This window comes from Erythrolamprus reginae, chromosome 6 (genome assembly GCF_031021105.1).
Source record: "Erythrolamprus reginae isolate rEryReg1 chromosome 6, rEryReg1.hap1, whole genome shotgun sequence".
NCBI classification, from domain to species: domain Eukaryota; kingdom Metazoa; phylum Chordata; class Lepidosauria; order Squamata; family Dipsadidae; genus Erythrolamprus; species Erythrolamprus reginae.
In genome coordinates this window covers 67,115,409-67,176,356 of record NC_091955.1, presented here as the reverse complement: position 1 = coordinate 67,176,356, position 60,948 = coordinate 67,115,409, and the positions used below count along the sequence as shown (strand labels likewise).

The 60,948-nt window shown below is 39.3% G+C and overlaps 1 protein-coding gene across 1 annotated transcript; it reads right to left on the bottom strand.

Annotated features, from left to right (window-relative positions):
- Positions 1-488: 488 nt before the first annotated feature.
- SOX10 (SRY-box transcription factor 10) lies at positions 489-36,388 on the bottom strand. The gene is made up of 4 exons (XM_070754814.1): positions 36,241-36,388; positions 34,906-35,369; positions 3,566-3,831; positions 489-2,903 (listed from the first exon to the last, which is right to left on the bottom strand). The coding sequence occupies exons 2-4, from the start codon at positions 35,313-35,315 to the stop codon at positions 2,194-2,196; spliced, it is 1,386 nt and encodes a 461-aa protein (XP_070610915.1). The 5' UTR covers positions 35,316-35,369; positions 36,241-36,388; the 3' UTR covers positions 489-2,193.
- Positions 36,389-60,948: the final 24,560 nt, after the last annotated feature.

The following is a 60,948-nucleotide window of genomic DNA, read 5'->3' as shown; positions in this document are numbered from 1 at the left end:
CAGTTCTGTAGAATAGACTTATCAATTGCAGTAGAAGTTCTTAAACCTTCTTCCCCTCAGGATGTGTGCCCCAGTAATGGTAGAGCTCGAAGGAGAAAGCGACCGCGTTGGAAATTAAAGATGTTACCTCATTTTCAGAGGCAACTGACTTCAGAATAGCAAATGTAGTGAAAGCGCTATAAAAGATGACAAGATATTTCTGGTCATCCCAACTGGGTTTAACACAACCATGCAACTTGAAAAATACAGTAAAAAGTATGCTTGGAAAGTTTAACCAGAAAGGCCAACAATCCTCATCTGGTCCATTGCTGGGTGAAAAAAGTGGGAATTGTAGTTCTGACTAGGTGTGAAAAGACACCTGTTAACAATGCACAGGGAGAAATCTATGGACAAGAAGTTATATGTAGTATACTAGATTTTTTCTTCTCGGTCAATTTTGGAGGGATATGAGATAGACCATAGATCAAAATAGGAAACACACATTGACGTACATAGCTAAAACATTTTAAGTTTATTACTCCATACATTTGATGCAAAGTTAATGATGCTAGGACAACTTAAGTTTGTAGCATTGGGGACAGGAAAAGATGTGCTACTTGCATAAATAAGGGTGCATAGCAGTTAATAGATTATAAGAGATACAGCCATACTACATGTTTTTTTCAAATACCATAGGGAAAAGATAATTATCCATAGCTGAACATGGAAGTAAGCATATATAAGTTCATAACTCGGGGCAGGTAAGCCTCAGCTGTCTCAATCTAAAAGTGTTGGGAAGAACAAAACGTAACGGTAACATACAATACAATAGCCCAACATTTCTCAACCTTGGCAACTTGAAGATGCTGGCTGGAGAATTCTGGGAATTGAAGTCCATGTATCTTCAAGTTGCCAAGATTGAGAACCACCGCTACAGCCAGTAATGACATTTTCTCACATACGTGCATAGTGTCTGCTGTTTCTAGTGCATTGATGTTTTCATGCTTTTACATTGTGGCCAAAAGGCATGGTAACGCAGTCCTCCATTCATAGCCGATTTTGGTGAATGAAGGGCAGCAAATTATCTGCTAATATTTTTACTATCTTGTTACCATTCCTGGATACTATTTGAACATTCGGCCTCAGGTACCCAAACATCTTGAGACGTTTCATGAAATGATAACACGTTTAATGCTATGGCAATTTTGTTCTCTAATTAAGCATCTAGGAAAAACCATACTGACTTGCTCTCTTGCCTCAATTTCCCCACACTCACATATACACACTCACACATGGAAAACACATTCACAAGCGTGCCAGAAGAAAAAAAGAAACATTGGCTTTGGCAGGATATCTTTTTGACTATTAGAAAGAGAGTTGGGAGAGTTAGAAGGGAACCAGGAAGTACTGGGAACAGACTAGGAATACAAAACGTCCATTGCCAAGAAGGAAAATTCAATCTGCTTTGCCATTTATGGTCAAGGGGTATGCAAAGGTGGCCAGGTCATATCATACAGTTCCTGAGTCCAATGTGCTGTGTAGTTAAGTCTTAAGAGAGCCAGGCAGCAGAGAGGCGATGGAATAGATAGGCGGAAACGGAGGTGCCACGTACAACAGGAAAAGCAAGCGCAGGGCGATCTTCCAATGGAGAACTGAATTTCATGCGCGTGCAACTCTGAAGCACGAATGTCCTAGAACTCTGTCCACAACAGCTGCATCACTGCATTTTTTTTCCTGAAACATATCCACCACAGTGTGCCCAGCTCTAGCCACGGACTGTGTCAAGGTTATGGTTATTTGTTTCTTTTTTTAAAATATCAGACGGATTGTTTGGACAGTTGAGGATAAGGAGGGGGGGAGAGAAGGGAGGAATTATCTCTCAATTTTATTCTTCTGGTAATTACTTTAAACCATGAATCTGCCTTACCAAAACCAACCGTGACTTGTTGCTCCATGCCTAGAATCACCCTCCTTTGGAAGGCCTACGGGATCTTGAAAGCCACTCAAGGACTGGGAGTAGGGGGGTGGGTGGTTGGGAACCTTCCTCCAGCCTGGTGAGGCATCGGTAACTGTGGTCATGATAGACATCCCCGGATATTCTGTGAATTCTGGCGAATGGATGAACTCGAAAGGCCTTGGAACTTGGAGGCTCATCTTCTGGGGCTGATTCTTTGGAGCCTTTCCGCTGCTGCTTTGGTCACTGCTCCCCATTCCCTAGGGTCTCGAGAGGGTTGTATACACCGGCTGTTCCCAGTGTGTGGGGCTGTGGGACTGTGGCACGGAAGGGGCTGGGTCAGAGATGGCAGTGTACAGAGGACGCTGGGAGGGCCCCATATAGGAGAAGGCCGAGTAGAGACCGGAAGCCTGACTAGAGTGGCTGTAATAGGGTCCCGAAGGTTGGTGATCAGGATAGTCAAACTGGGGCCTGGATATAGAGGGAAAAGCTGAGCCATAATGGGGCAGACTGAGGGATGTGTAAGCTAACTGGGAAGTGGAGGGTTGGTCAGTATAATGACCCCCGGGAGTAGAGCCCTCTGTTTTTACTTGTGTCTTCGCATCTACCACGGAGGATGTGGCAGCAGACAAAGAGACGCCATGCTGCTTGGAGATCCAGGCGGAGTGTCCGCTGGCTGCAGCCAGGGCACTACCGAGGCCGTAACCAGCAGCGGTGGCATAACCCCCCACGTGGCCTGGGTGAGCAGCGTGTCCATTTGGTGGAAGGTATTGATCAAACTCGTTGACATCAAAGGGCTCCATATTGGACATCACCTCGTGGCTGATCTCCCCGATATCCACATTGCCAAAGTCGATGTGGGGCTTTCCTCCTTCCCCAAGGGAGCGCCCATCCCGTTTAGAGTCAGCCTTACCCGCCTGGAGCTCTGTCTTCGGTGTAGTTGGTGGGGTGGGAGGTCCGTGGCTCTGACCTGTAATGTTGACATCACGAGAAAGGGAAGAGAGAGACAAAGAGACAGAGTGTGTGCAAACTGTTCCATTTATGCAAATATAACTTTCATAGCAACGTTATATTCGGATTAGACCCTTTCCAGGTTACCAGAGTTTGACTCCATGAAAAATGAAACACGACAAACCAGTATCTTAATTAACTTATTTACCTTCATTACACAGACTGCTTAGTCATTTATTTGTTTGCTTTATTTGATTTAGGCCCTTCCAGACTTGGGGTGGCTTCAGAAGAGCTTTATGTGAAAATGGAAGGAAGGAAGGAAGGAAGGATGTAAGGAGGAGGTAGGAAGGAAGGAAGGGAAGGAAGAGAAAGAAAGAAAGAGAAAGAAAGAAAGAAAGGAAGGAAGAAAGAAGAAAGAAAGAAAGGAAGTCTGGTAATCAGTTAAAAAAGCACAATTGCAAGATGTAATTGTGGGCTGAGGGCTGTGGGCTGTGGCAATTGTGATATCACTCTTTTGTTATGATACTTATCTATGCCAATTCAATTAAATGTCCAGCTTTGTCAGAAAAATAAATGGTGGTTTTCCTAATTCTGCTCTCTATTTAGGCAGTTCCTGGTTTACCATGCCACTAGAATTCAGATTGCTGTGGATCTGACTGCTGGCTAAATTTATGAACTAACCTGAAGAATGTTCAGGGTGCCCATCAGACAAGGGAGATCCTTCTCCAGGATGCCTATGGTCCAAATGGGCATTCTTATAGTGGGCTTGAATAGCTGCAGCTCCTCCAGCTTCCCCATCAGTCTGGCCATCATTTTCTCCTTGGGCAGCCTTGCCGTTTTTCCGACGCCGTGGTTGGTACTTATAGTCAGGGTGGTCCTTCTTGTGCTGCATCCTTAGCCGCTCTGCTTCTTCAATGAAAGGCCGTTTGTCACTTTCATTCAGTAATCTTAAAGAGGTGGGAGAGATGACGGAACAGGAAGAAAGGTAAGTGACCGATGTTTTAAAAAGGAGAATTCTAAATAATCAGGATCGTATCAATTGATAATAGGAAGGAAGGAGAGAGAGAGAAGGGAGGGAGGAAGGCAGGCAGGCAGGCAGGCAGGCAGGAAGGAACAAAGGGAGGAACGAAGGGAGGAAGGAAGGAAGGAAGGAAGGAAGGAAGGAGAGAGATAGGGAAGGGAGAAAGGAAGGAAGGAAGGAAGGAAGGAAGGAAGGAAGGAAGGAAGGAAGGAGAGAGATAGGAAAGGGAAAAATTGATAACCAGCAGATCACATGATAACAAATACCACCTCAGCATATATTGATATATATATACAGATATATCATTATAAATAAATGTACCTTACTGTATAATAACTGTATTTGCAAATCAAGAACTTACTAATTGAATAAATGTGCTTAGGAACAGTTTTTTAAAAAAGAAACTCATTAATGACTATCAGATACAGCATTGCAGATGGGAAGGAAGATCAGCAAAGAGGAGATGTTGAAAGCTGCTCTACCATGACCCTGGAAGGAGATTGACCAGAAATTTTGCAATGGAACAGTGAGAACTTTTAAGACAATAGGTGATGCTACCAGAAACATCAGAAGCCATTTTTATTTATTTTATTTTTTTGGATTTATATGCCGATTTATATCTCCAAAGACTCGGGGTGGCTTACAACACATAAAAAAGAAGAACTATATAATATAATCGTCTAAATCCAATTAATTTAAAAACTAAATGTAATAACTCAGACTTGGTTGAAACAGTTATCTTTGTTTATTAGCTGAGAGGAACAATACACTCTCACGGATTATTTATAACAAGTTCTTGGTGCGCTAACAAGCAAATGCCGCGAAACACAGTATTTATACAAACCAGCCCCAGCAACAGGCAACTTGACATTGATACAATTTTTAGCGCCAAAGCGGCCAACCAATCAGTAAAGAATATGCAAATCCTAGAACCTTTGACTTTTTCCTAGAACCTTGAACTGCATACTTAACACCAAATGTACCAGTCTATAAAATCCAGTATTATTAAAAAAAACAATCATACCCACTTAAACAACAATTTTCTTTTGAACTTAGCAAGAATGCTGCACTCAGATAGTCAAAGCTCTGTCTCATATTATGAGCAGAATTAGCACATCAACAAAGCTTTTTGCCATAATCACGCCTTTATGTAAAATTCACTGGCATGAGCAACTGTAAACAACTATGTATTTTATTCAGCTGGGAACCAGTTTGGTGTAATGGCTACAAGCTCTGGGCTACAAACCAGGGGTTCTAATCCAGGTTTAGGCATAAAGCCAAGTAGGTGACCTTGGGCCAGCTCCTCCCCACTTCTCTCTCAGCCGTAAGAAGCAGGCAATGGCAAACCACTTCCGAAAATCTTGCCAAGAAAACTGCAAGGACTTGTCCAGACAATTGCCAGGAGTCAAGATTGACCTGAAGGCACACAAACACGAAAAGCACATCTGGAACATGTTTTTCTACTGACCTACCAAGCCTTGTAATGCGTGAAATTTTTATTTAGGATAATTGTTTGTAATCAATTTCACTGAAATGGAACGGAAAGATGTTCCTCAAAGATTGTATAAGTGGGAAAATTTTACATCATACACTTGTACAAATTCTAATCTTTCTGCAATAAGATCAATTTCCATTTGTATACAATCTTTTTCAATTTATTCACAGAACAAACACCCAGGATTAAATGAAACTGTGAGAGATTGGTACACCCTGGTCTTTCCATGGCTCAAGCTACACCACATGTTACATCTGTAAGATGCATTTTCTGTGGCAGTTTTATTTTTCAGATTGGGGCTATCATATATTGGGTAGGTAATATTTTGATCTCCAGAGGTCATCTTCAAAAAATTATCATAGATACTGTGTTAATGGCATATTGTTTTGTTTTAAAATGTCATGTTATTAAAATGTCATTCTTGTAGCCCAAAGACGGGCTACAAGAATGGTGGAAGGTCTTAAGCATAAAACGTATCAGGAAAGACTTAATGAACTCAATCTGTATAGTCTGGAGGACAGAAGGAAAAGGGGGGACATGATCGAAACATTTAAATATGTTAAAGGGTTAAATAAGGTCCAGGAGGGAAGTGTTTTTAATAGGAAAGTGAACATAAGAACAAGGGGACACAATCTGAAGTTAGTTGGGGGAAAGATCAAAAGCAACATGAGAAAATATTATTTTACTGAAAGAGTAGTAGATCCTTGGAACAAACTTCCAGCAGACGTGGTAGATAAATCCACAGTAACTGAATTTAAACATGCCTGGGATAAACATATATCCATCCTAAGATAAAATATAGAAAATAGTATAAGGGCAGACTAGATGGACCATGAGGTCTTTTTCTGCCGTCAGACTGCTATGTTTCTATGTTTAACAATGGAGAGCATCCCTCCCCTTTAAAAATCCCATACAGGACAATGTTTTACTTTTGATCAACAAAGGGTAGAGAAGGATAAACTTCTGCTATCCAGCAATAACGAGACTGCCCAAATCTATGCTGGGTTATTGCAAGCTTTTTGTAAAGAAGAGAAACTACCTCTTCAACACATTCTGAACCTTGCTTCTTAATGGGGATAGCCATTGAGACCAGTTTGAGCCCAACACTAACTTTGAGACCAATCAGCCTCATCTAATCAAGAATTTTTCAATTGCTTAACATAATCCCTAAGTGGCTTGTGTTATTACGTGAGACAATATTTCCTGCTAAGTCGCTGCAAGTGGGCAGGGCTGTTGAGTTAAGTAGCATTTTGGAGTCTTGAACAGAAAACCTATTATCTGGCATTTCAAAATGCTCAAAATTTGTCTGTTTGGTTGATCATTGTTTCCACAGGGGGAAATAGAGGCAGGTATATCAGAAGAAGGGAAATATAAGGCAGGTACAATATTACTTCAACATGCAACTTTGTTCCCTGTCTTTCAGCATCTACTACCTGAGACAATCAACTAACTGTTTAATAGTAATAGCACCTAGACTTCTATACTGCCCCATAGTTCTTTACAACATTCTCTAAGTGGTTTACACAATCAGCATGTGGCCCCAAACAATCTGGGTCCTAATTTTACTGACCTTGGAAGAACTGAAGGCTGAATCAACCTTGAGCTGGTCAGGATTGAACTTCTGTCTGTGAGCAGAGTTAGCATGCAGTACTGCATTCTACCCACTGCACCACCATGGCTGTTTAATGGGACTGTAAAGCCCATCCCAGAAGCTTGCTATACTATATATACATTCAAATTACAGTTGGTTTTCCCAGGGTCCCAAAATATTATTGCTTAAATTAAATTTTAACTAAACAAATCTCAGATTGCTGAGATCTCAATAAAAGTGAACTCTTTCCTCCCTTTCTCTCTCTTGCCCAGAGAGGGGAAAAATCTCTGTTTGATACACAGACAAACAAACAGAATGAATCTTTTTATTCCTCAAATAACCCATGAAGAATTATTTTGGCTATTTCTTGTTTAGCAATTAGATCAGTGGATTTTGCTTTCATCAATAAGATCCTAAATGGTCTGTTTGTCTATGTACCTAAGAATAAAACCCTCCATGGCATAGGGTTAGATTTTGAGGGATCATTGCTTACTGATTATGTATATCCTGGCAGGTCCAGCATGATCCCATTTATTAGAAACTGTCATCTAACTGGACCATCATTAGATTAGCCCCAACCTTGTTAACCTTTTGGATGGTTTTGAAGAATATGCCACCAGGCATGGAATCAAAATGGGACCGCCTTCTGCTGCACGAATCCCAGCGACCAGTTAGGTCCCACAGAGTGGGTCTTCTCCGGGTCCTGTCAACTAAACAATGCCGCTTGGCGGGACCCAGGGGAAGAGCCTTCTCTGTGGCGGCCCCGGCCCTCTGGAACCAACTCCCCCCAGAGATTAGAATAGCCCCCACTCTCCTTGCCTTTCGTAAGCTACTTAAAACCCACCTCTGCCGTCAGGCATGGGGGAACTGAGATACTCTTTCCCCCTAGGCCTTTACAATTTTATGCATGGTATGTCTGTATGTATGTTTGGTTTTTATATTAATGGGTTTTTAATCGTTTTTACTTTTGGATTATTTTGTATACTGTTTTATTATTGTTGTTAGCCGCCCCGAGTCTCCGGAGAGGGGCGGCATACAAATCCAATAAATCAAATCAAATCAAACCTGCATTGATGGGTATGATGGTTTTTATCTTGGCTGCCAATCTTTAGTATGATATTATTGTTGCTTTATGTTTTTAACTGCTGTTCGCTGCCCAAGGTCATGAGATTAAGATGGGCAGGTCTATAAATTAGAGAAAGAGAGAGAGAGAAATTGAGAGATTAAACCACAAATATTCTGAGCTTCAATTCACATTATTATTTAAAACTAACTGTACCTGGCCACACATTGCTGTAGCTCAGTCTAAGTTTTCAAAAAAAAAAAAGCATGTTTTTACCCATCACAGGTATGACATCTATATAATATAAGTATATAAAAACATGCGCGTATTTGAATGCAATGTTGCAAGAAGAAGGTAGAAGGATGTGGAGAAAAAGAAGAACCGAAAACAAAATCCACCAGAAAAATAGGAATGCACTGTTCTCATTAAGGCATGGCCAAAGGAGCAGGGAATTTTTTCTGTATCAGGTTCAGATGAAATGGAAATGTCATTAACAGCTTTTCTAGCTCTTACACTTGGGAATGCTTACCTCTTTTATTTGACTCAAGGCATAGTAGAAGCTTTTTCAAATACTATTGGATGGGAAGTGGGATGTGATGGCATTATTTAGAGGCCAAGGCAAGCGCTTCTGGCCATGCTTTGATTGTTATTATAACATTGATTGTAGAGTGATTAGTTCACTAGTCATTTGTGTTTTAAATGACCGGATCAATTAAATGTAAATCAATTTGGCATTTGTCAAAACCTCAAAAATCTGCCTTTTCTTGCCTTTGCTCTCCTCCTGAAGGTGAAATATTTTGAGATAGAGATTGCTAGAAATCAGTGGAAATTATCATAGACATTATTTGTGTACCCATTATATATATATTGTATTAAGCATTTTTCTTTGATAATCAGTGGCAGAAAACTGGCCCATAATTTTCATGAAGGGAAAGGAAAGCAAAGGCAAGAAGAGAAAAGTTATATGACTTTTCTTCTCCACCTACCACATTTATACAAATATAGGAAGATAGGATTAGCTTTAATATGTTTGCTTGACACCCCATTCTTGTAAAATCCTAGAAACAATAAACCAATAGGGTTTGTAATTTCTATACCAATTACAACTGAGATCCATTTGCTAGCAAGCAATGCCAAATAAACAAAGTTTGCAGTCCTAATAAAACACTGTTTCACATGTTTTAAGCAGCTGTTTGACTATTTACAACAAATACCAGAGCTCAAGCTTTTGTTCCAATGAAGCTCAGTTATTATAACTCTGTGATTACATATTATGCATTAAACAGTGTTGTTGCCAATCTCTGGGCCTTAGACTGAATGTCTTGGATGTTGCAAAATTAAGTCCCAAATAAAGCAACTCAATTCATCAGTTTTAAAATTCAAATGTGTAAAACCATTTTGAGGGGGGTGGGGTTGTTTTTGTTTTTTTAAAAAACCATGCTGGAAATTTCTCAACATTTCCAGAGTTTGGGGAAATGGGTTCCCTGAAGGGTTTGACGCAGAGGTGGAATTCTGCCATTTCGGGCGAACCGGTAGCGGGAACCTGTGGGTCACCTGCCCTGGCTCTTTGTCGTTCCATTTAGGCTCATTTTGAAGCCGTGCACATGTATGCAAAGAGTAAGTGCAAGAACATTGCAGGCGCAGAAGGCTGTACACATGCGTGGATGAGGCGCAAGTACTCACATTTATTTATTTATTTATTTATTTATTTATTTGTTGATTGATTGATTGTTAGAGTTGAAAGGAACCATGAAGGCCATCGAGTTCAACCCCCTGCCCAAGCAGGAACCCTATAGTACACCAGTCAAGTGGCAGTTCAATCTTCTCTTAAAAATGTCCAGAGTGTTGGAGTTCACAACGTCCGCTGGTAGCTTGTTCCATTGGTTGATCACTCTGACCGTCAGGAAGTTCCTCCTTATCTCCATGTTGAATCTCTCCTTGGTCAGCTTCCAGCCGTTGCTCCTCGTCCGTCCCTCTGGTGCCCTGGAGAATAAAGTGATCCCCTCCTCTCTGTGACATCCCCTCGTATACTTGTAGACTGCTATCATGTCCGCTCTGGCCCTCCTTTTCTCTAGGCTATCCATGCCCAGTTCCCTCAGTCTCTCTTCGTAAGTCTTGGTTTCCAATCCCTTAATCATCTTGGTTGCTCTTTTTTGCACCTTCTCCAGAGTTTCATTGTCTCTTTTGAAGAGTGGTGACCAGAACTGAATACAGTACTCCAGGTGTGGTCGGACCAGGGCATAGTAGAGTGGTATTAAGACTTCCTCTTGGAGTGTATTCCCCTGTTGATGCAGCTTAGGGTTGTGTTGGCTTTTTAAGCTGCTGCTGCACATTGTTGGCTCATGTTTAGTTGATTGTCCACCAAGACTCCGAGGTCTCTTTCACAGCCGCTACTGCTAAAAGGGGTTTCTCCCAGGTTGTATGTTTTTTCTGCCTAGGTGAAGGACTTTGCTCTTATCGATGTTGAACATCATTTTGTTGGTGTGGGCCCACTGTGTTAGTCTGTCTGGGTCTTTCTGTAATTTGAGCCTGTCTTCTAAGGTATTGGCTACCCCCGCCACATTTGCGAACCGATAGGGAAAGTAAGTGAATACTATCTCTGGTTCGAAGGCGGCAAAAAGTGGAAGTGCTGGCTCATCCTTGATATATATTCAGATGCTTTCAGAGTGCTGATAGGTGCCAAAACATCATGAAGGACCATTTCACACCCAGAAACAAAGCACTAGAATGTATTCACAGTCCGTGCAATGACGCAGCATCTAAATAACAGAATAATCTATAAAATTGAAAATGTAAACGTTTGTTCAAAATCTTAAATCTCCAAAGATCTTCACTGATTGCTTTGAAATTTTGACACAACATTGCATTCAAATACGCGCATGTTTTTATATACTTATGTTATATAGATGTCACACCTGTGCTGATAGGTGCCAAAACATCATGAAGGACCATTTCAAACCCAGAAACAAAGCACTAGAATGTATTCACAGTTCATGCAAGGCTTCCCTAGAGCCAGGGGAGAGTAAAAACGCCCTTTCCTGTTCTGCCCGGCTCTCTGATAGGAGCCTCCCGAAAATTCAAGGATACAAATTTCAGACACACACATGTTTGAAAATTCAAAACAATGTTCTTTATCACAAAAGTCAAAATAAACTAAGCACTCTTTTTGTATTACAAAGAGCACTCTTCCCAAAACAACCGGGTAGTCTGTACAATTTCCCTTAAGCAGTCATTAAGTACTTAGCCAGCAGCTGTGGAGAAACTTCACACCCCTTCTTCTTCCAACGAAGGGAGACACACACACACACACACACGTTGCTCTGCTTTGGTTTCAAAGGCGTGAAAAAGCAACAAAGTCCAGTACACAAGATTCCTGACGAAACTGCAACAGATATTCTTCCACAATGGCCAAACCTACATGCTGCTATTTATAGCAGCAGCCCTAATTACTGGAGCCCCACCCAAACACAGGTGGCCTCCCGTATTTCCGGTAATATGTTCTTACTTGGTCTCTTCTACGCATAATTCTGCGCTCGCGTGGGTCCAAAATGTCATCATCTGAAGCAATAGAAGATAAGGAAGATTGACTGCCTTGGCTGTGTGCCAAGCCCTCCTCTGCCGAGTCACTCCCACCTTCTTCTTCGTCCGAGGAAACTAAACTCTGCACTGATTCTGTCGACAATAACACAGGCCTGTGACTTGTTGAAGTTTCCCCTGCATCCACCTCCCCATTCCCTGGGGCAGGAGCTGGGCCAGAGTCAACCACAACATTTCCCATCTCCCTGGAGTCTCTCTGGAAGCCAGAAACACCCTCCCAGAGCCTCTGTGTGAGCCCAAAATCAGCTGGCCATTACACACGTGTGCTGGAATTGAGCTAGGGCAACAGCTCACGTGCCAGCAGAAATGGCTCCTTGTGCCACCTGTGGCACTTGTGCTATAGGTGCGCCATCACTTTCTTACAGCACGAGGAGGAATATGTTTCATTAGTAGAAGAGCACCTGTTTTTAGATATTTCTCTACATTCCCCCAAAAGACTATTGGAGCTAGCCTATAAGCATAATTGTTTATAATTAAGTTTATAAATGTTATAATGACAACTTTCCTTCAAGCTTTATCAGTTGCAGTGGACAAGCAATTTCAAGAACGAGCAACGCTTTCGGACTGTGTTTGATGTTCTCGTTCCTACTCAATGTTTTGTGGTAACTTTCTTTACAGATATTCTTAGTTTATATTTCTAGCTACCTACTGAGATTGCTAATTGGGAACCATGTGTTTTTAACCTGAAGATCAGTTCATACTTTCTTTTTTCAACTACTGCATATATAATAAAGTAGATTTTTAAGGATTGTTTTTATGTATTAATTGGATTGATTTTACTATTGTCTCTTTATATATGTTGTGAGCCGCCCTGAGTCCTCGGAGAGGGGCGGCATACAAATCCAATTAAATAAATAAAATAAATAATTATAGTTTTCAGGAATATATAGCTTTTAGATCAGGTTTCTACAACCTGGATTCTGATTAGTAAAAATCCCAACCAGTTTATATCTCAAGATCTGCTATTCTATATTCTGAATATCACTCCACAGTACTCCTTGTTAAAACATGGCCTGGCTCTACTGTTTCTGTCCATAGATGCTGTTTCTTTCAGATTCAATGAGAAACAAAACAATTCCCCGGTGTTTCTTGTGTGGTTTCCAGGTAATTTAGACACAGTTGTAAATTCTCATGCGAGTCTGTCACTCTGTACAAGATTTCCATTTAAGAATTTTGATTAAGTTCTGGGAAGGAGCACCAAAATACTAAATTGATTTGAGTTTCTGTAAGTCTGTGCAAGCTCTGAAGGGTCTTACATTATTGAAATTAACATCCAAGCAGACTTTTATATTAGAAAGCCGAGCAGAGACTATGTTCACACAACTCATAAGCCATGGTTTTTAAATGGTTTGCTGGCTGGTTTGCACATTATTACTAGCTCCGAAACCAAGGTTTATAATCGAAAATTGTATTCACACAACATATTGCCAATAATACAAAAACACACATGTTCTGACTTAGTTTATTATACAAACAAGAATACCAAATACTGATGAATGATTAGCATCCCATAACAAAGTTAATGGGCAAACAAAAGGCTTGGCGTTTCTTCTCTATGACCTGCAGCAGAGTCTCTTGAATGCCCGACTTATTATCGCACCACCTGGTACTGAATGGTTTATAGGCCCAAAATTTCATTCTTTGACTTCATCATTTTAATCCCGGATGTTAAAAGCACTGAGAAGTTAAATGCCAGCTTTCCTGATTCTTTTTATGGCTTTTTATGGCTCTATGGATTGCTGAGATCCATACCCTCCTCCTCCAAAGTGATGGGCTTTCTCCCCCCCCCCCCCCTTTCTGAGCTTCTGGGTATGTTTTTCCTCTCGCAGTAAATGAGATTGAGTATGTATAATTTTAGAAGAGCTGTGTGTGCGTGTATGTGTACATACACATTCAGTTTATATAGTAGATAATGTATATTTTTGTGTGCCTGTGTGTAATATGTATGTACACAAATGGCAATTAGAATTAATAATAATAATAATAATAATAATAATAATAATAATAATATTTTTTTAGATTTGTATGCCGCCCCTCTCCAAAGACTCGGGGCGGCTCACAACAATAACAAAAACAATATAATAGTAATACAAAACTAATATTTAAAAAGTATATACAGTATATAAAACCCCAACAATTAAAACCATACAACACATGCATACCAAACATAAAATATAAAAGCCTGGGGGAGATGTCTCAGTTCCCCCATGCCTGGCGATAAAGGTGGGTCTTGAGTAATTTGCGAAAGACAAGGAGGGTGGGGGCCGTTCTAATCTCTGGCTGGAGTTGATTCCAGAGGGCCGGGGCCACCACAGAGAAGGCTCTTCCCCTGGGTTCCGCCAAAAGACATTGTTTTGTCAATGGGATCCGGAGAAGGCCAACACTGTGGGACCTAATCGGCCACTGGGATTCATGCGGTAGAAGGCGGTTCCAGAGGTATTCTGGTATATTTTGGATGTTCAATAATAGTAAATAGGGAAATTGTATCTCTTTGAGGCAAGGAGAGGGCAGGCACCCTAACCCCAACCCTTGATGTGAGTGACGTCAAGTTAGCCCATTTAAGCCAGTCATATGACCCTTAAGCCAGCCCAGTCACATGATCATCAAGCCAATCCCACTTGGTCACATGGCCAGTAAGCCACACCCACAGCGTGGTAGTAGAATTTTTTGCAGCCTTTCACTGCTTCTCCTTTGTCTTAAATTGTTCAAAGCAGAGTTCTTCAAGGGGCCTAAAAAGCTAAACAGAGCCCCAACTCAACAATATTCAGTTGACAATTACTTTCTGAAAAGATGAAATCTTGGCAAGCCAATGAATATAAGGTACTTTGAAAAGTGCTGAATATTATTCTGGGATAAAACAAAAAGTCACTGTAAATTCATCTAGAACCTTAGAACATAAGAACATAAGAGGAGCCATGCTGAATCAGGCCAAAGCCCATCGAGTCCAGCATTCTGTGTCACACAGTGGCCCATCAATTGTACATGGGGATCTTGAGCAGAAAGAGAAGGAAAAACCCTCTCTTTCCCTTGACCCCAACAAATGCTACTCAAGGGATCTTTTAACCTGCTTGGTATTAAATACTTATCAACAGAAAATGGGGTCTACACAAGATGACCAACATTCTCAGTCCTTGCTTGGAGATACATAGAACCATAGACACTGAAGAAGACATTCTTGTCCAATGTCTGCTTTTGACAGTGATTCAATGGGCTACTTCTTCTGATGGCACTATATTATTTATTTATTTATCATATTTAAGAACTGTCTATCTTCATCGCAGAGGGACGATTATATGACAGGATGTCAGGTGTTGGTTCCAATTTTTTTTTACTTTCATTCTGTGGGTGTAGCTCATTTTGTGGGCATGACTTGATGAGATGGTGGGCGTGGCTTCATGATCATGTGGCTGGTGGGTGCGGTTCGGCAGTCATGTGACTGGGTGGGCATGGCTTTGTGATTATATGTGACTAGATGGTGGTTGCTGCGTGATCATGTGACTGGGAAGGTGTGGCCAACTTGACATCATTCACGTCAAGGGTTAGGGTTCTGATACCTGGCCTCTCCTTGCCTCAAAGGCCTCAATGAGATACAATTTCCCTGTCTATTTACTACTACTGAACATCCAAAATATACTATTTAATTATGGGTTTTTAGATTTTTAAATATTGGATTTGTATTGTATATTGTTTTTTACTATTGCTGTGAGCCGCCCTGAGTCTATGGAGAGGGGCGGCATACAAATTTAATTAATAATAATAATAATAATAATAATAATAATAATAATAATAATAATGCCATATAAGCATACATATTACATACAGGCACACAAAAAGATATGTTATCTACTATATATACCATATGTGTATGTACACACATACACACACACACCTCTCTTCTAAAACTATACACATTCAACCTCACTTTCTGCATTTGGAAAAACAGACCTAAAGTCCACTTTCTGCCACAGATTTAACCATAACCTCTGTACATTAGAACATTACACATACCTTCAGATGTTCTTCCCTAGCTCGCACATCACCGTTAGAGCCAGGAAATGTCATGGATTGAGTAAAATGTGGTGAAACTCACTTAATGCTCTTGCTTAGCAACTAAAATTTTGGGCTCAATTGTGGTCATAAGTCAAGGACTATATCTGCCCTACAATGGCAGCCTTGTCCTAGTAAACTCCTTCTCCTTTCTCCCCTCTTCTCTGTTAGAGGCACCAAAATAATCCAGACAATGTAAGGTTTTCTGCTGCAGCACGGGGTTAGACTAGATGATCTCCACGATATCTTCCAGCCCTAAATTGCTGTGCTGTTTCAAAGTGTCTTCTGAAGCCACATCTAGTGGCAGGGTTTGTGGTGCTTGCTTGCTTCCTTCCTTCCTTCCTTCCTTCCTTCCTTCCTTCCTTCCTTCCTTCCTTCCTTCCTTCCTTCCTTCCTTCCTTCTCTCTCTCTGTTTCTGAGAACATGCCCATTGATCTCTGGCATTCTCAGAGCTCCGCTGTTGATTAGCTTAGCCTAAGCAAGGATAACTAATAGCACTTTCAATGAGCTTGGTGTTGTGTCCAGAGGACAGTTAGGCCTTGTACCCGCCCCATACTCCTTGGGCGGGAAAATACTGCAAGGTCATTGGTTGGCTCAGCCTGGCAGCCCGGGATATATATAGCTGCCAGGCACGGCCATGTTGTTGTTGTCTTGTTCCTTTTCTGTGAACCGTTACCTTCCGTTTCTAATAAAAGAACCATTACTTACGCAGAGAGTCTGCAGTTGATTCTTGTTAGGACATAACATTTGGCGACGAGGAAAAGTCACTACAAGAGACAAGGTAACCAGGGTTCCCCTCAGCCACCGTCAAACCGCCAGCATAACACTCTCAACTCAAACTCTGTGCACTTGGGAATCCCCAAACAGTGAGGCTTTCTTTCTTTCTTTCTTTCTTTCTTTCTTTCTTTCTTTCTTTCTTTCTTTCTTTCTTTCTTTCTTTCTTTCTTCTTTACTTCCTTCCTTCCTTCCTTTCTTTTTCCTTTGAAGCCCCCCCACGCCCCCTTTTGGGCCTAGAAAGCCTCCCTGGGAACCAAAACGGGTGGGGGGAGTGCCACTCCCCCATGCCCCCTTTAGGGCCTAGCAAGCTTCCCACAGCCCTCTGGGAGTCAAAGGGGACAGAGGGAATCACGGAATGTGGGTTGGTTCTAACTTACCTCACTGCCGATTCGCTTCCTCCTGTGCCATGTGGCAAAAAACCCAAAGACGAAAAACAGATGCCGACTGCATGCACAGTGCCGGAACTCGGCTTCTGCACATGGTCAGAAGGGGGAAAAAAATCAAAATAAAGATAGAGATGGCGACACCCACATACCATCACCGACCAATCCTGTTCAGTGATGTCATTGTTATGTTATCAGCAGGTAACTACTGGTTCAGATGAACCGGTCCGAACTGGGAGGAACCCCCCTACCCTTTCTATTTAAAAATATCACCCTTCATTGTGTTGTTTTATGAAAACACAATTGACAGGGAGATCCATGCTACTATAAAATCAGCTTCAATTCATTTTGTATCAGCCTTTGTGCCCAGAACTGAGTCTCTGCATATTTGTTTTCACCATCTTTCAATGAATTGCAATCAAATCCATGCTGATCTACCCATCTCTTTCCAGCTAACCAAACCAGCTATAATAAATGGAAAGTGATACGAGCAGACACAGATCTGGGGTTTCCCCCCCCAACTCAATCTCTTAGTTTCTATGCTTTTTAAAAAGGAATTGGATGCCACACATACAAACCCCACCAAAGCAGAGGGGGGAAGGCAAACCAACCTGTCAAACTATTGGTCCTAAAAAAGCTTTAATTGAACTTCCATTTCCCTGACCCACAAATAAAGAATATTTCACACCGTTCAAGTAAAGTTTTCACAGTTGCAGGAACTGGGTATGTCTAGTTTAAATGAAAAGAAGGACTAGAGGAGATATAATAGCAGTGTTCCAATATCTCAGGGGTTGTCAAAGAAGAAGGAGTCAAATTATTCTCCAAAGCACCTGAAGGTAGGAAAAGAAGCAATGGGTGGAAACTAATCAAGGAGAGAAGCAACTTAGAACTAAGGGGAAAAAAATTCCTGACAGTTAAAACAATTAATCAGTGTAACAACGTGCCTCGAGAAGTTGTGGGAGCTCCAACACTGGAAGTTTTAAAGAAGATGTTGGATAACCATTTGTCTGAAATGGTATAGGATTTCCTGCCTAAGCAGGGAGTTTGACTAGAAGACCTCCAAGGTCCCTTCCAACTTTGTTATTCTATTCTATTCTATTCTATTCTATCAGTGAGGGATGATCTTTCAGTTTTAGTTTTTCACTGTCGCAATAGTAGAAATATGGTGAATATCGCTGTGATTGACTGCAAGTGATAAAGTCACAATTCGTGCCTACTTACTCATCAGTAACTGCTGCTGCTGAATCAGTGTGGCGAACAATGAAAACAAGGAGAAGGTGGAGGATAGGAGATCACACATTGGGCATGAATACTCATAGACCACTACAGATGTTTGAGCATTGTGACTATGACAACACTGTTCCAACATGACATGGCTCAAAGTTATTTAGGCTGAGATCGAAAGCTCTAATTACTGTATTTTTCAGAGTATGAGACTCACCCTTTTCCTCCCTAAAAGAGGTTGATAATTTGGGTGTGTCGTATACTGTGAATGTAGCTTTTCCCCCCAGCCCTAACTAGCTGCTAACAATCTTCCCAGGTCTTATCTTGCAGGCTCTTTCACTGTTTCTCTCTGGAAAGAATGTTTTCCAAGCCCTAAGTCTTTGTAGGGTTTTTTTCATTGCTCTACTTGCTCTGAATGTTTCTTTCCAGGTGCTAATGATGTTCCCAGCTCTTACTGGCTTGCAAGCTCTTTCATTGTTACTCTCTCCGAATAAAGTTTTTAAAGCCCTAACCAGGGGATAAAATAATGTCCTGAAGCTGACCAGACTAAGGACACTAGCCAGATGAATACCTGGTAAGAAGATTTTTTCCCCTATTATCCTCCCCAAAAACTAAGGTACGTCTTATACTCCGAAAAATATAGTACGGAGTTCAAAATGTCTACCATTTCATATTTGACTTTTGATAGACTATTAAGTTTTAAAAAAAAGATGTTTCAAACAAGCAACACCTAAAAGGGAATAGGTTATATTTTGTACCTGTTGTGAGTCCATCTGAGGCTCCTCAGGGAACGGCTGAACCTCTGCCGGCTCCCTGCTCAGAGGGGGAGGAGGAGGAACAGGGGGAGGAGGAGGAGGCCCAGGCAGAAGGGGAGGAGGAATATCAGGCCGAGGGAGAGGGAGAACAGCCAGAGTCCCCCGGGGTGGAGCTCTCCCCAGCAAGCAGCCTGGAGTCCTTAGATGAAAATGCTCAAGCCATCATCGATCACAGGCAGAGAAGAGCAGAACAACGAAGGGGACAATTAGCCAGGTACTTCCAGTCCTAAATAGGTAACAGCTGGGTTTGGGTGTGGTTCTCCCCAGAAAGGCTGAAAAGGCAGACCCACCCTTCCTGTCTTGTGGAGTAGTATCTTTGGGAGTCCTGGGACCTGGCTGTGATCTTTGGCGCCTGTGATTCTGGCTTGTGGCCTTGAAGGCTGAAACCTTGGGGGAAAAGGCGTGGGGGCTTATTCTCTACAGTGGTGTGTGTGCCAGCAAGAAGTCTGCTGTATTGTCTGGCCGTCAGGACTCTGCTGTGAAGCCTCATAGCCTGCCTGTTGGGAAGAACAGGTTTTTCTCTGTGTTTATTTTTCAAACTATAAAGTGCTTTTGCTTTTACCAGCGTGTCTGGCTGCTTTTTCCAGTTGGTGTTGAAGTCTGGGGGCACCCAGACAGAACAGTACCTTTGATTTTATCAGATGAAGAACATAGAAAACAGGCTTGAGAAAAATTCAGCATGAAATTAAGTTACTTTATCAAAATCATTGGTGCTAATCTGGGTTTCAATTGAATAAAACAGTTTTCTACCCCATCCTGGGGTTAATTAAATTTAGCAGTGCTAAGACAATATTATTATTTCCAAGGAGTGCTGTTGTAAATGTTCTGTCTGCTGATAGTACGTGTATGAAATTTAATTGAGCTATCACAAATTGATGTTTGTATTATCTACTTAATTTACGTTTCTAAAGTCAGGAGTTCTACCAGCCAAATCTAGCTGAACGCAATAACTAACATCTTTGGGAGTTGGAACAAGGATATTTCTGGAGAAATGCTAACCATATTTTTTCTTTGTACAAAAGTTCACTTTCTATAAAGAAAGGCTGTTTTAAACATCCAAAGTTCCTCCCGATCTGCACAAATCATTCCTAACATCAAATTTAAATGGCCACGTGCCAAAAAGATAAAATTATGCTTCTGTAGTCATATAGAGTTCTCTGTAGACAAAGAAAGCAAAGTCTGAAAGTGGAGATTTAGGACAATCTACATTTGTTGATATCACTCTCTTCTTCACAACTACACAAGGGTCAAGAAGTCTGTCTTTTTAATTTTATTTGGTAAGCTTGTCTACCAAGAAGACTAGATCAGTGTTTCTCAACCTTGGCAACTTGAAGATATCTGGACTTCAACTCCCAGAATTCCCCAGCCAGCATTCGCTGGCTGGGGAATTCTGGGAGTTGAAGTCCAAATATCTTCAAGTTGCCAAGGTTGGGAAACACTGGACTAGATGATATCAGAGATGTAATAAACACTGGGGGAAGCGGTGGGTTCCTCTCGGGGTGGGGTACTGCCTGGACGGGTGTGTGTGTGTGTAAAATGCAGTAGGATAGCAAAAATGTAGTTCCACCCCAGAACATCCTATTTGCATGGAAAGATGTTGAAAGAAAATGCAGGGCGTCCTGCAAAAGCCACGCCCACAGTGTGCCAGTAAAATTTTTGGTAGCCCTTCACTGGTTCCTCTTTTCTTCATAGCAGTGTGCATGAGATTTTACTTCCACGCATGCACAGATGCAAAAAATCACCAGAAATTGTGTGTGGGCAAGCACATGCACAGAAGCAAAAAAGCACCAAAATTTAGTATAAAAAACGGTGCCGTGCACTGACCAGAAAAGACAGCATCAGAACCGTGCAATTGTGCAATCGGTAGGCCACTACCAGAGTACCACACTGCGGCGCACTGATAGAACCCACCTCTGCACTGGTGGGCAAAACCTCACCAAGGCAGATGCTGACAGTCCTGGTGAAGGGATATATACTTGTTCCAAAAAGATGGTGGTAATTGAATAAAAGAGCACTTTGTCTACTCAAAAATTCTGGTGTAGTTTCTGCTCTTTGTGTGTATTAACTCAGTTCATTAGACGTTACAATGAATTGTTTGAGAAAATAAATGGAAGTACAGTATTTTAAAAAAATAAAAATTGTTGTCTCATTTACAAAGAAGCGGGACTTATAATCCCCCATATCTTGTTGGATATAGTTCCCATAATCTCTGAACATTAACAATATCAGGCCAGATGGATGGAAGCTGCTTCCCATTACAAGGAAAGATAATTGGTTCTCTCTTTTCAATTTGTTTCAAAACAATTCTAGACATGTATCTGCCCACTCTTCTGCTTAAATACATTACATACACACTTCTATTTGTTCAATGTAATTTGCGTGAATAGTTTGCAAATGTTGGGCCAAACTTTTATAACATATAAAAACTTACATTCCCTAGATGTAGGATAACTTATTCTCAGACAAACAATTTTATCACCGACCAGATTCCACCAGTGACACAATTTTAAAACATTTCCTCTCTTTCTATTCACACAGCACACTGCCACATTTAAAAACATAATTTTATTAGTTTTGGTTTCTCACATTTTTCTCAGTTTTCTACTCCAGCTCTCTTTTCCATTTGCTATTTGTTTACTATTTTTTTTAAATGAGTACAGTTAAATGAATTTTGTTTAATATATTCATTTTTCCAAATTATTGATTTAATGTGCCATTCTTATTAACATATGCATTTTCCTTAATTTTTCCCCAACGTGCACATTAGAATATTCAATACAGAGTGAAGAGTTGCTTTATCAGAAAAGTACCATTCCTGAAGGATAATTTGCAGCTTTGTTTGAGTATTGGTTCAGGAAAAATAATTTAGAAGGTTTTGTGCAAATACAAGCTGGGAAATACACATTTTTCACTTTCTTAGGCTGTCAGACTTTTTTCTAAGAATATTAAAATCAAAACATTGGATGCAATTCACACTCCTCAGTTCACGAATAACAGTGCATGCACTAAGGAAACCAGGAAAAAAAGCATTATCGATATTATTCTTCCACAATTTTCTTGCCATCATTTTATTGATGCCTAGTTTTGATGTGCCAGTATTATTAGATAGATAGTGATAAAGGTAGGGCATATCCTGAGCTATGGCATCCACCTACCGCCAATGTGGGCCATCCATCTCAAGGTGTGCTGATTTCTAATCAGCCTATTGCTCTCCTATATCTCCTATACCTTTCCTCTATTCCTATATCTCTTCTTCTATTCTTTCATTGATATACTGTATTCTATTCCTATATCTTCTTTTCTATTATTTCTTAGATATATTTTACTATGAGTATCTCCTCTATAACCTTCATCATGTATTTTACTATGTGTATATTGATATATACCCACTAAAACCCTCATTGTGTATTGGACAAAATAAATAAATAAATATAAATAAGTATGGCAAACTCTGACTTTCAGTTTAAACACTAAACAATGCACATTAAGGCAACAATCTAACTTCATCTATACATCAATGTGATCTGAGCTGCCTGTAAATTAAACAAGAAAAAAGTCAACAAAGTGGATAGCTCTGTCCACAGCCATTGTTGCAAAAAATAGATTCCATCTAGAAATCATTAGAAAAAGGATTCAGAATAATATTGCCATTTTTTTTCATTATATACATCTATGGCACATCTATGTTTAGAACACTATTTACCAGTACATTTATGGTCGCAGTTGAAAGAAAAATATAATTGCAGAAGTAGTTGAATAGTTGTATAGTTGCAGAATATTGAATAGTAAGGAGATTCTTTAAGAAATCAAAAAAATAGAACATGCAGGATTCTTAATTTAGGAAGAAAGCATCTAAGGAAGGGGTTGGTGGAGTATCAGACTGTTTATGTAGCAGGGCATTAAGAAAGAGGGCTGGGAGATATTTGTTCCTCTTCAAAATGCCTGGCCCAACTTGTGATACACTGAAGTTGGCTGGATTGACATTTGGAAGAGTCAAAAGAAAGCATTTCTTCAACCAGTGCATAATAATCCTAATTTAGTTGTCTTTAAAGGGGGAATGGATACAATCATGGAGGAAGATCAATTAAGGGCTATTAGCAGGGGTGGGCAGCAGGCAGGACCGGGTGGAACACAGTTCCACTGTCGGAAATGAAGCTGCGTGCGCATCTCCAACTGATCGGCAGCAGTCACTTCCTGGATTACCAGGCTCTGCTCAGCTCGTCTATTCTTTTTTCCGCTGCTGCTGCGTCTGCGCTCCTCGCTTTTTTCCTCTTTCCTCCTTCCTGGCCTCAGACGAGCTTCCCTCTCTCCTACCTGGCTCCCCTCCAGCCTCATGTGGCCACTTCCCGCCTGAGGTGCAAGCAAAAGGCATGGGTGGAAGCAGCACTGGCAGCATTTATGCTTCTGGCAGCACCCGTTCGCCTAGCTACCCAGCGTGAGGTGCGCGGGGATGCCCCAGGAAGGAGAGCTCATGAAATGTGAAGCAAATTGTCACCCCAGCGAGCAACACTGTTAAGGTTGTAAGTCGAGGACTTAACAAGCAGTTAAGTTGAATGATGATCGTTCAACTTGAACAACGATCATCATTCAAGCCATTCCCACTGGTCACATGGCCGGCAAGCCACTCCCACCCAGTCACATGAGCATTAAGCCACACCCACAAAATAAGCCACACCCACAGTGTGGCAGTAAAAAATTTGGCTGCCCATTACTGGTTATCAGCCTCGAAAAGTAAGTGTTATCTTTGCATTAGAGGCAGTGTTGCTCAAAAATCAGTTGCAGGCAAACAACAGGAGAAGATAAATCGGTCTCCTGCTTGGGAGCATCCACTTGATGAATGAGAAACAAAATCTTGGTCTAAGATGGGCTTTGGTTTGAGTCCATTCTTATACCTTCATAAATATGCTGATTAGGAATAATGGGGGATTTAGAGGCCAACATATCTGGAGGACATCAAATTGAGAACACTGAGTCATTTGATTAAAAAGATGTACAATCACTTATATACTATGACGCTGTCAAAAACTCACAGGAACATTTTCAACAAACTCGCATACTGGTTTTGGGTCTGTACTCATGGCTGTGTGCACTGCTTAATGTATTTTGCGGTGTTCAGTGCTTAATGATCCTCTTCCTAATGCCTGGATTTGCTCACCAAATACTAAACGTACTGTACGCCAGATAATTTTTATGACAAATTCACCTTCCTTTTCTCATGAAGCAATTAGGCAATCACAAGTCTAAGTATTCTTTTCTTTTTGAAACCACAGTACATTTCCTTTGGATTTATTTTGAGGAACAATTTTTATTCTTGCTGGAATGTGTTATTGGATATCTTGTCCAGTAGAGGGTGCTATAAATAACAGCATCTTAATCTCTACATGCAGCAGCCAGGCCTTACTGATTTTGTTGTTGATTCCCCCCCCCCCCCCAATGGATCAGGCTGGCACAGTTCACAACATGTAGAAGAATCCACACTTACATCTACAATGTGCAAAATGCCTTTTTAATCTGAAAGAATCTCAAGGCTTCCACATCTCATGCATTTTCTGGGCGAGAAAAACCCTGTGCTTCCATCCCTTTCTTGGTGAAACTGGCAGACAATATTTTTTTAGCATTTATTCTTAGGCACTAGATACTATTTCCATAAAGAAAATGTCCTTGAGAAGAACCGACTAACAAATTGTGCAAAAATTCAAAAACCTTCTGTTCTACTCTATCCTCGCTGAAATTGGCAAAACAGATGAAAATTTCATTGTCACTACATTCAACTTTCAAATGATGTAAAAATGCTTAAATTTTAAAAAAAATCCATGCATTTTAGCTTAGTAAGTTTTGTGAACATAGCTAGTTTTGAATATTCAACAAACCGTTTAAAAGCAAACTGGGACTTGAACCTAATGTCTAAGCCTGGTTTGATCAGGATGAGAATTAAAACAACTGAGAATTATCATCTACATCTACATTATCATCTACTGCTAATGATGCAGTAAGCAGAAGAAAAACATGTAAATGAAATTATATCTCAATTTTCATTTTATTATGTAGCAATCATTCAGATAAATCATTCATCTATTATACCCTTTTATTTGAATCCCTTTTTTTGGTCAGCAATTAATTTTTAGAAGAGATTTAGGGATCTGTTCTATAAATTCATAGGAACTGAAAATTCTGTTTTCTTCATCTTAGCGTTGTTAATAATAATAATAATAATAATAATAATAATAATAATGTGGTTCTGAATTGTTAAAGACAACTTTGAAATAAGATATAGGTAATTGAACATTACTAATAGAGGATGCCGGAGAGGGGGGGCATACAAGTCTAATAAATAATAATAATAATAATAATAATAATAATAATTATTATTATTATTATTATTATTATTTATTAGACTTGTATGCCCCCCCTCTCCGGCATCCTCTATTAGTAATGTTCAATTACCTATATCTTATTTCAAAGTTGTTTTTAACAATTCAGAACCACATATATATTTTTTCCAGAGATAATTATAATTCTATATATTCCAGAACTGATCTTCAATATTAAAATCTGCCAATACATGTATTCAACTGATTATTCAACTTTGAACAAAAACAAAATTGAACATGAAAGTATATTAATCTTTAAGATGCTATAAAAGTATTGATTTTGCTGCAATGCATTAACAATTATCCTTCTTCTGGTTAAAAATGGTAATGGCCTCTGCAAAACCAGAAACAACCAGGCAAGTATTCTGGATATGAACCTGTGTATCTAACGAAACCCATGAGCAGTTCAAAGTATCCCCTTGGGTATATCATTACTAATGCTCCTGTACCAGTTTACATGTGCACCCATGTAAAATGCTATCATCTATACTTCCCAACATATACCGATGGCCATGAAAACGATATTCAGATGTTGTGATGTATATACTGTAAGTATGACAATTAGTATAATGCAACCAATGATATTTCTATTACACTCTATGAAAACTAAGATAGGACTTTGAAGAAGCAGGATAGAAAAAAATATCCTTTGGATGTTGGGGTTGGAGAAGATTCTGGGAATACTGTGAACAGTCAAGAAAGCAAACCAACGGATCTTCAAGCAGATCAACCCATAGTTCTCACTTGAAGCAGAAATGGCCAGGATCAATTGTTTTCTACATCAGACACACTAAGTGAAGAACCTATTTCTCTGCTGAAATCTATAATGCTGGGAAAGGTAAAAAGAACGAGAAGAAGTGATGACCAGCAGCAAAATGGAAAGATTCAGTTTGAGTGGTGATGAGTACACCGTTGGAAGACTTGAAGGACGAGGTTAGGAACAGATTGTCTTGGAGAAAAATCTATCTGTGCGGTTGCTAAAAGTTAACACTGACGTGATGGCACATAATCAATCAACATGTGGCAAAAATAAAAATGTACACATGAGGTAAGCACATGCAATTCCTTCATTAAAAGTTAGCACCGTGTAAGAAATTAATTACACATGAGGTCATAAATCCATAGATTGAGAATAAGAACAATCTGGTAGTTGAGAACTATCCCAAATCTCTGTTCAGCTCCGACACTGCATGTAAAAACTATACACTATGAGAGGATACTTTAGTCAAGCTATTCTCAATAAAGTAGGAATATTACAGGCATAAATTGTAGCCTTATTATAACAGCATGGGCTAACACACATGATGTACTAAAAAAATAATAATACAATTTTAAGAAATCTTAGTAAATACAGGTTTTCTCTTCCCATTAAAATATTAATTTTCCTACAAGGGTGCAGGTATTATTTCCACAACGAATAAGGCAGATACCCTGCTGCCTCTATCTCTAAAATAATTCAGAGGAATTTCCAAATGGTAGCAAGATTTCTTATTACAATAGACTGTGGAAGCTATAATATAGGAATTTGGGTGAATAAGTGGGGAGGAATCTTTTGGATATCGCCACTGAAAAAATATTGATAAGAAAACATTTTTTTTAAATGTTTTCTATAGAGTTGATATGTTCTTGATTTCTGGTTGTAGAACAATTATAAATTCAATACAGGAGGCAAAAGGCATGTACTTTAATCTCTAGGGAGTAAAATAATTGCACTTGAGCTATAGCAGATGCTTAGGAGATGTGACAAGAAGTAAGGCATAAATACCATTACGGTTCATGAAGCTAGTAAAGGTGTTACATTTTATATACCTGCAAGTTATATTCTGGACTATAGCTTAAAAAATAAAGAGAACTTCATCAGCGGATTTTCATTCCACGCAGAGGAGGAGATTCTATCTACATCTTTAAAATAATAGTGAAAACGGTGGTTTGTTTTAGTTTCTAGCCAAAGTGTTTTATAAAAGATAAATGTTAATACTGTTTGTTGATCTTTTTAGTAGTGCAGGTATGTTTGTCAGGGCAAGAAAGACTTTGACTTCAATTCCACTTTAGGAATGAATCAAGTTTCTGATTTCTGCTCTGGAATAGTCCAACCCACAAGGTGAGCATAGCATTTAAGAAGACAATGAAAACTATCGCCGAATGCAAGAGTTTTGAAACAGGAAACATCTGGGAGAGGATTTCCGATTTGGGAGCTATTCTATAGTTATAACCAAGATAGCCAAGAAAATATGAATCATATTGACTCTACTAATGGTTTTGATCACTGTTAAATGCAGCATTAATCTAACGTTAACTTTATGGAACTTTTACTCTGCGTTTTATTAGTTTGTAAATCTCTTCTTTTATTTTATGCTTTCTTGGATTGTGCTTTTAAAGATCTATGAAATAAAATTTAATTTGGGATTATGCTATTTATTCTGGTACTATAAATATCAGGAATTGATAGAGCAGGCGACGCATGTATACATGTAAGAAATAAACATATGAACGAAGAGATTGAAATCTTTCTGGCGCTTTCATAAGAAAAGTATTATTTGTCAATAAGATTTCATTAATGCAAGGAAACGGTTTTTGAGCCATTGGCTACATTTGACGTGTGAATAGTGTGCCAAGACTTGCACTCTTGAAAGGACAAAGGGTCAGGAAAAAAGCCTAAATGTGATTAAATTGACATGAATTAATTAAATAAAATTCATGTCCATTCTATGTTTAATAATTCACCTTTTCTTTTTTATTAAAAAGTACAACGCAAGGACAATTTCTGCAGAATTTTGGAGGCTGTTTCAAATATGGGGCAAATAATGCAGTTTAATTTATCATAGGAAAAAAACGAAAGCTCTTTTTTTGTTTTGTTTTTACCATAAATTAGCCTTCTGTAGCCCGATACCTTCTGGAGATATTGGACTCTATCACCATCATTCTATTCCATGGAATGGGAGTTGTAGTCCGACATACCTGGAGGACATCTGGTGGCCAAAAGGTATTCTATAGACTTGTTCTTGTTATTGTCCCTTTCCAAGTTTAAGCGACTCAATCAATACAATCACTGAGGCATCAATCCATTGAAAAGTATTTATTGCGTTGCCCCTTGATTGCAATGGATGCAGTGGTATGTGAGAATACCCCTGGGAGATGGAGGGAAAAGATACCACCTGGAGATTGCAGCTGCATAATGGGCAGAGAAAGAAATGCAGAAAAGAACATCCCTAGTTTATCGGACACTAAAAGAAACGGCAAAAAGTTTCTACTATCAGACTTGCACGATTCTCTTACAATTAAAGCCTTACAATTAGAGTAGAATTAGGTCATCTGGACGGTTTTCTGTCTAATCTGTTTGGGAAGGCAGACATGGGGTTTCTACAGTTCAGAATTCAAAAAAATAAAAAAAAAATAAAATTAAAATTGAATAAATAAGTAAATAATTCCCATAGAACATGGTCACGAGATTTGGGAGACATCCTCTGTGTGTCTGGGATCAGAAAAGAAAATGACTTTGGTTCCGAACTTAACATTTTAATGGCTGAAATTCTGCTGCATGTGAGCTTTATACCGAAAACATGAAGTAAAATTGTTTTTTTTTTAAAAAAGAAATATGTATTTATTTTGGATTATGTAGTTAAGATAATATTTATTTAAAGAATATTTAGGGTGATTTTAAAATGTTGTCAGCAAGATATATAAAAGAAAAAAGAGAGAGAAATGTCGTGTAAGAGAAGAGCGACACAAGGAAGTTTTTGTTAACAAAAGCAAACAAGACAAAGCAAATAGAGACATAAATCAGGATTATTAAGAAAGCAGCCATTTTGATTTGTTCCTTAGATTTGTTGTGACTGCTTTCCTAAAACTAGAACTAACCAAGCAGGACCACAGCAGGCGGCAATAAATGTAATGGAATAGTAAGGCAAATATATATATATATATATATATATATATATATATATATATATATATATATATATATATATATTGTTTTCGTAAATTTTCACGGGTATATGTATGTAGATTGTTCTGAGTTCGGGTTTTGCCCTGTGTAATGTTTTGCATGTCTATGCGACGTTTCGGTGAAATCACATTCACCATCATCAGGCTGGAGTTCCAATCTTTGTGTTTTTGCAAATGAATATTAGCAACTGACATTTCTTCTTAGCATGTAGTGTGGGGGTGGAGATTTGCTTTGAATGTAGCAAATAGATTGGGTGACTATGCTTCCGTGATCTGATTGGTTGGTGTAATCATGGTTATAGAAGGAATGGCATGAAGATTATGAAGTGTTTTGTTTAAGTCTGATTTCCAAATATAAAATTCTAAAATCATAATAATTAAAGGATTGACATATTGATTATAATGAGGTGTTTATTTTGTTTAAGGCTGGTTTCCAAATCTCTGGCAGGCGCGAGGTATCATCCCTTTTATTTAAACAAAAAGATCTTTTTTCAATTTCAATAGCTTCTAGAGAGATTCTTTTATATAAATTCTCTGTTTTGTGGAGTAATTTAGTTTTTTAGTTTTTTTTTTTTTTTGACTTTGAAAAAACTTTGAAAAAACTTTGAAAAAACTTTGAAAAAACTAAATTACTCCACAAAACAGAGAATTTATATAAAAGAATCTCTCTAGAAGCTATTGAAATTGAAAAAAGATCTTTTTGTTTAAATAAAAGGGATGATACCTCGCGCCTGCCAGAGATTTGGAAACCAGCCTTAAACAAAATAAACACCTCATTATAATCAATATGTCAATCCTTTAATTATTATGATTTTAGAATTTTATATTTGGAAATCAGACTTAAACAAAACACTTCATAATCTTCATGCCATTCCTTCTATAACCATGATTACACCAACCAATCAGATCACGGAAGCATAGTCACCCAATCTATTTGCTACATTCAAAGCAAATCTCCACCCCCACACTACATGCTAAGAAGAAATGTCAGTTGCTAATATTCATTTGCAAAAACACAAAGATTGGAACTCCAGCCTGATGATGGTGAATGTGATTTCACCGAAACGTCGCATAGACATGCAAAACATTACACAGGGCAAAACCCGAACTCAGAACAATCTACATATATATATATATATATATATATATATATATCTCACATGTTTTTTTGCTGAATTTGAAAATTGAGACTAGGATAGATCTATTTCGGCCTTATTTTGGCCTCATCAGCTAGCCATACCCTCACTGGGACTTGAACCTGCAACCTTTGCCTTGTAAGGCAGAGAATTAACCTCTAGGCTACAGTATCCAATCCCTTCACACACACACACATATGTATATATGTTTGTAAGGGTGTGGCTAGCTGATGAGGCCAGAACAAGGCTGAAATGGTGCCATCCTAGTCTGCCTTCATTTTAAAGTTCAGCAAAAAAACATGTGATATATATATCTATATTTCAGCAAAAACATGTGAGATATATATCTATATATATCTGTACCACATGTTTTTGCTGAATTTTTAAAATTAAGGGCGACTAGGATAGTACTATTTCGGCCTTGTGACATTCCTTCAATATACCTGGGTGATCCGACAAATACACACACACACACACACACACACACACACACACACACATATGATCAAGAGTTGTGCCTGAAACAAGAGATATAGACTACTATATAATATTTTTTTAAAAGTCATAGATATTCTATGGAGCTCTTCATAATACAGATCTTAATTTGCAGGCCCATGATAATAATAATAGCAGCTAATTATAACTGTATGTTGATTGTGTGATACTCTAAGGGCGTTTGATATAGAAGCAGATTCTGTTGAATTCAGCATGCATCATTATTTTTATGTGTTTAAGAGTACAGCCTCTCGTTTTTAAATCTATACAGGCAAAAACATAGTAAGAGTAAGTGCAGCATCAAATTTATGAAATTGAAAATGTAAAAATATGGCCGTCATTCTATATCCTCTTTTACAGGCCAGACATTTTCAAAGGCTAATGGATGCAATCTAGCATCATCAATGAGCTTGAAGTTGACTTTAAAATAAGTTAAGAATTTGGTATATCCCCTCTATGCCCAAAGAAGAGAAGCACTTCAAAATGCACCATTTTTATTTGATTTGCCCTTGCAGGAGTCACAATATTTAATACGGTTGAGTCTTAATACTATTGCAATAGTTCAATAATTATTGTATCCAATCATCAGAGAAAAAATAGAAAGAAAAGTCTTATAATGATTCCTGATTTGATCTAATAACATAGAAGACGGGGAAGATACTTATAGATACCACTCCCTGCCGCTCATTGCCAATATGAGCGACCGTGATTTAGCATTTGCAGTATGTATTTCTCACTGATCTTAATGCAATTAAATAAAGACATTGGTTGCCTTATTGGTTTATATCTCAACACTGTCCATATTTACTAATTTATAATTAACTTATGAGTATTCACAGAAATAAATTTGTAGCTGGTCAAAGAACAACTCAACACAAATAATTGTTTATAAGGATCAAGAAAATTAATATGCATTAAAATTTCTTCAACTAAATAAATAAATGTTATGTTAAACAAACATTTATTTAATATATAAATACGTAAGTAGAGATAATTTTTAATTGAATGGGTTGGTTTCCCAGAGTTAAAACTATCTGGCTGTCAGAACTACTGGTATGTTAATCTGGTTTCAACTCCAAATATTAGTAGCAGCAGCAATAGCAGCATTATCAGTAACAGTAGATTTAGTAGTCTATGCAATAATGAATGCTAACAGACTCCTGTGAAATAGCGATGTCTTCATAATCCTAAGAAGCCAGAGTTTATCAAAGAAGTTCATCATGAACTCCTTACAAAAATGCTTCTGTAGGATATTTCGGGGAGAAATGAGATATGAGCAGTATATCTTAGAAATCTTATTTGTGATCTACCATTTATTTATTTATTTTATTTATTTATTAGATTTGTATGCCACCCCTCTCCGAAGACTTGGGGCGGCTCACAACAATAATAAAAACAATATTCTAGTGAAAACAAATCTAATATTAAAAAGCACATAAAAACCATGTTCCTTTATATTCATTTATTTTTTTAAAGAAGCCCATTTGCTTCAGTTTATCAAAAGAAGTAGGACCGGATTTTGATAAAGCATCCAGAATCAACAAATTAGTCCATCAAATATTTTGTGAATGGTCTCCAGCACCAAAGAGATGAACTAAAATACTGGAAAGAATAGGTTTCACAGAGATTCTGCAATTTAATATGACTTGCATTCAATATCTCTGTTTTACATCTACCTAATCCAGAAAGATAGTTACTTTAAAATCACATAGCTAAAGAATTAAGACCCAAATCTTTAATATTAATGGAGTCTTAATGGAGTATGTCTTAATGGAGTATGTATCAAACAATGTTGAGGAGGCAACTAAATTTAAAAAAGCAAGTTATATCACTAGCCCAGCTCAGTTGCTTTATTAGCTAGTGGCTCTTCAAAGTTTAAACATTTTCAATCCTACTTGAGAAGAACATAGAAAGTTCAGAATGCAATGTGTACTATTATACACTATTGAACTCTAGTCAATCATTTGCCTTTTAGCTGAAGTCAGTTACAAATGTGCCAGAAAAAAAGTGGAATTCTTAACCCAACATCACATGGGTACTGTGTTGCTCCCCATAACCAAATTGCTTAGCAAAATGAATCACATGAACTAAGCCTTATTTAGATCATTTAAAGGAATGATAGTCGGGTGGGATGGGACAAAGTTTTGAAAGTAAACTGTGTGACTAGATCCTGGAATTTTGAGTCCCTTGTGGTTTATATTTCCTTGTCTGAAGGAATCACGTAATATGATGAAAATTATATATTTCATTTTGTTTTGCTCCAAAGCTATTTTCTAATATTCCACCATCTGAATAAAAGTTGATGTTTTTAACCTCATTTCTGAGGATCATATTTGAAATGATATAATTAATTTAACCTTTATTAAATTAAAGTGATGTTTAATTGCTTCAAATGTGTTACAATTAATTCAAAAGAATATCCCACAGCAACAGACTCCAATTTTAAGGTTTACTTGGATGATCAATCAAAAAGCAAGTCAACCTCATCTGAGAATTTGAGGCTTTGCACGAAATTCCTGCATATCCAAAATTCTAAAGTTGTAAAACAACATGACAGGAAGAGAGGAAAATTTTATACTTTCCCCTAATCATCTTTTTAAATGTTTGATTAGACTTCAGTTTATGTCAGCTTATACTTTCCCCACACAATCAACTAACTTCTAAAGCTGCATGCTAAAAATAACCGTTTTAATTATACAAATAAATCTTTATGATATAGCATCAGGTTATCTGACATGAATATTAAACTATCAAAGGCTTTTCCATGCTTTACTTCCATCCACTTAATTTCAGATCCATTGTGTGTCCTCTTACAAGCTATTATTATGGCACATCTACTTTGAGATATATCTGTTTTAAATCAATGGTACCTTGGGCACTCTCCAATGGATACCCTTGACATCCTCATAATTGTATTCTAATAGGTTCTTCTAGATGTGATAATTGATTGCATCCCCCCTCCCCAGAGAGCAATCTAATGTGATCTGAATGCTGGGAAAACATAGTGCCTCTGAAATGTACGGTAAGTGCTTCCTCAAATCTAGGTCCATGTAACCGAAGAGCAAGGACAATGCAACAATCTCTACTGTTGGTTGGTGCTGGCTAAGTATGGAGTAGTATAGTTCTATAAACATAATTTTCTTCCTCAGTTTGATCACCAAAGGTTACAAATGCCCACAAGTATTATCTATTTATAAAGGAGGAGTGTGGCTAATTAGCAACACAGAGGATCCTATCTTTAATTTTAAATTCCTCACCTCTCCACTAATTCTTCCCCCACCCAAAGCTTGTCACTAATCTTATACCAAATCCCATTATAATATCACTTTCAGACAACTACATGCATAATTTGTCCCTGTGATAAAAAATGGAATGGTTTCTAATAAGAACAAACTGCTTCTTTCATTGTACCTGCATCTTACTACATCATTAGTAATCATTTTGTTCTTTCTCCCCAATAGAAGCATTTGTTTTCCCTCATGGGGGAAGAAAAAAGAATTGTTTTAAAATGTCTCTTTTCCAACATCGTTGGATTCCTGAAAACCATTGTTCCAGCGTTAAATTCTCCCCAGGAGAACAAAGACCCTTGGTTTGACAAGGAAGCAAAGGTTTAAACTTGCCTACTCCACTTGGGTGCCCTCCAAGTGCCTCCAAATGTAATTTCCATCATTCCCTGCCAGCATGTCAAATGCTTTGGATTAGAAGATGATCAAAGTTTTAGACTGAAGGGACACAACTGATCTAAAGAAGGGGCAGAGTACATAGCATCTGAAATAAAAACTCACGGGCCGAAGACTGAATGGCCAGGTCAACTGGACCTCATGGCAGAGAATGGACAAGATCAAAATAGGAGCTAAATTTTACATTGATAGCACTCTAGATGTTTCATTCCATTGGCTGTCTGCTTATTCTTCGACACTCCCTGTCTTTATGCGAAAAATTGTAAAGACACATCCATTAAATCTATACTTGCTGAGCTTCTCTCACTCTCCGTTGGGCCTCTAGTTGACCTTGCCTTCTGTGGCTTCTTTACCCGCCCCCCACTCCCCAATTGTTCTTACCTCCAGAGCTTCCCAAGCGTCTTACTAAGTTCTGCGTTGTGAAGGTGAGGATACTGATCAGCCAGCTTCCTGCGGGCCGCTTGGGCCCACACCATGAAGGCGTTCATAGGCCGCTTGACGTGGGGTTTGCTCTTGCTGCTTCCATTGACACGCACAGGCATGGGCACTAAGGTCCAATCATAACCACTCAATACCTGGCTCACTGCCTCCCGTATGCACACTGGAAACTTATCATCATCTGCCTCTGTGTCTTGTTGTTCTTTCTTCACTTTCCCCATCTCACCACTGCCGGAGTTGGTCAGATGGGAGTTGGTGTCTGACGCCATGGAAGGTCCTGGGGAGAGGCAGTGATGGTCTTCAGAACCCACAGGACTCATTTCTACTTCAGAAAGGTCTTGATCATCTGTCATTGTTTCCTCTTGATTTTACCCCTCAAAAATGAAGTCGTCAAGCTGGAACTTCCACTTTAAAAAAAATAGATGTGAATATTAAAGTCAAAAGTGTTCAAACTTCCTGAACAATCCAACAAACAGCCACTAGCCATTATAGAAACCAACCAGGGTTATATTTTATCACTTGCAAAATAAATGATTTTCTAAAAGGTCCAAATTATTTGATGCTTCCAGTTCTTGTTGGGAAAGTTCTAATATGGAAACCCAATTTTTGAACACATGAGCCTAAAATAAAAATCAGGGGTGGTCTTAGAGGGATAATAATTTTTTTAAAAAATCTCCATGTTCTAATTTGTCCTTCAACATTCCAAATATGGCTCCTAATATAAGCTTCTTTTGAGGCTGGAGTGAAGAATATTGGCAGCGGAGGAGAAATAGGTAGTTTTAGTATTAAAGGATCATAACGTGAACGCCTTGTGATTGTGTAAGACGTACATTTCAAAATGCGTCTTTTTACATTGTGCCCCTTTGAAGGCAACAGGTAAAATAAAGCACAGAAGGGATATAAATATTTTGTCTTTAGGTTTTTGTTCTGTTTCACTTACAATCTGATTAAAATGAGGGGGGTGGAAACCTTTTAGGAAATTTCTAAGCTGTTCGCTCTAGTTCGTCATTACTTCTACCACCACAAAGTTTCTGCGAGATATTATCCAACCATAGAGAAACAGTAAAGTTGACACAAACACCTTAAATGAAATTAACCAAACTAAAATTTGGCTTCCGGTGATATGTTTACAATAGTTTGAACAGAATAGTAGTAACTTTGATCTGCTAAAGTAATAGGTGAAATGAAAGCTGTCAGTTAGTTAAAAAGAAGGGAGAGAGAGAAAAAGAGAAAAAAAGGAGAAAAAGCAAGTTACCAAGTACAGGTAAGGAAACTTACATCAGCCGGTCTCTCTGGCAAATTCTGAGTTAGCTGTAATTTGTGTCCCACTAGCCTCTGTGTTCTCTCTGTGTCTGTTCTCCTTTCACGAGGCTGGTAGCTTTCAAGAGCTGTGTGCTGGGAGAACTATCAGAAGTGCCATTCCTGGAGGGAGGCTTGTTGCTCCTAATACCCTGCATGAATGTCTCTGTGACTGGCTCGTTGCTTAACACTGGGGGAGGGAAAGTCAAAGGGTGGAGCTAAGAGCTCTCTATGGCCCAAATACATCCATTGTATGCAGACAGGAGACGTTCGGCATCCCCATCAACTACATTTCAACCCCTGTCTCAAATTAACACTTTTCTATCATATGGCCTATTTAGAAGGTGGCTATGGTCAACTTTTATTTCATCTGTTCAGGCGTTTAGCATCAGGCTTTCTTTTCTTCCTCCCCAAATACACTTTTTCAAACCATCTTTTGTTTGAAGAAGGACCACGTTAAGGACCACTTTGTTATATCATTCCTCTACAGAATGAACAAACTTTGTGTGTCATTCCCTGTGATGGCTACACCAGCATTTTTATTTTTATTTATTTCTATATGTACACATCCTTATATCAGTGTGTGAATAATAGTCTACTGAAAGATATTTTCCATGTATGTGAAATTATATGGATGAAGCTTACTGATCTGATGTTGGGCAGGTCTCCAATGCTTGAGAATTCTCCTACAAAAAGAGTTCAGAACATTCTGGAAAATAAGAACAATCTAGAAAGACTTGTAATTGGATTACCTGTTGCCAGTTGCAGTTCGGCCTGTACTTCTCAATCCTCTCAACTTTAAGATACATGGACATCAAGTTCCAGAATCCCCCAGTCTGCATATTGAAGGAAGTTGCAGTCAATACCTCTTAAAATTGCCAAAGTTGAGACATACTGAGGTTGATTGTACTTCTCTTGTAGACTCCATTCTTGGAAGATGCTGAGGGCAAGGAATTGGTCGATTGATTAAGAGTTTCTCCCAAACAAGATGATTTGGGACAATTCTGAAAGTGTTTTGTGGGAGAACAGTTATGTAGTTTATTGTTGTCATTCAACCTGTAGTAGGAATTTCTGTCTGTAATAGAAACATAGAAACATAGAAGACTGACAGCAGAAAAAGACCTCATGGTCCATCTAGTCTGCCCTTATACTATTTCCTGTATTTTATCTTACAATGGATATATGTTTATCCCAGGCATGTTTAAATTCAGTTACTGTGGATTTACCAACCACGTCTGCTGGAAGTTTGTTCCAAGGATATACTACTCTTTCAGTGAAATAATATTTTCTCACGTTGCTTTTGATCTTTCCCCCAACTAACTATAGATTGTGTCCCCTTTCTTCTTGTGTTCACTTTCCTATTAAAAACACTTCCCTCCTGAACCTTATTTAATCCTTTAACATATTTAAATGTTTCGATCATGTCCCCCCTTTTCCTTCTGTCCTCCAGACTATACAGATTGAGTTCATTAAGTCTTTCCTGATACGTTTTATGCTTAACACCTTCCACCATTCTTGTAGCCCGTCTTTGGACCCGTTCAATTTTGTCAATATCTTTTTGTAGGTGAGGTCTCCAGAACTGAACACAGTACTCCAAATGTGGTCTCACCAGCGCTCTATATAAGGGAATCACAATCTCCCTCTTCCTGCTTGTTATACCTCTAGCTATGCAGCCAAGCATCCTACTTGCTTTTCCTACTGCCCGACCACACTGCTCACTACCCCTAAATCCTTCTCTTCTGAAGTTTTTGCTAACACAGAACTGCAATGCAGATCAAATGTAAAAGTACCTCAGTGTAGTGACTATTATATGTATCTGATGACTTACCTATTATATTCATAGACAAGAAGGGTTGAAACCATCCCTTCTAGGATTTTTTTGACATTCTTGTGGAGAAAACACATAGACAAAAAAGTCTACATCTTTCTTTCCCTTTGAGCTACCATTTAAAATTTCCAATGATTCTTGCAATATTAATATTGATGGAATGGATTTAATAAATAAAGACATTTAATAAAATCCTCAGGAGACAGTTCCAAAGATGCAATAAAACTCAGAAAAGACATTTGCACAACAGAACCATGAAATATAGATTCAAGTATCGATGATTACACAATATTGTGGAATTCTCACTACTTCTGGCATTCTAGAAAAGTTGAAACAACAAAAACATTTTTTTAAATCAGCTGAATCCTGGTAAGTGTCACATGCAACCATTCCAATAAACATTTTTTTTCCATTTAAGTATCCAAATGGTCACTTTAATTGGGATGCCTAACAATTTCCATTCCAATGCGAAAATAAATATAATACATATCATATTATTGTATATTTGGTATTTGCTCCAGAAAACAAGGACGGCCAAAGGCAATTTTGGGATACTAACACAGATACTAAAAGCAGCTGGGATATCAACATGATAGCTATTGCACACAAAGCCATAATAGGTATTATTATGTATATTTAATAAATCACAAATAGCTGGTTTCACATAATGTAACATGTTAAACTAAAACCAACTGAATAATATTACAATTTAAGATGCAGTCAATCCCTAGCAAGAATTAGACAACGTCTTGCAAATTTTGTGAATGTAGATTGGGAATGATCAAATGTAGGTCTTAAAACCATTCTATATATTGCCATCCATCCAACAGTAATGAAGAAAGCTATAAGTCTACCGCAGAGGTCTTCAAACTTCGCAACTTTAAGACTTGTGGACTCCAACTCCTAGAATTCTCCAGCCTGCTGGAGAATTCTGGGAGTTGAAGTCCACAAGTCTTAAAGTTGCCAGGTTTGGAGACCTATGGTCTACGAAGAGGACCACATTCATGTATTCTGTTTTGTTATGTTTTATTTCTCTGCCACTTTCTCTGCCACTTTCATTGACAGGGAAGCACAATAATTTACAAAATAAAAGGGGAAATAAAATTATAATTCATGTTTAAAAATAATAAATACATACATTCAAAATATATAATATTTAATAATATCTCCGAGACCGCCTCCTGCAGCACGAATCCCAGCGACTGATTAGGTCCCACAGAGTGGGCCTTCTCCGGGTCCCGTCAACTAAACAATGTCGGTTGGCGGGCCCCAGAGGAAGAGCCTTCTCTGTGGCGGCCCCGACTCTCTGGAACCAGCTCCCCCCAGAGATTAGAACTGCCCCAACTCTCCTTGCCTTTCGTAAACTCCTTGAAACCCACCTTTGTCGTCAGGTATGGGGGAACTGAGATATCTCCCCCGGGCCTATACAATTTATGTATGGTATGTTTGTATGTATGTCTGCTTAATAATGGGGTTTTAAAAATATTTTAAATTGTAAATTATTAGATTTGTCATGAACTGTTTTATTGTGTTGTGAGCCGCCCCTAGTCTGCGGAGAGGGGCGGCATACAAATCTAATAAATAAATAAATAAATAAATAGATAGATAGATAGATAGATAGATAGATATTATTTTATCTATTCTAAATAGATAGATAGATAGATAGATAGATAGATAGATAGATAGATAGATAGATAGATAGATAGATAGATAAATATTATTTTACTGAAAGAGTAGTAGATCCTTGGAACAAACTTCCAGCAGATGTTGTAGATAAATCCACAGTAACTGAATTTAAACATGCCTGGGATAAACATATATCCATCCTAAGATAAAATACAGAAACTAGTATAAGGGCAGACTAGATGGACCAGGAGGTCTTTTTCTGCCGTCAGACTTCTATGTTTCTATAGATATCATCTTCATATAATAATATGAAATAAAAATGATTCCAATATGGGAAGCAGAAACTAGTAATAATAGTTTGGGTTTCACATGTATGAAATCAGCTATTGTCCCTAATACTATTACAGAAGGAGTAGATTGGCCTCACAGTTTAAAGATTGATATTATAGTATAGTTAGGCATGTGGAACTGACAGACTGGATGCCAAATTGTGATTTTAATTTAGATTTGATCTATTACTTTATTCTATAATTTTTAACTGGCTATTCCTTGAGTGCTTTTATTTGTTCTGGTCTCTGGTCTTCGACTGTAATAAACTTGATTTGATTTGAATTATTACAGAAGGAGTGAGAGTCGGCCCACTGGGAGATCAAGACTTCATATTTTCTCACTCATGTCTTAACTAAATTCCTAATGCCAAGCTGCCATTTGTCCCACTATGGATAATTTACTCACATGAATAGTTACATTAAGGATAGTAATTGAAGCTGGATTCATGGTGAATGAGAGGAGGCAACCTGAGGGTATAAGGTATGCATTGCAAAACAAAATTAGCAGCAGAATCGTAACTTTTTTTTCTTTTAGCAATAGTTAATGTGGTTGCAGCAAAGATTATGACTGACAAATATTATAATCTGTAACAATAAACCAACAACAATGGTCAAATTGTCAACATAGGGTTTGGTAAATAATTGACATTGTAGCAAAGGCCTTCATCCCACCTTGGAATTAATTTTTAATATTGAATTTTAACTATATCTCTTATGTTTTCATATTTTCTTGTACACAGCCCAAACTTCCTCTGGGAAGGAGAGGGGCAATTTTTATTTGATAAATGAAATAAAAATAATGCCTTTTTTGTTAGCTTCAAGATACTGAAACTGTCCCTATACATCACAGACTGACATAATTGTTGCACAAAAACTACAAAAATGATTAAGTCGTACCTAAGATTACATCAAAACGTACCACTTGAAAAAATACACAGTATTATGACACATAATGACATATTATTCTGCACCTGTATCTAAATTCTGTAAATTTTGGGTATATTTTATAGAAAATATAATGATAAATATGTTTTTCCAGAAAATATGTGCTAATTGGAAAGAATAACTTTGGCATTTCAAACCAGGCCCCTATGCAACCATAACCTAAATACCTTCATCATCACCATTTAAAAGGAACAAAGAAGAATTTGGTCCTTTCTACCCAGGGGAACTGTTCATTTCTATGGCCTACTTCAAATGGTGTAATTATATTACATCAACTCAGCTGTATCAAGCCTGGTTAGAAAGGGTCATCTTCAGCCAGCGTGAGAGATGGAAGATTCTTCAGACGGAGCAATAGCCTCAGGGAGGGGAAGACGGGGGGGGGGGATCTCTTGGTCCCCTGAGATATCACCATGGCTTGGAAATACTGGTCTGATTGTTCCAAAGTCTGGCTAAAATTCAGTTTCGAGTGGGGAAGTGCAACTTGGGAAACAATGGAAAATAAAAGAGGTAGGGCAGCAATCGTCCCCCATGCCCAGGTGCAGTTCGTTAGTGAAAGACAATAGTATTTTGGATGCCCCTAGCAATCTTCAAGCATCTGGAATTACATGGTCATGCAAGAGGAAGCAATGCATCAATTGACAGAAGAGCCCATGAAAGGGGACTCGACCTCGAACCTGGAAAGGCTCTCCAAATCTCACCTAGAGAGGAGAACTCTGCCAGCTTGCTTCTGCTAAGATTTTATGATGGGAAAATGGACACCTGTAGAAGTTTCTCTTTATTCCTGTGTTAACCATGAATGGAGCTACTTGACTAGGCTAATGCAAAGAAAAGTATATTTCAGAGAATAACAAGTATAAATCATTGTTTCTTTGAATCTCAGAATCCTACTTAGAATGAGAACAGAACTCTGCAGCAACATGACTAATCTGGTCTCCCTCTTTTAATAATAATAATAATAATAATAATAATAATAATAATAATAATTATTATTATTATTATTATTTATTATATTTGTATGCTGCCCCTCTCACAACAGGAATAAAAACAGTATAACAATGGGACAAATCTAATAATAAAATATATAAAAACCCCAATAATTAAAAACCATACAGCATATACACACCAAACATGAAATATAAAAAGCCTGGGGGAGATGTCTTAGTTCCCCCATGCCTTGAGATATAGGTGGGTCTTGAATAACTTGAGAAAGACAAGGAGGGTGGGGGCCGTTCTAATCTCCTGGGGGAGTTGATTCCAGAGGGCCAGGGCCGCCACAGAGAAGGCTCTTCCCCTGGGGCCCACCAAACGACATTGTTTGGTCGACGGGACCTGGAGAAGGCCAACTCTGTGGGACCTTATTGGCCGCTGGGATTCGTGCGGTAGAAGGCGGTTCCGGAGGTATTCTGGTCCAATGCCATGTAGGGCTTTAAAGATCATTACCAACACTTTGAATTGTGACCAGAAACTGATCACCAGCAAGGCCGTTATATTTTTAAAATGTTAGATTTGCCCATAAATGAAGAGGCGATTCACAGGAACAGTTCTGCACTATTATTGTCTATTAGCTAGAACTAATACGGACAGCCTGCAGGTTGCAGGGAAGCCGCTTTTAAGAGCTTCCCTGAAACCTGCTAGCCACTGACAGTTTATTTCTCCCGCTACCAGATTAACCAATCAGTGGCGGCTATGCAAATTCACACTTTGTACATTTATTTTTTTTTTTTATTTATTTATTTTGTCAAACAATTATAGGGTGGTAATTTGTACAAATAAAACATTAGATAAACAATGATAAAAAGTAACAAAAGAAGACAATAGGACAGGGACGGTAGGCACAGTGGTGCGCTTACGCGCAACACCTCTCCCCTCTCAATTTCTGTAATGTCCAATCTGGAACCAATGTAAGTCACGTAGTCATGCAAATACAGAAGGCACCAAATAGTCTTCCTGGGTCTGCATGATTCAGTTCCTCAGGAGTCTTCGGCTCCAGCAGACATGCCTGTTTCTGCTCTTTCCTCAAGTTGTGCAAAAATCTGGAATCAGGCTCCAGGCACGGTGGCTGAAATCTCTGCATCTCCGCTTTCCAGTCTCAGTTAATGTTGCTGGACCCCAGGAACTGCAGGTAGGTATTCGAGCTCCCACTCCGGGCTTGAGAACAGGGCTCCCTGATGTCTGGTATATAAGGCCTGGTTCTCACCATGGTTGGTGGCAGTGCATGGGATGATGCACTGTGCCAACAGGAACTGGTCGATCCACTCCTGCCAGTTTCCTGGGTCCATTAGTGAGTCCGTTTTGTCATTCTCACTATTCTTTCCTCTTGGCCATTGCTAGCTGGACTGAATGGTGAGCACATGCCTTACTCCATGGTCAGCCAGGAACGCTTCCAAGTGCTGGACTGTCAGCTGTGGGCCATTGTCCGATATGATGACATCTGGAAGGCTGTGGGCTGCAAACAGCTTCCTCAAGGCTCAGATGGTTGCTTCTGTTGTTGATGTGGGCATGTTGACCATTTGGAGTAGGCGTCCACCACTATAAGGAATGTTTGCCCCGCCATAGACCCCGCAAAGTCTATGTGAACTCTTGACCTTAGGCCCTTGGGCATCTACTATTTGAAAGGAGTGGACTTTGGTGGAAACGGCCTGGTCTCCTGGCATAGCAGGCAGATAGCCACCTACTCTGCAATATTCTGGTCTAACTTAGGCTACCACAGGTAGTGCTAGTGCTTTCATGTGGACCATTCCTGGGTGTCCTATGTGAAGGGTTCTTATTACTCTTTTCCTCAACCCATGTGGAATAACCACTCACTCCTCCCACTAAAGACACCCCTTAAGCACAGATGGTTCAATCTGTTTGTTTTTAAACATTTTCAATTATTCCCCTTCTTCATCCTGTGTCCATTCTTTCAACACCCAGTTCATGACTTTAGATAACCCCTTGTCTCTCGCTGTGTGTTCCATGATGTCCTGAGATGTGATGGGGTTGGTCCATTAAATGTTGACCAGTAGGATATCAGCCACAGATGCAGGGTCCTCCATGAATCCAGGGGCTGGGCAGTGACTTATTCTCTTTCCTGGTCTTTCCTGATCTGTGTTTAAGTATGTAACTGTAGCCCGACAGAAATATGGAGCAATGGGTCAGCCGGAGTGACATGTATTGTGGGGTTTGCTGGTTTCCTGCAAGCAGACCTAATAGCGGTTTGTGGTCTGTGGCAAATTCAAATTTGCGGCCATATAGATATTCATGGAAACGCTTGATGCCAGCCACTGCTGCAAGCACTTTCTTGTCCGGCTGTCTGTAGTTTCGCTCAGCTGAAGATAAGGTTTTAGAATAATAGGCAAAAGGGGCTTCGGAGCCATTGGGTAGTTGGTGGCTGAGGACCGCCCCCACTCCAAAAGATGAAGTGTCACATGTTAACTCTAGGGGGAAGGTCTCGCTATATTGCATTAATACTCTGTTTGAGGAAAGTATGGTGGCAAAGGCGTTGGCCTCTCTTTGTCCACAGGTCCACATGGTCATCTTCCCCAGGAGCCTATGATTAACCAGATTTAACCAGTCAGTGGCAGCTATGCAAATTTGTACTCCATACATCAGTATATAACATAAAATATTATTTAAACTGTAAGTAAGTGGGAAGCTAGTATGCAACTAAGCCAACCATTAACCTCCAAAAAAACATCTTCATTTCTGTGTACTGGTTCCCTGATATTTTTAGTGAATAACAATTATTGGTAATTCCAACTTAGTGCTCTGTTTGCCAAAAAGCCAAACTGAAATGTTATAATCAGAACACATATCATATGGCAACCATTTTGTGAAATAACCCACAGCAAGCTCTCAAAGAACCCAAAGGTTGCTTACCTCTGAATTTAAATTATTATCTGCTCCCCTAATCAGTCATGCTTTACAATCGGAGATAGCTTTTCCCATCACAATAGAAGGTGAGGGGGAGGTGTGGATTTGAGAACCAGAAGAAATGTTTCATAACCACAGTTATTTTGGAAAGCATCAAAGTGGTAATTTATGGCATGAGAAACCTGGAAAATGTACCGTAAATTGTTTACTTTGCTCTATTCTTTAAACTGGCTAATTAAATAGTTAAATGGTTGCATTGTGTTTAAGTTCAGAATGCATTCTTCCATGTATTAATTATAGTTTTTAACTGTTTTAATTGTCTTTTCAATGGTTTTCTTTTTAATTATTTTGAAGGTTTGATTTTCTGTTTCTGGACAGTATATAGTATCCAGAGCCATTTACCGTATTTTTCGCTCTATAAGACGCACCTGCTGATAAGACGCACCTAGATTTTAGAGGAGGAAAATAGAAAAAAAATATTTTGAGCCAAAAAGGGGAGAGGAAGAGAGGAAGGAGTGAAAGAAGGGAGTGAGGGAGGAAAGAAGGGAGGAAGGAAAAGGAAAGCAAGAAATGGAGGGAGGAAAGGAAGGAAGGAAAGAAAGAAAGAAAGAAAGAAAGAAAGAGGGAAGGAACAGGAACAGAGGAAGGAAGCAAGGAAACTTATGAAAGGGGAGAGTAAGAGAGGAAGGACTGAAGGGAGGGAGGGAGGGAAGAAGGTAGGAAGGAGAAAGAAAAGAAGAAATAGAGGAAGGGAAGGTAAAAGAGAGAAAGAAAAAGAGCAAGAAAGAAAGCAAGAAAGAGAGAAAGAAAATGAAAGAGAAATAAAAATAGAGAGGGGGAATGAAAGAAATGGAAGGAGGGAAGGAAGGAGAGAAAGCAAGAGAAAGAAAGAAAGCAAGAGAAAGAAAAAAGAATGAAAGAGCAAGAGAGCAAGAGAGAAAAAGAAAGAAAGAAAGAAAGAAAGGCAACTTCAAAGAAAGGCTCACTGAGCATCTCTCACTCTCTCTCTTTCTATCCCTCTTTCTTTCTTTCTCTTCCTTTCTCTCTCTCCTCTTCCTTTATCTCCTCTCTCTCCCTCCCTCTCTTTCTCTCCCCCCTCTCTCCCCCTTTCCCTCTCTCTTTCTCTCTCTCCCTCTCTTGCTATCTCTCCCCCTCTCCCTCTCTCTTTCTCTCCCCCCTTTCCCTCTCTCTTTCTCTCTCTCCCTCTCTTGCTAGCTCTCCCCCCTCTCCCACTCTCTTTCTCCCTCTCCCTCTCTCTCCCCCTCTCTCTTTCTCTCTCTCCCCCCCTTTCTCTCCCTCTCTCTTTCTCACTATCTTGCTGTCTGTTGCTCTCACTCACTCTCGTTCTCCGTTCTTCTTAGCGGTGACGCGCGCACGCCCTGCCCGCCTCACCTTTGCCGAGAGCTCTCAGCAAGGGGGTTGTAGGAGAGGCGGGGCCGGCGGCAAAGGCGATATTCAATGTCGGGGGCGCACGAGCGGTTGGCGCGTTCCCTATCTCCCTGCTAGCCCACTCGGAATATTCAAAATAAGAAAAACCTTCGCCGGCAAAGGCTTTTCTTATTTTGAATATTCCGAGTGGGCTAGCAGGGAGATAGGGAACGCGCCAACCGCTCGTGCGCCCCCGACATTGAATATCGCCTTTGCCGGCATTTCCTCTCGGTGCAGCGGCGGGCGGAGAGAAGGAAGGGGGGGCAGCGGCGTCCCTCCTGGCCTTGGCGGGCCGCCCGACCCTCCCCACCTCCTGCAAACGCGGCGGGCGGCGGGGGGAGAGCGAGGAGCCGGTTCCGGCGGGCGCGGGGCTTGGCTGGCTGGCTGGCGTGGGGAGCGCCGCTGGTGGTGAGGAGGGAGACCGTCCTCCGGGAGGGAGGGGGCCAGGCAGCAGCTAGCCAGCCAGCCGGCGGGATGGCGCTTCGGAGTTCGCAGCCTCCCCCCCCCCCCCACCCTGCCTGCATCTTCGCTCCATAAGACGAGGCTGATTTTTCTTCCTACTTTGGGAGGAAAAAAACTGCGTCTTATGGAGCGAAAAATACGGTACATGAGAAGGGCAGCTATATAAATTTAATAAATAAATAATTGTTGCACTCAGGAAACAGTCTATTAGCAGAGCCGAGACACATTCACAAATTGTATGGCTACAAGTAAACTTGATACTTATTTTTTTTAATGCTATAAAGACAAGGAAAAACTCCTATTCACATAGCTTCATGGATTTTAAGACAGTAAACAAGTAACAATTTTGAGTTAATTTCTGGTTTTCTTTACATTTTATGTGCCATTGTTTCTGTGGGTTTACACTTACACTTACACATGGAATGTGAAATACTTCTAAGCATGTGGTACCTTCTCACTCTGCAACCAAAGAGGTCCCTCGATTTTCGCGGGTTCGAACTTCGCGAAACGGCTATACCACGGTTTTTCAAAAATATTAATTAAAAAATACTTTGCTGTTTTTTTCCCGATACCATGGTTTTTCCCGCCGATGATGTCATACGTCATTGCCAAACTTTCATCTGCCTTTAATAAATATTTTTTAATAAACTTTAATAAATAAACATGGTGAGTAATAATCTAAATGGTTGCTAAGGGAATGAGAAATTGCAGTTTAGGGGTTTAAAGTGTTAAGGGAAGGCTTGTGACACTGTTCATAGCAAAAATAGTGTATTTACTTCCGCATCTCTACTTTGCGGAAATTCGACTTTCGCAGGCGGTCTCGGAACATAACCCCCGTGAAAATCGAGGAAACACTGTACAGGTAACCACTTAGTAAACATATAGTATCAGTATGGCATTCTCTGATACTGTATATTTTCTACTGCTACATATTACAACTACAATGAAAGGACGCTATAGAGCACCGCACACCAAGACAACTAGACACAAGAATAGTTTTTTCCTGAACACATTATTCTGCTAAACAAATAATTCCCTCACTATTGTCAAACTATTCACCGAGGTTGCATTGCTATTAGTATTAGTCTTTTCATTGCTTCTATCACCCATCTCCTCCCATTTATAGAATAGAATAAAATAGAATTCTTTATTGGCCAAGTCTGATTGGAGAAACAAGGAATTTGTCTTTGGTGCATATGCTCTCAGTGTACATAAAAGAAAATATACATTTGTCAAGAATCATGAGGTAATTATGATGGTATGACTGTAACTTGTTGCTTGTATCCTTACTATTTATATTAATATTGATTGTTTCCTCATTGCTTATTTATACCCTTTGACCAGTCATGGGCTCTAGCTGGAACGCTCGGAACCGTCGTTCCGCTGTGGAAAGTGGAGCACGTAGGCTCGTTCCAGTTGTGCGTGCACGAGCAGCCAGTGCAATTCCGGTAAAAAATTACTGGGTTTTTTGCTTACACACATGCACGGAAGCAAAGAAACCAGCAATTTTTGCTGCCAGAAAGACGTCCGCATGCGAGATTTCGGCTGCTGCCCAGTGCAGCAGCTGGAATCTTGCTGCAGCGCCTCTTGCGGCAGCTGCCAAAAGTGGCCTGCCCATTCCAGCTGCTGCCCATCTCCAGCCACATGATGTTCACCATGCAGGCAAGGTAAGGACCAGGCGGGTCGCTCGCAGCATGGCATGGTGGGTAGGAGTGGGTGGTGATGGGGAGCCGCTGCCGTGAGAGGTGCAGGGAACAGGCAGGTCAAAAGGCGGCCAATGGCTGCAGAGAGCCGCTGCCATGAGAGGCGCTGGAGGCGGGTAGGGTAAAAGGCGGCAGGGAGCCACCGTGACAGGCACATGGAGGCAAATGGTGGTGAACGGGGCAAATGGCAGTGGCGAATGGGGCGAATGGCAACAGCGAGCAGCCACTTACCCTTTTTTACCTTTTTTCCGGGTTTTTTCGCTTCTGTGCATGCGCAGAAGCAAAATATCCCAGAAATCTCATCCTTGTGCTAGATTAGGCTTCTGCGCATATGCAGAAGCCGAATCCCACGTAGGGGGCGCACGTGCTCCCAACCCATTCCGGTAGGCCTGGGAATGGTAATCCACCCCTGCCTGTGACAATCATTAAGTGTTGTACCTCATAATTCTTGACAAATGTATCCTGTCTTTTAGGTACAGTGAGAGCATATGCACCAAAACAAATTCCTCGTGTGTCCAATCACACTTGGCCAATAAAGAATTCTGTTCTAAAAGTGTCATTACAATCTGATGCTACCCTGACTAGACTAGTTCTCATGCTTGAAAATATAGTTTTTCAAGTTCAATCCATCAGATTCTCATGAACGTGTGGACAAGACCACTGTCTAAATCTGGACATTTACAGATCGCCAGCCTTCCAATTTGTGCTCAAAGTGTCTTGATTTCGTAGCATAATTTTGGTGGACTGTTTGTGCCATTTAAAATTCCAAGGTTACTAGCAGATGAGGAAATGTGGAACCATCAAATATTACCACTTCTACCGAAAACAGAAAATTTTGTAGCAAACCCGATTACTGTGAAAGGAAGATCCCAGAACAATACACAATAGCACCAACTCTAAATTCAGGTGGGGAAGGGGTTCAATTGACTTTAATGTTGCAATTGCATCCTTGTCTGAAGGAGTCTTTGGTTAAGAGATCTTTTGTTCACTCAATTCAGCTTTGGGCTAAATAACACCTGTCTGCAAATCTTAAACGAAATGTATCTTTTCCCAGGATTGTGCTGCAGTTGTGGAGGACAGATGTGCAATCCCAAGAAAACACTCAACTGCTTCAACAGTTGCTGGGGTGCTACAGGAGCAGCCCCACCCACTCTGAATACCTTTTTTTTAACTTTAGAAAATGAAGCTTTGCATAGTTTTACTAGACACGGCTTGTTCCAAATGTGTGGAATTGCAAATCCTGAGAGTTGTAACTCCAGTGCTTTTGTAGTCTCAAAGCAGGCCAAAATAAGATACTGCACATTGAATACAAGACAATATTAGGCATTTTAGAGTTGGACCATCTGGAAATTTGAAATAGATAAAGAAACAAAGATAGGAAAATGTGGACTCCAGATTCTAGACTCCATTTTCCCACAGATCTTAGTTTAATACAATTAGTATCCATTTTCTGCTGCATTACAATTGCAGTTTTGTAGCAACATTAATAGGCACCTGCATATTACATACCAATCTTTTAAGAGTCACATATGCCCTTCACTTCTTTTTCCTCTATTTATTGGAGCTAAGAGCAGTTCTTCAAGATCTCTGGCAGATGACTGGTTAGCACTTGCTTACTTCTAATTGAATTTATTTCTAATTGAAAGTATCAACGTCTGAATATTAGACTTTCTGAATGTGAAAGATACCATTAAGTCCAAACTATATTTCCTTCTCTTAGATTGGCACTAACAAAAATGCATTACAAATATGTTACATTAATAACAATTGGACTACTGTGATTGTGGTGCTCCCTGTTCAGCATCAGAATTATTATTATTATTATTATTATTATTATTATTGTTGTTGTTGTTGTTGTTGTTGTTATTATTATTATTATTATTATTATTATTATTATTATTATTATTATTTATTGGATTTGTATGCCGCCCCTCTCCGTAGACTCGGGATGGCTAACAACAGTAGTACAAAACAGCATGTAAATCCAATACTAAAACTGTTAAAAAACCCTTATTTGTAAAACCAAACATACATACACACAAACATACCATGCATAAATTGTAAAGGCCTAGGGGGAAAGAATATCTCAGTTCCTCCATGCCTGATGGCAGAGGTGGGTTTTAAGGAGCTTACGAATAGAATAGAATAGAATAGAATAGAATAGAATTCTTTATTGGCCAAGTGTGATTGGACATACAAGGAATTTGTCTTGGTGCATATGCTCTCAGTGTACATAAAAGAAAAGATAAGTTCATCAAGAATCATGAGGTACAGCACTTAATGATTGTCATCGGGGACAAATAAGCAACCAGGAAACTATCAATATTAATATAAATTGTAAGGATACAACCAGCAAGTTAAAGCTATACAGTCATAAGTGAGAGGAGATGGGTGATAGGAATGATGAGAAGACTAATAGTAATAGTAATGCAGCCTTAGTGAATAGTTTGACAGTGGTGAGGGAATTATTTGTTTAGCAGAGTAATAGCATTCAAGAAAAAACTATTCTTGTGTCTAGTTGTCTTGATGTGCAATGCTCTATAGCATCATTTTGAGGGTAGGAGTTGAAACAATTTATGTCCAGGATGCGAGAGGTCAGTAACTATTTTCACAGCCCTCTTTTTGACTCGTGCAGTATACAGGTCCTCAATGGAAGGCAGGTTGGTAGCAATTGTTTTTTCTGCACTTCTGATTATCCTCTGAAGTCTGTGTCTCTCTTGTTGGGTTGCAGCACCAAGTCAGACAGTGATAGACATGCAGATGACATTAATCTCCTTTGCACTGGTATTATTCTACTTTTGATATTTTTTTATATTGGATAGTATGAACTTCTCTACATAGTGATATCCATCTTAACTTTCTCTGTTTAAATCAACAGCAGAAACCAAGGCTTAATATGGACCTCCCCAAATGAACTAATTTTCTATTCAAAATTAAATAGAGAAATTAATGATCACATTAGAAAAACAACTTGTCAGAAGAAAATTTAGTCAATAAAATTCCATATACCAAGGAGAGCTGAAGGAAGAAAATTAAGCTTCCATGTTATTATTTATTTTCTTAGAAAATGTTTCAGCCACTGAAGAGTTCTGATGTTTTAATTATCTCAACCTTTTGGGGAAATATACAGGCAGGTGAGTTATAGTCTCAACGGCATAACCAATGTGTCCAGACGCACTGTAAATATGGCAGAGGTATCTGTTGCAGATGATGCTTGTCCTGGGGGCAACAGACTGGTGTCATACCCCTTTGGAAAATTAGAGGGACTCTATTAATTATTTCTATACACTAGAGCAATAACGGGCGAAGGAAAGAGGGGAAAACGTTCAACACGCAATGGCTGAACAATAACGCCAGTGTGTAGACAGAAAGAGAGAACCATGAATTGAAAGTTTGATAAGGGCTCTCTCTTTCTCTCAACAACCCCTTCAATTTCTCTCCCCCACCCCCCCGTCTCTTGCCTGCTTTCTTGTTTGGGATTTTTAACAGTGCACGGCCTTTGTTCAAGATACAGGTGAACAATAATCATGTGATTAAAACGCACACACACACCACATGCACAAAGCTTCTTAAAGGTCCGTCCTTTCTTGCCCAGAACCAAGCAGCACTTAGGGTTGTAAGAAGCAGAGACCACTAGCTGAGCTTGGGGCCACAGCACAACTATGGCTGAGCCTTTTCTGGTGGCTTTGGACTGTTCAGGGCCTCCCTGGAATGAAATGTTCCCTCACAGAACAAGGAGTATCCTCAGACAGTGGGAGAAAGGGAGGAGAGGCCCATTTTATTCCTTGATTCAGAGGGAACTATAAATCCCTGGTTGGTGGTATCCTTTTTAAAAAGAAAATATCTTTGAGATCACCATGCCGGGTTTCTGATTCTCCACCGCTTTCCTAGGTCCTACTGGTAGAGCAGACCGTTGGCGCTACTTGGAACGGTCAACTTAATCTGCCATTGCCAAGGTTTGGAAATCTTGCTGGAGCTAAATCAGGGGAAAGAAGGTTAGTTTGTTTGTTTATTTATTTATTTCCTTTTCGCTTTATTCTGTAGAAGGAGGAGATGTATTAAGTGCAGACTTCTAGTTTCTCTTCAAGTTCTGATAGGTGCTAAGATGGTGGACTCCATTCAAGAAAGGACTCACATGTCCTCTTCCTTGTTCAGATGTCATGAAAAAGGTCTAGGTTCTTCTCTGGCAGAAACACAGAAATGAATGTCACCCTCTACTGGGTTCTGTGAGGTAGGCTCTCTTGTAAGAGCAGATAGGCAAAGAGATGGAAGATGGGGAAGTTGGTTTTCAATAGATTTTTTCAAACTGGAATTAAGGCAAAAGGCTACCAATGGGAGTCCGTGTATTTCAAACAACTTATAATCTAATGGAGATAAATTTAAATGCTGTTGTTGTGATGAAGGCTAATTTGTAAAAAAGCAATAAAGCCACAGGTGTTGAAGAATTGGAAGAAGTAACAATACATTTGTATGTGTACATGTAACAACTTCTTCTTCCTCCTCTTCCTCTTCCTCTTCCTCCTCATTTCTATGTTTTCTGCTTTATTTAATATTTTCTGTATTACAAATTTTGCTGCATGGGCTTTTAATACCCACCCTCAAAGGGGATTTGAGAACTGCTGCCCAAAGGCAGTGAGAATTTCTCATAACACACAAGAATCTGAATCCTTATCTCAAGTCTATACAAAAAGAAATGCCAGTAAAGTCAGACAAATTTGCACAGGACCTACAAAATATTCCCTTTGTGCAATGTAGATTCAAAGGTGAGGGAAGAGAGAATGGAATGCTCCTTTTGGGTGATGTTCAATCTATGCCTTTAATTATGTGTTATTTGGCTGATTATTCCTCATATTGTTAGATATTGATCTCTATTTTATTAAGACCATTTAACTTCTGTGACAGTCTGAAGTCTATCCGGTCTATGCCACAAATTTGCAGATGTTTTTTGAGTTGGATGTTAGGTACCACACTGCAAAATTAGTGGCTGAAGCTAAAAAAAAGAGAGGCAATTTTATTTCCATTTATTTGCATTAAATGTAATTAGAATTATTTATTTATTTGTTTATTTAATTTATTTATTAGATTTGTATGCCGCCCCTCTCCGTAGAGTCTGATAAAGTACAGTATATGTCAGGTTTTTTTTTCTCACAAATGGATAAATCTGAGATATCTCTATGGGTTGTATCCAAACATTTCAGAAATATTAATCATATGGGTATTAATGTATGCAATATATGCAATTTGCTCTCCTCCTCAGGGTTCCCAATACAAATGCTTGGTTAACACTGTGGTTTATTGCATAAAGAGGTGAAGGGAAAAACCTTCAATTATGTAATAATTTGCATGTCTTCTGTCTATTCTATTTGGACAAAAGTGTAATTTTCTACAATTAGATGAACATATGTTCAAGCGGATATCTTTGTGCTTCAAAACATCTTTTAGAATTTCCTGTATGCTATGGTTTACATTGCTTCCTGCCATGAAATGTATCTCTGCTGACTTGGGGTGGAATGATTAGAAAAGGTTTAGGAACTGCAGGTTATCCACCATTGGTTGAGAAAAATTTAGAAGATCATACTATAATTCAAAATCCTAGCATCAAAATCTGGGTTTTACTGACATCTGTAATATTTTTACTTGCTGGCATGCTTGACAAAAATGCTATAAATTAAATATTGTTGTATTATGCCTCTCAGAATTTAAAGATATTTCAAGATCTAAATTTTGTTTCTTTTAGAAGGTAGCTGGAAATTTGCTGGCAATGGATAGATATTAGATGATGGTTAGGTAGGTATGTAGGTGAGTGGGTGGATAGGCAGGCAAGCAGAGATACAGCAGATAAATAATAAACATTAAAATGCATAGAATTCTTGAAATATAACAATTTACTGGGGGAAAACAAGGACGACCAGATTATCTTCTGCCTCATGTATCCCAGTGGCCAGTCAGGTCTGACAGGATCGGACTTCTCCAGGTCCCGTCGGCTAGGCAATGTCGTCTGGTGGGGCCTAAGGGAAGAGCCTTCTCTGTGGCAACCCCGGTCCTTTGGAATGAACTCCCTCCAGAGATACGTATTGCCCCCTCCATCCTGGCCTTTCGCAAAGCCTTGAAGACCCATCTCTGCTGGCGGGCATGGGGGACCGTGAGTGGTGAGCACTAACTCTGGCCGATACTATGAGTGGCTAGACCCAGCTGGATGAATGTGGATGTTTGTGTTTTAGGATAAATGGGGTTTTAGATTTTTCTAGGTTTTTTAACATTAGATTTCTTATACACTTTGTAGTGTAGTTATTATGTTGTACGCAATCCTGAGTCAGTTGAGAAGGGCGGCTAAAAATCTAAATGAATAAATAGATAAATAGATAAATAATGAAATAGAAGGGGAAGACTGAAGGGTTTTTTTCACAAACAAAACATAACATTAATTTTCAGTAATGTTTGTTCTTATTTACAAATACATGATAAACATATGGAGGTGGGCTTTTAATACATGTATACATATGTTTGAGTATGACATTGAGTGCCCTTCCCTCAAATAGAATCACTAGGCCCCTGGATAGCACTCAGAGAAGCCAGCATGCCAAAGACAAGCACATACATACATACATACGCACAGTAATGGGCAGCCAATTTTTTTATTGCCACACTGTGGGTGTGGCTTATTTTGTGGGTGTGGCTTGATGGTCACATGACTGGGCAGGAGTGGCTTGCTGGCCATGTGACCAGGTGGGAGCCTATCAATTAACATCATGGATTATTAGGACTACTTTGTCAAATTTATATTAATATTTAGTAAGGGCCCACAGAGTTGGCCTTCTCCAGGTCCCATCCACCAAACAATGTCAGCTGGCGGGACCTCGGGGAAGAGCCTTCTCTGTGGCGGCTCTGACCCTTTGGAACCAACTGCCTCCAGAGATCCACATTATCTCCACCCTACCGGTCTTCCGGAAAGCCGTTAAGACCTGGCTTTTCCGGCAGGCCTGGAATTAGACTGATTGCAAGTATGCATGTTTTTTATATTATTTTATTATTGATTTTTATTATGAGATTTTAACTGTTTTTATTGTTGTTGTATTTATTCCGATTGTTAGCCGCTCAGAGTCCGTTTGGAGTGAGCGGCATATAAATACAATAAATAAATAAATACAATAAATAAATATATGGCTTCTGTGCCAACCATACTGATAGGCCTACAGGGAGCTCAATCTAACAGAAGTTAAGAACATAGGAATATTATCAGTATCCTGTAATTCATTTGTGGAATACCGTATACTTGAAGTATTGCACGCTGTGACTTTCTCTCTTTTAAATGTTTATAGGCAAAAGTAAATGAATTTTATGAATGTGGGGAACCAAAATGTATCTAGATTAGGCTTTTCTTACACATTGCCTGGTGAATTACCCATAACATTTTCTATGGGGACCCAGCTATATCTGTTCATTATTTGTAATTTTTTAAAAAAAACCTTTCACACTGTTCCTTCTTTCTTTTTTGCATAAGGAAAAAGTAGAATATCTATGCAGTGTGATTGTATTGAATTGTTGGATCGATCTGAAAAACTTAAGAAAGTCAACATAACATATCCAACTATTTTAGAAAGAAAACAAGGCCTATAATTGCTGAAGGATCAATTTCTTTGCCTCCTTCCAGTTTCAAAAGATGAAAGAGGACAGGTGTACCTCTTGGCTTCCTACTCCTTTGTTCTTAACCCTTCCTGCCCTGATATAGAATAAGAAGTTTCTAGTATCAACTACAATATCAGTTTTAATAGCTTTTTAAAATTACCCTTCACCCTCTCAGACCTGCATTATCTACGGTAAGATTATGAGTATCTTTTACCATTAATACAGCTCAGCTGTCTGGAACCTACACCGCATTTTGGACATAAACACTCTAGAAAATGTCCAGAGATACTTTACTAGAAGAGCCCTCCACTCCTCCACTCACAACAGAATACCCTATACCAGTGTTTCCCAACCTTGGCAACTTGAAGATATCTGGACTTCAACTCCCAGAATTCCCCAGCGAGCAAATGCTGGCTGGGGAATTTTGGGAGTTGAAGTCCAGATATCTTCAAGTTGCCAAGGTTGGGAAACATTGCCCTATACAACTAGACTTACAATCCTAGGTTTAGAAAGCTTAGAACCAGGGGTGGGCTACTGCCCAGATAGGGGGGAACGCAGTGGGGTAGTGAAAATGTAGCTCCATCCCAGAGCACCCAATTTGCACTGGAAGATGTTGAAAGAAAATGCATAAGCCATGCCCACAGAGTGGTAGTAACATACATATCATATACATATCCAAACATAAATATAAAAAAGCCTGGGGGAAAGGTGTCTCAACTCCCCCATACCTGGTGGTATAGATGGGTCTTGAGTAATTTACAAAAGACAAGGAGGGTGGGGGCAGTTCCAATCTCTGGGGGGAGTTGATTCCAGAGGGCTGGGGCCACCACAGAGAAGGCTCTTCCCCTGGGGCCCGCCAAACGACATTGTTTAGTCGACGGGACCCGGAGAAGGCCAACACTTAATGTTTCTCTTTTACAAGTATCATGTATTATTATATATTATTATATCTTTGTATACCATCAATATGTACGTGACAAAACAAACAAACAAATAAATAAAGTCCATAATCAGTGTGACAAAGAGTGTTTATAGTTTGCTAGGCTGAAGGTTAGCATGTTGTGTGAAGTAGACATGAAGGTGTTTGGCCCATGTTTTGGCAAGGCACACCTTCTTTTAGGGGACATTCATGGAAAACCAGAATCATACAGCAGCACTTGTGTCTTTGGCGCCCTTGGTCTGTGAAACATCCCAGGAAGTCAGAGAAAGGGTTAAGCCAGGAACATTTCGGCCTGCTGCCTCCTTCCTTGTAATTCCTCCCAGGGAATAAGAACAAGGAGCTCTTTCTGTTTTCAAGAATTAATAGCAAAGAGTCATCTGGGGTGTCATTCAAACCCTGATCGGCTCCCAGAGGAATGTGTGTGTGTGTGTGTAAAAGAGAGATGGAGAAAAAGAGAGGGTCCCTGAGGCCGAGATGCCAAAGCAAGGGCAGAAATAATTCCGTTGACAAGTAGAGAACAAAATGGAAAATGTTCTGGGAGACATTTTTCCTTTCTTTAAACTGTTTCCATCCCAATCGCCCAACCAGAGATTAAATGCTTTGAGCCACATTGATCAGATCTCTCTCCTTTAATTTTGATTTGATTTGATTTGATTTGAATGCCGGCCCCTCTCCGTGGACTCAGGGCGGCTCACAACATTTCAACAATAGACAGTGTACAAAATGTTATTGGATCAAATTAATTAACTAGTTAATCTAAAACGTTATAAAAGTTAAATATCGAAAATCATTCACTCAAATACAAACCAAGCATACTAAGTGTTCAGTGGCTAGATCTAATGACTCCAAGCTTGGTTGCATAAATAAGTCTTCAAGTTCTTATGAAAGGCAAGGAGGGTTGAGGCAGTATGAATCTCCAGGGGGAGCTGATTCCAGAGCATTGGCGCCAACCCAGAGAAGGCTCTTCCCCTAGGTCCCGCCAAGCAACATTGTCTAGTTGATGGGACCTGGAGAAGGCCGACTCTGTGGGACCTAACCAGACGCTGGGATTCATACAGCAGAATGGGGCCCGTAGGTAATATATGGTTGCTCTTTCTTTATTTGCTGTGCCTGTGCCTGAATCTATATCCTGACAAATCTCTGATTGCTTTAAAATACCAAGCAACATTACTTTCTTTAAAATACCAAGTGCAACTTTTTCTGGCTCAAGAGCTATAATTGGGGTACGTTTGGGGCACGTTGCATGTTCTTCGCCTGCAAAATATTATAGCTTCCAAGTCAATTTTGTGCCCATGTGGCGAGATTCTATAACCTCTGTCGGAGCAGTAGGACTGATTAACGCTGCCAAGATACAGTACAAAAAGAATCACTGTTAATGTATCTTGCAGCTGGATTTTCCCACTGAGAAGGGTTCCCAATTGCTAAGCTTTCCCCCACCTCCCATAAACTTCTTATCCACGTTACCCTTGCAACACTCCTTTTAAACTGGACCCAAGAGACGCTTTGCAATTTACCCTCACAGAGGCAGACAGTGGTTTTTTGAAGCTGCCAAGGGGAAAAAAACATTGCACCAAGATCTGGGTAGGAGGTAGATGCTAGTAGAATGTGTTGCTCCTGGTTTGGGCCAGTTCTTAGAACCAGTAGCGGCAGCGGCGGGAGGCTCCGCCCACCCACCCGGGACGTTTCAGCACATGTGGATATGCACGAGCATATGCGTAAACAGGTAGTAAAAGATTTTAGAACCCACTACTGGTGTGTTCCCATCTTGGTTAGTTGGAAGGCAAGGACAAATAGCATGATGGAACTCTTCTCAGCAGAATGAATTCCAATAAAACCCAAATACAATAGAATTATTATATTTTCTGATTTTATACTCTATTTCAGTGCACAGATATTTCCTAGAATATGCAACTCCAAATTAATTATAAATTCCAAATGATTGGATTGGAGAGTCCTTTCAATTTTATGTGTGATAGATGCACAGACAAAAACTCTGGATAGTGAGACAGGCAGCATATACATTTAAAATGAAATAATAAATAAAATAATAAAATAAATAATAAAATAAAATAAAATATGAGCAGTCTTACAAGCTCACACATTAATCTTCTTTGATATCTTTAATCAGGAAGGCCTACATATTTTTCCCAGCATCACCTGCAGACTACAAACATATTTTAGCAACTACATGTTGGAAAGCTATAAAGTTGCCAATTTTACTGTCAATGAAACTTTCAAATTATAAAATGAATATAGAGAGTGGAATGGCAATTGCTATTTTGTAACTACTGATTCATGTCAATATTTGTAAACTGAAAATAATGGATAAATAACTGAAATCAGGAACATCCTAATTGAGGTGGCGTATTTTAAAGTTATTGCAGGGACAAATCTTCAATTCTTTTAATACACTTTTCATAATTTTTATTCGTCAGACTAGTAAAAAGTAGCAATAAAAATAATTCACACCTTAACATTTATAGTCAATGAAAACTATTTTAAAAAATAATAATTCACTCCTATTGTTCCCATTCTTCCATTATATCATTTGCTAATAATATCTAACATCATCATCATCATCAACAACAACAACAATAACAACAACAACAACAACAACAACAACAACGATGATGGTGGTGGTGATGATGATGATAATACAACATATAATGCTGTATGCCACCCTGAGTTGTCCCGAGAAGGGTGACATAGAAGTCTAATTAATAAAACAAACAAACAAACAACAACAACCACAGAGTTGGAAGGGATCTTGGAGGTCTTCTAGTCCAAAAAACCCTACACTACTTCAGACAAATGGTTATCCAACATCTTTAAAACTTCCAGTGTTGGAGCATTCACAACTTCTGGAGGCAAGCAGTTCCACAGATCAGTTGTTCTAACTATCAAGAATTTTGTCCTAGGTTCTAACTTGTTTCTCTCCTTGATTAGTTTCCACCCATTACTTCTTGTTCTACCCTCAAGTGCTTTGGTGAATAGGTTGTCTCCTTCTTCTTTTTGGCAACCCTTGAGATATTGGAACACTGCTATGATGTTTCCCCTAGTCCTTCTTTTCATTAAACTAGACACACCCATTTCCTGCTACCGTTCTTCATATGTTTTAGCCTCCAGTCCCCTAATCAACTTTGTTGCTCTTCTCTGCACTCTTTCTAGAGTCTCAATGTCCTTTTTACATTGTGGTGACCAAAACTAAATGCACTATTCCAAGTGTGTCTTTACCAAGACATTATATAGTGTTATTAATACTTCACGTGATCTTGATTCTATCCCTCTGTTAATGCAGCCTAGAACTGTGTTGGCTTTTTTGGCAGCTACTGCACACTCATATTTCAATGGTTGCCCATTAGGACTCCAAGATCCCTCTCACAGTTACTACTGTTGAGCAAGGTACCACATATACTGTACCTGTGCATTTTGTTTTTGTTGTCTAAATATAGAACTTCCTTTTGTCACCATTGAATTTCATTTTGTTTGATAGCACCCAATGTTGAAGTCTGTCAAGATCTTTCTGTATCTTGAGCCTTTCTTCTGGAGAGTTGGCTATTCCTGCCCGTTTGGGGTCATCTGCAAATTTGATGAGTTCCCCATCTATCCCCCCATCCAAGGCAATTATGAAGATATTGATGAGTACTGGGCCTAAAACAGAGCCTTGGGGTACTCCATTGCATACTTCCCTCCATGTAGATAAAGCTCCATTGAGCACTACGTGTTGAGTGCGGTTGGTTAGCCAGTTTTGAATCCATCTGGTGTTGTTGCCTAACTCACATTTTAAAACTTTATCTAGTAGAAGGTTATGGTCTACATCAGGGGTCCCCAAACTTTTTACACAGAGGCCAGTTCCCTCGGACTGTTGGAGGGCTGGACTATAAAAAAACTATGAACAAATTCCTATGCACACTACACATACCTTGTTTTAAAAGTAAAAAACAAAAT

Bases quoted from the DNA above. Each gene is read 5' to 3' on its own strand.
- SOX10 (XM_070754814.1), bottom strand. From the start codon at position 35,315: ATGACAGATGATCAAGACCTTTCTGAAGTAGAAATGAGTCCTGTGGGT. The intron at 3,832-34,905 runs GTAAGAACAATT...CACCTCTTTAAG, and splicing joins ACGCTTGGGAAGCTCTGGAG to ATTACTGAATGAAAGTGACA. The intron at 2,904-3,565 runs GTTAGTTCATAA...TCAACATTACAG, and splicing joins GCACCCTGAACATTCTTCAG to GTCAGAGCCACGGACCTCCC.